Raw genomic sequence first — 72089 nt, forward strand, 5'->3', positions numbered from 1 at the left:
ACATGGTTGCGGATAAACATTCCATGGAGGAAAGGAATATTGGAAATAAATCGAAATTAGAGGATTATCTCTACTCTCCAAAAGGTTCATTGAGCTATTCTTAGATGAATGGGTCAGCCAAATATGGCTCGCCCGTCCTTGATAAGCAAGTGAATTAATGTGTTTGAATGCCTCGCCATCGGAGGTGACGTTGGCATCGAGCTTTACATATATGGAAAAGGATGTAAGTATGAACTAACACATGGAGGCGACGTGCACAACATTCCGTGCTCCTTGATTACAAGGCTGTGTTGACTCAAAAGTTGTAGGAGAATATTACACGATTTAAAAGGATGTGAACTGGTATAACTTGTCGACGATTTGATCAGAAAAGTTATATGCTTTGTTCTTAAATTTAAAGCACTACAGTCCATATTAAGGCTTTAATATAATGGTAGATCTTATCCCTTCTACAGGGATCGAGATTCAGGCATTTTTTAAATTTAGTCCTTCCCTTCGATGTCATCAATTTCAGATTCATGAATCACCATTATATATGCAGGGGACCTCAGGTGGCGTCTTCCAGTTTCAACTTCCTTGAGGCTTTCCACATGGAACCACAAGATGAGTTTGTAAAGGAAGGAATTAGCAATATATGAGGAGTATGATGCAGATAAAGACCTGGAATGTCGGGGAATTTTGTGCAAATCTTGTTTAAGGCAATAATGGGGATGATAAAATATCGAATAGAAGACATGAGCTAGTGGAGAAAGAAAAGGAAGCTAGGTTCTAGTTATTAATAAAATACTCTGAATTGCTGCATCATAAAACTGGACAAGGAGTTGGCAAGTTTGGATGCTAAGCTATTGATTTTGGACCTCCAAGCCAATGGGGATGTCACGTCATTTGGTGAATATGGTGAATATGATGTCAAGTACAAAGATGCATAGGCAGGAAATGAAGAGCAGAAGACCAAGGCTTGAGATGATAAAGGACATGGACAGGACACATTCAGGAGTCTCGGAGAAAATTTGGTAATTGTTGCAGAAGTTGGGTTTTGAGGTTTTTATTTTTTTTGATGTTGTTATGTATTGCAAATATGCATTATTTTTGGGTATTTTGTAGCATTTATGGAAGAATCAATGTAAAATTGTAGTTCGAAAAGGCCACAAAGACAAGAAAATTATGCAGATATACTGAAATATTGAAGTACGTGAAATCATAGAAGCATGTAAATGGTTATGACCATGCATCTTATTTTTATAATATAAATTCCATTCCATGTGTTTAAAAAAAATTAAAATAAATGGTTAGGGTGATTGTGAATTAATACACTAGCATAGCCATATGAATTAATGGTTGCCAAATACCAATAGACATAAATCCATGATAACCATCAAAACTCTTACTTCGTCATACATTTCAGGCTGTTAAAATTTAAACAATGACAAGAATTATGTAAGTTATGAATTTATATAAAATAATTATTAACAATCTAGATCCATCTTATATTTACATTAAGAGGGATCAAATCTCGTTTCAATCTAAAATATGTTTGCATCTTAAGAGATTTGATCCCTCTAGACACTTGGTAGGTATGGAGTTTAACCATATGGCCCTATAAATTAAAGTAATGATTCATTTTTGTCATCATTATGTTTTAAAAGTTCATGATTATAATTAATACACAAGTATAGAAAATTCAATATTTAATATAAACTCTTTTCCCTAAATTATCTATTTATTTATTTATATACATTATGAATGCTATGCATATCACACTAAAAAATTAAATTATAAAATTATAAAATATGTCAAAGAAAAATGTTGCATATATATGTAACTATATGTATTATCATGGTTCTAATAAAATTAAAATTAAGAATACTTCATTATAGAGAGATATGATATATATATATATATATATATATATATATATATATATATATATCAGAACAAACATAGATCCATCTTAAATCCATATCTATGAAGGGTTTATAGGAATCAAATTTTTCGAGGAACAAACAGTTGCTCAAGTTTTTCACTCAAAAATATGTTTGTATCTAGAAAGATTTGATCCCTCTTTGGGTTTAGTAGATCTCCAGTTAAGAATATATATATATATATATATATATATATATATATATATATATATATACACTTTAGTTCTAATTTAAAAACCCCAATCCTGTAGAAATTTACGGGGTAAGTTCCTCAGACAGAACACCAAAGGAAGCCACTCACAAACAGATCACATATCAATACACGAGTATTCTTTATGTAGTTAAAACTCTCAAAGAGGGAAACAATCCATGGCCTGAGACAACGCGACCACTTCAGGAAATTTATTAATAAAAGAATGAAAATTTACATAAGCTTCTCTCATGAACGGTTACCCTACAAATCACCCTCCATGCTCTTTAAATAGAGATCATGGACCAGTCGGGTGTTAAGCCATGGATCAAGTGTCGGTGATACCGAGAAGAGAATGAGAATGAACTGTCAGATCACTACGTATTGTGACTGTCAGATTGTAAGTTACAAAAGTACATAGTAGAGAAACACACTTTACCTAACTCTACACTAGACCAAGATATAGTTAACTATTTCCTATGTGTTGGAATATCCTAACATTCCCCGTTAAGAACAACTTTGGATACGATTGAAGGATGTACAAATATAACACAATAGGAGAAAGGAGGAGGCATTAGAACCTATCCTCCCTTGGTGACAACTTCCTGAACTCCAACCATAAATCAAAGTTTAGTAAACTTTGCCTCTGTGAGAGCCTTTGTAAAGATGTCTGCAACTTGATCATTTTTTGAACAATATTGCACTTGAAGAACATGGTCATGAATGAGCTTTTTGATGAAGTGGATGTGCAGTTCAATGTGTTTTCCACGCCGATGTTGGACTGGATCTTTGCATAGTTTAATGACACTTTGATTATCACACCAAAGTGTAGTCAAATGCCATTGTTGAAAGCCAAACTCTAACAGGACCTAACGAATCGACATGGCTTCCTTACTATCTTCTATGACACCATGATACTCTACTTTTGCTGAAGAAAGAGAAGTCTCACTTTGTTTCTTGCAAGCCCGTGTAATAGGTCTTGAACCAAAAGTGAACACATAACTTGCAGTAGACTTCTGATCATCAGCGTCACCAGCCCAATCAGAATCAATGAAACCAACCAATAGAGGGGATGCTTATGAACTGTAATGAATCCCAAACTGAGTTGTACCTCAAACATAACGAAGTATTCTTTTAGGTTCTTTCCAATGACTTTCATCTGGGTTTTGCATAAATAGAGCAATAAGGCCAATAGCAAAGGTAACGTGAGGATGAGTATGGGTTAGATACAAAAGTTTTCCTTCAAGTTGACGATATAAGGTAGCATCAACTTCATGGGAAGTACAAGTGACTGAATGTTTAGCTCTAGACTGAAAGGGAGAAGGGGCTAGCTTACATTCTTCCATGTGAAAATGGCATAGAAGATCACATGCATACTTGGACTGGGAAAGGGAAATACCTTCCTTGGATTGCAAGACTTGGAGACCTAGAAAATAATTCAAGTGTCCTAAGTATGTCATTTAAAACTTCTTTTGAAGGCTGGACTTCACATGGCTTTTAAGGTTGGGGTCACTACCAGTAAGGATAAGATCATCAACATAAAGAACAAGAATGATAAGTGACTTGCCCAATTTCTCGGTCTAGACAGTATTGTGAGATTGACACTTCGAATATCTGATTTATGAAAGAAAGCTATCCATTTTTGCATACCAAGCCCAAGGGTCTTGCTTGAGACCATAAAGGAATTTCTTAAGCCGACATGCAAGGCTAGAGTCTGTTTGTATAAAGCCATTAGGTTGTTCCATATAGATATCTTAAAGCAAGTCCCCATGCAAGAAGACAGATTTAACATCCATCTGATGGACTTCCCATTTGAAAGAGGTAGCAAGGGAAAGAACAAGGCGGATAGAGTTCATTTTGGCAACAGAGGAGAAGGTTTCAGTATAGTTAATGCCTTCAACTTGTGAAAAACCCCTAGCAACAACACGAGCTTTATGTTTATCAACTTTTCCATTTAGTCCTTACTTGGTTCTATAAACCCATTTGCATGTAACAAGTTTTCATCCCTTTGGAAGGGGAACAAGATCCTAGGTATCATTTGTCAGTAATGAACAATATTCTTCATTCATAGTTGCATCCCAATCCAAATGGCTTGAAGCCTCTGTAAAGGTGTCAGGATCATAATTAGCTGAAGCTTGAGGTAGTAAATAAGAGGCTCTATCAAACTGAGAACGTGTACGTCGCTGATTTGTAGGATCACCGGCAAGAGCACCTGCTACATCCCAAGTAGCATGGAACCATCTTGGAGGTTGAGGAGCTGAAGGAGGATCGTAAGAAGGTGGGGGAGGATTGTCATCCTCGCTGTCATCATCTGAAGAAGAAATATTTTCAGAAGTAGAAGGGATAGAGAGAGGTGGCACATACACCATACTAGGCTCATAGGGTGATATATTTTCAGTAAAATTTACATCTCTTATGATGATAACAATTTTGTACTTAAGTGGAATAAGTCTGTATCCTTTGACATCTTCATAACATCCAACAAAAATACATTTTTCACTCTTAGGTTCTAAAGCTTTATGTTTCTCATCTGGAATATGGGCCCATGCTTCACTTCCAAAAACAAGAAAGTGCCTTACATCTGGTTTAATTGAGCTCCATGCTTCTTCTGGAGTGATATTCTTTAAAACCTTAGTAGGAATCTGATTTATTATGTAATTTGCACAGTTAATTACTTCTGCCCAAAAATTAAGATTAAGTCCTTTAGATTGAAGCATACAATTAGTCATTTCCTTTAAGGTGCAATTCTTCCTTTGAGCTACAACATTTTGTTGTGGAGTATATGGAACAATTTGTTGCATTTGAATTCCATTCTCAATGCAAGAGTTGATGAATTTGTTGTTAACATATTCTCTGCCATTATCAGATCTTAGCTAAAGAATTTGATGTCCATATTATTTTTCAACAAAGTTCTTAAAGGCCAAGAACATTTTAAATACTTCACTCTTTAGTTTTAATAAGTATACCCAAGTGCCCCTAGAGAAATCATCAATGAAATTTAAGAAATACTTGTAGCCAAGAGAATGAAACAACTAGAAGTGGACAACATAAATTACTATGCACAAGCTGTAAAGGGGTTGAGGCGTGCCAAGAGGCATGTTTTTAAAAACTATATTGATGACATTTTCTGAGTACACATCTGGAACAAACACCATCTCTGCAAGATACCATTGGAAGACCTGTCACCATATTTTCTTTACATAGATTTTGAAGGGAGCGATATTTTAAGTGACCAAATCGCTCATGCCAAAGTTTGCTCACTTCATCATTATGAGAAACAAATACCGAGGGAATATTTGATGACCCAAAGTTGTTAAACTTATACAACCTTGTAGAATCATCAATAATTCCAGTAGCTAAAATTTGTCTAGGATCACTTAGGTCCTTAATTACAACATCGTCAGGTGAAAATTCAACGATTTTACCTTCACTTGAATGAGCTATCTCATATACAGATAGAAGGTTGCAAGATAAGGTTGGAACACATAAGACATCATTAAATTGACCATTGTCTATATGAACAGTTCCAGTCCCTACAAGACTAAGAGATCTATCAGCACCAACATATATATTTTTGGTGTTACAATCATTTAAAGAAGAAAACATGGCTTTGTTTTTGGCCATGTGATAAGAAGCTCTAGAATCAATGAGCCACTCATGAGAATGAGAAGAAGAAGATACATTTAGTGCATATCCATATGCCGATGCTTGACAACCACATGCAGAAAGTGTTATTCCTAAAGATGAAGTTAAAGTTGAAGAGTGTTGCAAAGGGATGTTATGCTTCTTCATTGTTGCTTCCAATGCTTCCATCTTCTTAAAGCATTTGGATTCTAAGTGGCAATCTTGATTACAAAAGTGACAATTTCTATCAGTATTCTTCCCGTCTTTTTTATTTGCCTTATCATTTTGATGAAATGCTTTTTCATTTTGGGACTAAAATTGCTTAGGACCCTTGTTTGGTTTAGGACCATTCTTTTTAGGATATGACTTCTTAGGATTCTTTGAATTTGGTTGCTGCTGGGCGGCTAAGGCTTTCTTAGAAGAGTTTCCAAGATTAAGAAGACCAAGGTGTAAGATTTTTTCTTGATCTCTTATTAAAGAATCACAAAAGGCATCAAAGGAAAGGGACTTGTAATCTTGTCCTTGAGAAATCAAGGCTTCTCTTGTAGAATGGAAGGTGGAAACAAACACAGAGTAGGCTGGTCCCAACTTAGTAAGAATGGAATAGATAAGGTTACCATCTTCTTTCTTAACCTTAAAACCTTGCAAGATAAGTCTAAGGGTCTTGAACTTGGACAAAAAATCCTCAATAGAAGAAAAATTATTGGGGTCAAATGTAAGCAACTCATTTTTGAGTTGATGGGCTCTAAGTTCATTTTTAATTCCAAAAACTTTAGTGATCCGTTTCATTGCTTCATTATGAGTATCAAGTTCTACGATATGGAATCTAAGGTCTAGAGAAACAGACATCCCTATCAACCCACATGCTTGATCTTGCCTATTTTCCCATTTGGTTGCCTTATCTTCATCTTTCAGTTTGGTTTCTTTCCGTGAGGCTCTTTTGTAAAGACCTTTACCTTTAAGTAAATTCACAATGTAGGACCACCATTGGAAGGAGTTGGTGCCGTCAAGAATAACTTGGCATGGACATTCCATTTTAATAGAAACTGAAGCTATAGATGTTGAAACTAAGTTTTGCAATGGAAAGATATCGAAAAGTTAGACTGATTAAAAACAAAACGACTTTAAAAACTGGTTTTGGATGAAGAAGTTATGGATTTTTGAAGAAAATTTGTTTGAGATGTCGACGAAGTGCAGGAATGTGCGGAAATGAATGATAATGTTATATTTAAAAAAAATCGGCCCCCTTTCCAAACTTAATCTAATTAGTCCAACAAAAATAAATACTTGAACTCAAGACCTCTATTCTCATAAAGTAGCTTTGGACCAAATGAGCTAGATTAAAAGGTTAGTAATTTTTGGAAAAGAGGAAGGATTTTTTATTTTTTTATTTTAGTCACTGAAGCTTTGGGGTGTGTGATTACTTGAGAAAGCTCTTTTTTTCTTACAAAACAAAAAACACAAAATCCAACACGGACATACAAAAAAAACATACCTTACGGATTGAAGTTAGCTTTAGCCAGAAACTAAATATTTTCCTCAATGTTTCTGATTTTCTAAGATCACACTAAGGCATGGTGCAAAAGAGCATACACATCAGAAAAATCCTTCCTTCCTATTTCTGATTTGCCTAGATCACACAGAGTCATGGGTAAAGAGCATATGAGGAAATGAAAGGTGTAGATCTAGTAATAAAAAAACAAAGAGCTAAATAAATCGAAATAAACAGAGAGAAAATAACTAAAAATTACAATAAACATTGTATACCTCCAGATCTTAAAAATGACGTAGCTAAGGCTACTGAAAAACTTTTCACGTCAAAAAAAGGGGTTCCTCACTGGAACAGATTCTCCTAACATAATGGATTAGTCCTCTCAGCCTGAAAGTAGCCAGTAACAGTAGATCTAGGAAACAATAGTCGGATGCATTTCTACTGGCTTCAGATTTGGATTAGCAATGGATGCAGCCCTCAAATAGCTTTGATACCATGTAGGAATTTACAGGGTAAGTTCCTCAGACAAAGCACCAAAGGAAATTGCTCACAAATAGATCACAAATCAATACACAAGTATTCTTTACGTGGTTAAAATGCTCAAAGAGGGAAATAGTCCAGGGCTTGAGCCAACGGGGCCACTTCAGGAAATTTATAAATAAAAGAATGAAAATTTGCATAAACCTCTCTCATGAATGGTTACCCTACAAATGACCCTCCATGCTTTTTAAATAGAGATCATGGACCAATTGAGTGTTAAGCCATGGATCAAGTGTCGGTAATATCGAGGAGAGAATGAACTGTTAGATCGCTACATATCATGACCGTTAGATTGTAAGTTGCAAAAGTACATAGTAAAGAAACACATTTTACATAACTCTACACTAGACCAAGTTATACTTAACTATTTCCTACATGTCGGAATATCCTAACAAATCATACCTCACTAACTTCAATAAAATTTAATAATTTATATTTGTAATTATCCTTAAAAATTGCTTAAACTTATCTTTAATATTATTCTTATTAAAAAGGGTAAAACTATGACACAAAATTATTTGGATCATTGTTTGGTGATTTAATCTAATCAATGTTGGATATATTCATTCACAGATAGTTTATTTATGTACTACTTTTAAAAAAAAATTATATTATTATTATTATTTGAACGTAAAGGACGCATAATTTTATTCATCATAGGAAAAATAAAATTATTAAATCTTACTTTGAAATATTATCCTAATATAATGTTAGGTCCCTATACTACTAGTATAACCCCTTATTGTTATTAGTGAAACCCCCTTATTGTATTATTGTGCCCATATAGTCCCTGTGTTGAATTGAGGCTTCTGTGATCCATATCAAGTTTATGAGAGGCGTCTTCTATGAAAATCACATCATAATTCATTTGTCGACGTGTTTTGAACAAACGAGTGTGGTTCTTTTTCATGACAAGTTAAGGAGCCACATCATAGCTGCATGTTAAATAGAGAGAGCATGTCCGCAAACGATTAAATTTGACTCGGAAATGGCTATATTTGACTAGACAACTAGGCTAGACCAATGGCTACTAAGCAAGGCTAAGTTTGATTGGGTGCAAATACCAAGAAATAAAGAGAGGAAAAAATAATTATTTGATGAATTTTTGTTTTTTTAGCTATATTTATTACCAAATGCTAGAGTATGAATAAATGCTATACTATTTATTCATACTCTAGCATTTGGTAATAAATATAACTAAACAAAAATAGAAATTAATCAAATAATTATTTCTTCCTCTCCCTATTTCTTGGTCTTTGTTCCCAGACAAACTTATCCTTGCTTAGTAGCCATTGGTCCAGCCTAGTTTTCAAGTCAAATATAGTCATTCCTGAGTCAAATTTAATTGTTTTAGGACCTTCTCTCTCTATTTAACATGCAACTATGATCTCGTTCTTCAACTTGTCTTGACGATGAACCACACTCATTGGTTCAAAACGCATTGACAAATGAATTATGATGTAATTTTTGCCGAAGACTCAAGCCCCCATGTTGTTATTATTATGCCCCATAGAAGCCCACTATTGTTATTGTTCTGCACTTACAATATTATTTTTATGTAGGATCTTATTGTATTCAGACCCCTTAGACTCCTATATATAGAAAGGAGATCTTGTCATTTGTATCATCCAAGAATTTTTCATTTGTGTAATGTAAAGGAGGTTGCCCCCTCGAAGAGGCTGATTTTTATGTCATTGATCTATCTTTTCTATATTTTTGTGATCTGTTTTCATAACAGGCAACTTATCTCATTGCAATGAAAACTTACAAATCAACCATCAGATTGAAGTGTCGCCTTTTTAATGGGGAATTTAAATTACAATTTTATTTTTAACCATGGTTTATCAAATCATAACAGTAAATAATATTATGACAATATCACCATATAATTTAAAAATTGAACATGAATTCCTAATATTTTTTACTTTTAATCAAAATATGAATACTAAGTGTATTGAATGAAACATAAATTATTTCTCAAATTTATTTTTTCATTATGGATATTTGAAACAAATGAATTCTTAATAATTAAAACATATAATCCAACAAACATAGAAATGCCTCATAACTTAATGTAAAACATATGCAAGTTAAAAATTTTATTTCAAGTTACCATGCAAACATCAATTACATAAAATGTCTTAGACAACTATTCAAATTCACATATATGTTCTAGCACACCATCAAAATCTACAACATCTTTAAATCAATGTTTGCACGTAAATGAAGATGACCCATATTATTATTTATAATGATCTATATCCTCATTTGAGTCGGCATGTATTCCCACCATTTCAAATGTAGATGTATTCTAAATCTATGACTGGGTTCAACAGACTCCCATCTTAACGCTATTTCTTGTGGTAGAAACCTCTTGATAATTTCTATGGTCCTGACATGAAGAGTTCTTAGCTTTGTTAAATTGAATTCATAAACAAGTATGTAAAAATTCTCCAATTTTAAGAGGTCAGTGTAGTGATGATTTATATTTGGACCCTTTATTTTTCTCTTTTTTCATATTTGTTTATCAACTACCATCTCTACCATACACACACCATTAAGTGGGTGTGTATACATGGCATACTAGTGTACTTGAATTGTTATAAGATCTTCATTTTCCTTAATTACCTTTATAATCTTAGCAACCTAGAATGGATAACCACATGGATCTCCATCTGCTTACATTGTGATCATGAAACCCACCTTAATATCCTGCATAGAACCTCTTTAAAGGTATTCCATGGCTTCGCATTGTGCACATGATCTTCTAGGACCAATATGCATTTCTCGTTCCTCTGTTTATGAAGAATAAGTAATACCTTGAGATTGTTGATATTCAACAATTTTTGTTTCCTCATATTCATTTCGTATATTTTGTGGCCAAATAAATGGATTCTTCAAAAGTGCGTCTTCATTTCTTGTTCTTGAAATGATGTCACTTTTACTCTTGAGAAAAAATCCCACCAAATTGAATTATCAACATCAAAGTACTCAGATGTATCTCTAACAGAACGTTAGTTTATTTCAAGCATTCAAAAAAAATTATATCTATCTTATTCCTTCGTGCATTATGGGTTTCAAAAACTAATTGTAGTAACGATATATTTGATGCAAATGTTGAAAGATTTGAAATGAAATTCAAGAATGATAAACCTAATGAAAACCCCTATTCTATCGTAGTTGAATACTTCTTTCCCATATAAGTGTTTTCCCATTAATGTTTCTGATACAAAATTGATGTTGGAACATAATGTCATTAACTTGTTCAATTCATTTATTTTCACCTTGTCATCCCAGATAAATATTCACATGTCAATAGTTTCTTCCAACATGTGAAAATTAGGCTCTAAAATTTATGATTTATTACTACATTCAATTATGATGGTAGGCTCCCAACATCCTTCCTCGTCAATGTTACTGAAAAATTACTAAACATTTGATCAATATGGTCATGAGTGTACCAGAAAAGAAGGAAACCAATATTTACCTTTTGAAAACTTCGCAATTCAACAAGCATGCTTATGTATCCAAATACAATTTGAAATTGTACATACAAAACTTAAAGAAGATTATGAGACTCATGAGCGAACACATCATGAATTGTGGTTATGGTAAAATTTTCTCATTATAAATATTTTGTGTTGTGAAGTAAACAGTTTGACACATTTTCTATTAGATATCATAGAGCTCACCAAGTGAAAATGAATAAAATTTTCCTCCTGTAATTTTCTAGTTTGCAAATAAAATTTAGTACACGTGTTTTCTCTCACACATACCATCAATTATCAAACCTAAATATTTATTTAGATTGCCATAAAACTTATGTTGGTTCATGTATACCATTTTCCTTTCACTTAATTTTTTATTGTGATGCGCATGAAGTACTTGGACAATGGAATCTACACATAGCATAAGAACAACCTATTAATAAGGACATTTTTGTAGTTGATAACTATTCAATTTTAAGAAATAAAGTTGTAAATTCATACCTCTTTCCACCCCTTGACATTTATCCCTTTCTTATTTAAGAGAAGCATAATTACTTCAAACCCCCATCCTTAACTTCTTATGGATGCAAACATTTTTGAATTCGTTCCTCCATATGCTCATAAGATATGGATATGTAATAAAATTACCATATCCTTCAACACCACCTACATATTCCTTGTATAAGTTGTAGATATTTTGTCTCGGTAAGTTATTTAAAATATGCATTATGCTCTATTTGACATAGAATTGCCACGTTTTGAAAAGAATTCTTGCATCCATGATATTATAGTATTTTCTAATGGCTCAATCTCTTATCTATGATATAGTTTTGACTATAGTGTGGGATTTTTTCCAATCTTGTGTGTATTCTTGATAAATTAAAACTACCAATGAAATGCAACTTTTAAAATTATTTCTATATAACAATAATTTCCTAATATGATAATAATATCCTGTCAATGTAGATTGCATGCACTCCATTTAATATAAAATTTTCATGCTTTTATTCATTGATAAATACTTCTTCATTTTCTCCAATGCATATTTGAAATCTATACTTTTGAACGAATCCTTTTGGAAACATTCACTTTAAATTACGTCAATGATAGAACTTGTTGTCATGAGAAATTCTTTCCTAAACCATGTATAACTAGAATATCTTTGATTGATACAAAAATGTCTAGTCCTACATGTAGATGCAATATTTGATGGAAACATCTCCATCATTTAATTATCCTCTCTACAATAATTTTCATGAGCATTAGGAGGAATGTTATCCTCACTATGATAATTATGGATATGGTCTTGAAATTTATCGCCATCCTTGCTTGGGGAATACTTTTTACCTTCCTCACTTGAAGGAAATTATTCACTGTCATCATATGTTAATTTCAAATCCTTGCTTGATGGAAATCCATCATGTTCATGCACTCCTTTAAAATCCTCACTTTCAGGAAATCCTTCACCATCCTCATATGTTCCTTTGAAATCCTCATTCGGGGGAAATTCATGATCATTGTATGTGCTTTTGGCATCCTTTCTTAGAGGAAATCCATCATGATTATTGATTCTTTAGAAATCCTCGCTTGCAGGAAATCCTTTACCATCCTTGTGGTTTTTAAATCCTAGCTTAGATAAAATTCATCATCACCATTTGTGTTTTTGAATGCTTTCTTAGAGGAAACACATCATCATCATTTGTTCTTTTCAATTCCTCTCTTGAAGGAAATCCATCATTGTCATTAGTGCTTTTGAAATTCTCACTTGGAGGAAATCCATCATCATCATTAGTGCTTTCAAATTCCTAGATTGGAGGAAATCCTTCACCGTCCTCATCCATTCCTCTGAATTCCTCACTTGGGGGAAATCCATCATCATCTTATGTGCTTTTGAAATCATTGTTGGAAGGTGATTCATCATCATTATCGATGCTTTTTAAATCATTAGCTTAAAGTAAATTCATCATCATGGAGCACCTTTCAAATCGTCAGTTGGATGCCTCTAAAGTTCTCATTTGGAGCAAATTCTTAATCCTCCCCTTTAATCCTTAGGATTAAGAATTTCTTGATCAATCTGCTCAATACCATTGTTTTTACTTTCATGAAACTCATACTAAGTGAAAAAATAAACTCTCTATTCATAGCAGAAGCATTCACATTGTATTCATTAATATGAATAGAGTTGTTGCACAAACGATATGTTGATGTTCAAAAAATAGAAACTTCACCATCGCATGAATCCATGGCCTTTCACAGAATATGTTGAATGATACAAATACTCACTCTCCCAATGAAATTTTATAACTCAAAGAATGAAAATCACCCCCAACATTTCACCCAAAACATTTGCTGGAAATTTTTTTTCCCTCTAAAATTTATTCCAAAGCATTCTACTCAAAAATTATTTTAAAAATTTCAACCCTACTTTCTATTCAAATTTTCCAAACAAATTTTCCTTTAATACTTTCATTCAAAAATAAATAAATAAATTATTTTAATTATTTAACATTAACTAGGTAATTAAGTTAATTTTCACAATTTATATTTTATTTTTTTATCCTACATAAACTAAAAGTTAATTTAAACCCATAATCTTGTCTATATATTAATATCCCTTAATTTTAATTTTAATCCCACATATTTGTTAGAAAGCATGGAGGGTTCCACCTTTAAAAGGTTAGTTTTCTTTCTATTTTTACCATTTAAAAAGGAATTTGGGTAAAATGTGTTGTTTCTTGGTATTTTAGTTGAAAAACTAATTTTTTAACACTTTTTTTTCTTTTTACCTACACAATAGAGGAGAAACTACAAAAAGTTATGACAATTATAAGATTTTAAGGGGAAAAAACACCATGAAAACCCCATAGTTATATGTTTTTTTTAGAAAAGGAAAAACAAAACCATATTTTCTAGGATTCTAAAATGGGAAAAAAAACGATCTTTTAATTTTTGTCTAATTCAGATTTTGTAATTTTTTTATTTATATGTTTGAAGAAAAACCTTAAAATAAGAATGAAAAAAAAAAGAGAAAAAAACATGGTGTGTTAAATTTGTTTTTTTTTTTGGTAATTTTTTGTTATATTTTTTAAAAATACCTTTAAATTAATATATATAAAAAATAAAAATAAAAATACTTTGAATTAGAACTAGACCCAAAAAAAGGAATGAAACTAAATTTAAATTATAAAAAAAATTTAAAAAATAAGTTTAAAAGTTTAAAAATATAAAAAATAAATAAATATCAAAATGATTATATATATATGTGTGTGTGGTGTCTCTTTGGCACCCAATGCGAGAGAGAGTTGATGCTAGGCATCGACTCTCCAAATATCTCTCCAAACATATATATATATATATATATATATATATAATTCTAATAATTTTTCTATTTATTTTATTTTTGAAATTTTATTTGATATATATATATATCTATATATATATATATATATATATATATATATATATATATATATATATATATATAATTTAAAAAATAATGTTTTTTTAAATCTCATTTTTAAATTACATTGTTAATTTTTTTAATGTCATTTTTTATTGTTTTTAATTTTAAGTTTCTGGGTTAAATTTAGTTTTGTATTATATTTTTATTTAATTTATTTCAATCAACGTTGTTCTTTTAATTACAATTTTATGTTTTTGTGGTTTTTTTTGTTTGTTTGTTTGTTATATTGCATTTTCTTATTTATTTATTTATTTATAATACTTTTTCCAAGTTTTCTTGTTAATTTTATTTAAAAAAAATACTAAAATCTATAAGTTTGTTTAAACTTAAAAGTGTAAATATTTTTTGTAATATAATAAGAATATAATTATAATAGAATACAAACATATATTTTTTTTTTTCATTTAGGAAAATGGCATCAAAAAAAGTATGTGAACGTTTCTTGATTAAGGAAACAATTACAACAACCAAAGTTGTAACTAGACCCTCTATGAATGCTACTCAAAAGAACCAATCTAACATCTTATGGTAAAAGTGAATCAACTGAACCGTCAAAATGAGCGAAGAATGTTAAGGAATGGAAGATGACACTAGTAGAAAATAGAATAGACTTTTCACGATATATTAAAGATAGAAAAAGCAACTAAGGGAATCAAATATTTTTATATTGTGTTGAGATTCGATATGGTGGATAGAAAAAGCAACGAAGGGAATCAAATATTTTTATATTGTGTTGAGATTCGATATGGTGGAAATTATGACGTACTTGGAAAAGTAAAAAACATATATTTGATGCCAACTATAGATATTGTTTATGTTCTTGTAAAACTAGCTAAGAAACATCACAAGGGTAGATACCATTTTTCAAGGAGAAATTTTGACTAAACGAGCATTCTACAAAGGTTTGTGCAAGTGTCATGGACAACGTCAAGAATGAAATTGTAAGTTTTCTTATTTATGTTTATGTTTTATTCATTATTGTAAGTATCATTATATTTTTTATAATTTATTTATCATTGAAATGAAAGGATTTTTTTTACATGATTTTTCTAAGGCACTTTTAATTACGTTGGAGGGAATTTATTATATGAAGACATATATTATCAATGTGATCAATATATTTCATACAAATAAAAAAGAAAAAGAAATGGGAAAGAAACAAACAATAATAGAACCTAAAACTATGAGAGTAGATACATGGGATTAGGAAATAAGGACAAAATAACATTAATCTAGTAAGGATAGAAAGGTTACTTTTGAACATATGGAAGTTGAAGATGAATAATATGTTCTCATTGGTGATAATGAGGTTATAACTCTTGTTGAAAAGGATAAGGGCCATAAGAAACAAAAAAGAAGAATGCCCATTGATGTTTCCATTCTACTTGATGATGAGGAGATTGTTAGTTTAGAGGAAAAGCTATTAAAACATAGGATGAAGAAATAAAATATTGTTGGTTATTTTGAAAAATAATGGGTGTCACTAAAGATCATAGTGAAATCTCTAAAGGAAATAGTAAAATCATAAAACTAGCCAATGATTTAGAGAATGGTATTATTAACAAAAAACAAAATTTCATTCAAAATCAATTGAAGAATAACAACTTGATTGATAGAAGACATACATTTAAGTTAAATGTTAGATAAATTTATAAACCAACAAAGGGGAACTCTAAATACCAAATTGGAAAGCCACACCACCTGGAAGTTAATAACTTGAAAACAATGATTAGGTACAATCCATATGCACATGTGGTTGACTCTGTCATTCTTGTTGATCTTTTTTACGTTCCTAATAAAGGGACGTTTGATAGATACATAAGTTTTGACTATAAATATCATTTAATTGGGGGAAGCAATTTTGCAAATGCTAGAAGAGAATTAGTGTATGAATATCCCAATAACTTGCATTTTGAAACAATGAAATATGTCATTTGTTCTAGTTTAACACATATATAAGCAAGGTTATTGGCATGGTATCATAATACATACGAGTATAGGATGTCTATGCATTTCATCCAAAGGGTTAGATTTATTTCTAGTGAATTTGAAAAAAAAAATGTTGGGGATAAATAAAATACTAGTCAAAGTTTTCAAGAGCAATGTTGTATGGAAATAGGTTGTTCAATTGATGAGGAAAATATTAATGCAAAGGGTCATAGAGTAAATCATCCAATGAGAGGTATGAATAACTTTTACTAGTTGGGATTTAAAACTAGAGAGATAATTGATTTGATAAAAAAAACTTTCAACATGTGAGAATATTGGCATAAAAATTAAGAAGGTTAGAAATACTAAATACTTAATATGTACCAAAAACAAGACAAGTCTTAAAATCAAGAATCTTCTAGAGGATATCACTATCATACATTGGATAGAAATGAAAGGAGTGAAGGATGATAAATTTTTCAAATAAATATTATCTTGTGTGAAGTGAGGTGAACTATAAATGGAATAAATGTGTAATGAATTTCAAAAGTAACTTAGTTGAGTTATTTTTATTTTTTATTTGGATTACAATTTTGTTTTCAATTTAACATATTCTTATTCATGGTATTTATTATACATATCACTATAACACTTTCTAATTTATTTATTTAGTCATAAGGTTCATGTGAAAATACATAAGGAGATGGTTAAATTTTGAATAAATGTAATTGGGAAGATGTCACACACGACTATCGAGATGCACGTTATACAACAACAATAAAACAATTTTTTTTCACATTTAAAAATATATTTTGATTTAATACATCCATTCTATTCATTTGTAAACTATTTATATTTTATTACTTATATTCATATTTATATATTTAATTTAATATGTTGAGGATGAAAGCATATGGAATACAAGAGGCTTTTAAAAGTTTTATTCAAAAAATAAGTTGGAAAGGCAAATAAATCAACATCCTCAAAATGTTGAACTTGATTCTAGTCTTGGCTAATTCATTTTGAATGTGATCAACACTCGCCAGTGTCAAACAATATTATGTGTCTGTGAAGACATTTCAAATTTCATCCCAATAGGAATATTCCCAAGTTATTGCAGATACCTCTCATGCTATTAATTTTTAAAACATTTGATATGATAGTGAGCCTTACAGTTATCAAGCTTTCAATAAAGTGGTTATGGGATTTAAATAAGTCACAACATCACCACTTTTTATATTTGTCATAATTCATCCACGGACATAATTTGGATTGATATTATCAAACTTCAAAGGTAAATACAACTCAGGGATGAAATTTATATGGTAAGATATTGAAATTGTATGTTTATTGATAATATTAAAAGAAATTATTTATGTACGAGTTAATTGAAATTTTAGTTTTAATGTTATTTGAAAAATGCAAATCTTATTAGTCTTAGAGATCAACCAATTAAAAGTGATTGTGAGACCATACATGTGACATCTTGGACAAAAGACGATAGTATTATGCCTATTCTTATGAATCTAGTAGACGAATGAGTCATAGCCAAATACTAGTTCATGAAATTGTGGTAAGAAAACTAGGGATAAATATGGAAAAAGAGAGAGATAAAATTTATCAAAATCCATAAGAATTGATTCATTATATTTAAGATTTATGTCCAAATGAAGAAGATTGGGTTTTGGATTTGTTCATAGGTTCAGGTAAGTTTTATGAAATGAAATTGAAGTTCAATAAAAAAAAATTCTAATTTTTATGTGTTTATACTAATTTACTTAATTATTTCTTTTGTATTTGATGATTAGGTACAACAGTAGCATGTTGCCTACAAAAAGGAAAGAATTGTATAGCTATTGTAAAAAGACCCACTACAATGCAGTTTTGTTCAGCAAAGAATTAACGTTATTAAATTTTTCTTGATGCGATGCAATAACTTGGTTTGAGGAAAGGATTTTGATGAATCACATGTTACCAAAAAGGAAAAGGAACCTCAACCACCATTATATGGAATGATTTGAAATCGATACTTTTGGATACTTTTAGACATAATAGATTCAACAGGAGATGGAAATGACCAAGTAGAAGCACAAAATACTCTAGAAGAATATTATAATGAAGCAGTCGAAGATAATGAACATGAATTATATGATATTGTTGATTAAATTTAAGTTATTCTTGAAAATCAAGTTCAATTTTGAGAACTATTCATTAGTTATACTTGTAATGTTTTGACTTTAAGTTTTTTGATAACAATAAGTATTTAGTTATCATTGTTATATGTTTGATAATTTTATATCTGATTTTCACTTCAAATTTTATGTGAATCATTATTTTTGGAAAAAAAAAGCTTTGATTATTATTATTTTTAAGATAAAATTTATAGAAATGTTATTTAAAAAAAAATAAAAAAACTTCTATTTTGACATAAGATTCATAAATAAACCTATTTAAAGAAAAATAGTTCAATTTATTTGAACTATCATTTTTAGCGAAAAAATCCCAAAATGGGCATTTTCTTTATAATATCTATATTCAAAATGTGTATTTTTTTGGTCAAATATTGGAATTTTTTTTGAGTGACAAATATTTGATGCATATTGAAATATTAATTAACAATACATAAGTATATAGAAAATCCTAACTTCAAAATATTCACCCTTTTATTTTTAAACTCTGCAAAAAAAATGAAATTTTCATTACAAAAAAAAAAAAATGAAAAGAATAACAAAAAAACACATTCTTGAAAAACACTTAAAAACAAGCATCTTAGAAAAAATAAAAATAAATAAGAAGACTACATGGAAAATCATTAAACAACCAACAATTAAAAAAGTTATCCATACTCAATACATAAGAAAATTTAAAGTGTTAAAAATAAGCCCTGCAAAAGAAGGGGTTGATGATGCATCAATTCTTTTAAAAATAGGCATCAAATTCACTAACATTTTAAAAAATTGTCCATACTTAATATATATAAAAAAAATTAAGTGTCAAAAATATGCTCCAAAAAAAAAGTTTGATGTTGCATCAACAATTTTCAAAATTGACATGAAAATGATGATTTGTTGCAACCTCTTTAAAAACAAGAACTCGGTACTATTGGCATTATGGCACAGGTTTGGAGCTATGGCACGGGTGTTGTCTTTGATGGCAACTCTCTTTGATAACAGATCTCAGTTCAGGATTTCAGAATGAAGGAAAAGACATATATGCAGGTTCATCTAGACGAAGATGTGTATACACGTGGGTTAGACGTTACAAAGGCGCGTATGCATATACACGCACTTTCACACAAGGAAAAGCGTGTATATGTTGGAAAACTTACCTTTGGTCTGTGGTAGTTAGTCCTTGGTACTTGAACCTATGGTTTTGGACCATGGTATCTCGTCAGAAGTGTTGATCCCAAGTATTGGGCCTGTGGTACTGTGTTATTATGGTTTTGGACCGTGGTATTGAGAAAGGCCTAAGACTATAAAAGAGGAAGGAGATCTTTTGTCAAAGCATCTTTGGAATGAATAGAATATCTAACATGTGCTAGATCTGAAACTTTTGTGATTGGGGTTATGGTGCAGATCTGGATCTGAATGAAGGACGAACCTAAGCGCAGAAAGAAGGATAAGATCTATTGATGGGTCATAATCTTTAAAGACTTGAATGATAGTATCTTTGTATTATTTTGATATGTTCTATGAGGCGTACGCTTGATGTATAAATCTGATAACCTTGGTTAATTAGTATCTAAATGTCTAAAAGAGTGAATTATCCTTTACAGATCTATACGCAGGTTCAGTGAAGCGAAGGCGCGTATACACGCAGGTTCAATAAAGGCAAACTATGTATACGCAGGTTGCTCCACACACAGGAGCGTATGCACGCAGGTTTCAGGTTGTTTAAGTTGCGTATATGTATTTTATTGTGATCTAAATGCCTCTGTTTGTTGTTGTAGTGTTTTGGGTTCAGAATTTGGTATATGGTTACTGTCACTGTGTTTTGGGTACAACTATCAGAGAAGTGTTTATCGTGACTCAGTTTTGTTCGGTGAAAAGGAGATTGGTTGAAGGCGAAATTGTTGATGATTGATTGATGGTCATGGATCCAGTCTGAAAATTTATGAAATGTGGTGCCTGGAAGAAAGAGAAGGTTGTAGCCTTCAGTGGGACAACACCTACATACTAGTATCTTGGCTAGTAGAAGTGCTAAGGGGGTTGTAGCTCCCTTCCACGAGAAGTTGGAAAATGAGAGAGGGTTCTAGCTCTCTGTAGGTTGTAGCCTGCGTACTAGTAAAGGACTGCGCCAATACATTGTAAAAGGAAGTTTCTAATTAAAGAAAGATAGAGACGAATTGTAGCAGGTGGTTTTCACCCACATTGGGTTTCCATCTTATATCTTGTGTTCTTGTGTGTGACTCTTTTCTGTTCTATTTTATTGGTCTTGTTACTGTCTATTTCACTCAGATGCATAGATTAATAATCAACATCTGAAAGATAAAGTAAATCATAAGTTTGCATTGTATATGCGGGTTTCCTTCTACATAGTTGCGTGTGTACACGGGTTTTACTAACTAAAGTAGTGTATATCCTCTGAATTTTAAAAAGGGAATATTTGGCTTGATAATACTGATTCACCCCCCTCTCAGTATTATTTCCAACAATTGGTATCAGAGCATGTCCTTCTGAAGAAGCTTGATCGCTTGGAGGAAGATCCATCATCATGAGTAACTATGAGAGAAAAGCATCTATCAGGCCACCGATTTTTGATGGGACAAACTTCGTATATTGGAAGGTAAGAGTTACTGCCTATCTTCAATCTCTTGGTATAGAAGTGTGGGATATCATCGATACAGGGTACACTTTTCCATCGGCAACTCCTACAAATCAGGCTGAGAAGAAGAAATATGAAACAAATGCAAAGGCAGTCAATACCCTATTAGGATGTCTATCTCAATCAGAATTCATCAAGGTTATGCAGTATAAATCCGCAAAGGAAATATGAGACAAGATTGTTCTGAGCTATGAAGGAGATGAACAGGTAAACGAGCAAAAGTTCAAACCCTCAGAATTTAGTGTGAAAATCTCAGAATGCACAATGATGAAAGTGTGGCTAACTATTTCCTTCTTGTAGATGAGATTGTTAATTATATGAAAAACTTGGGTGAAGAAATAAAAGAGGCTGTTGTGGTTGAAAAACTTCTAAGATCTTTGTCCCCCGGGTTTGAATCTAAAGCTTCTGCAATAGAAGAAAAAGAGAATCTACGAAACCTTACCATGTCACAGCTGGACGGGATTCTAACTACTTATGAAATGAGGAAAGGAGGACCATCGGACAAGAGAGAAGCTTCTTTCAAGGCTTCAGGCAAAAGAGACTACTATGAGTGAGGACACGTGTCAGAAGAAGAAGAAGAATCAAATTTTGTCAAGAATCTTCAACGGGGTGCTAGAAGATTCCGAGGTAAGTTACCCTTCAAATGCTTTGCTTGTGGAAGAGTCGGTCATTATGTTGCCAAGTGTCCTCATAAGGATAAGATTGACAAAGGGAAGGAACCTGTTAGATGGAACAAGAAACAGAATGCAACTAAGAAAAGTTACTACACTCATGAAGACAGTGATGGCCTATCAACTAGTGACGAAGATGAACGAGGTAATGATTATAAAGTTTTAATGGCTTTTGAAGATGATGATTACATGGATGCTATAGATGTAGATGGTTTTTATGAAGAGATTTCTAGACTCAAAACATGTTTAGAAGAAAAGGATATGATCATTGATACTATGCAATTCCAACGTGATGAAAAAGAAAAATTTCTTGAGAAGTTAGAATGTGAAATTGTTGGTCTTAGAAAAGAAATTGAGAAAACAAAGGCTCTTAATCTTAAATTTCTTAAAGGATCTAAACTCTGGATGAGATTACCAATGTACAACGTTCTCCACTAATCAAGACAGGTCTGGGGTATAATGGAGAAGCATCTCAAGCATCCACCTCAAAGAGTTATCTTGATGCAGCAAGGAGGAATGAGCAAAAGCCCAATGGAGATCACCAGGTAAAACAGGGATGAATTACATCAAGAATAAACAAAGACTACCAGGTAAACCAGGGGCAATCCATCTTAAGGGTGAACAAGAGCTACAACCATCCACAGGTAAAAGCTTCTCAATTTGCTTCAAGAATGGATGACAACAGAAACTACAATCATTTGGCTGGTAGATTTGATAATCACAGAAGTTTCTTCAATGGCCAATGTTTCTCTTGCCATAACTTTGGTCACAAAGTAGCTCAATCTGTTACCTATAAGACAATCATGACTAGAGAAGCTCAAAAACAAAGAAGTATGACTGGGATTACGAAAAGGACCTATAACAACTTTTCGGCCATTGAAAATGAAATTGAATGTTCTATTTGTAATAAATTCGGTCATGAATATTCTAAATGCAGGAGGAGGTTTCGACAGACAAAGGAACAAGCCTCAAGCACCAGAACATGGAGAATAAAGGAACCACAACCAGAAAGATGTGGGATAGCTTTTTATGCAGAAGGACAGGAAAATCTATGGTACATCGACAGTGGATGTTCGAAGCATATGATAGGTGATAAAGAAAAACTTGAATCATATAGTGTGTTAGAAAAGGGAAAGAAAGTTTCTTTTGGAAATGATACCCCTACAGTCATAAAAGGAAGAGCCACTGCTCAGTTGAAAGAAAAGGTCAAAGCTGGAAATGTTTTGTATGTTGATGGCTTGAAGCATAATCTACTAAGTGTCAGTCAGATGTGTGATCAAGGAACCGAGGTAATATTTCGATCAAATGGATGTAGTGTTCGTGATATTGATATAGGTAAAAGAGTGATCAAAGGTAGAAGAACTCCAAATAATTTATACATATTTGAAGAAAGACAACAACAATGCTATTTTAGCAAGGATGATGAACATGGGTTATGGCACCGGAGGTTGGGGAAACTAAGCTTTTCATAAATAAGGAAAACATGCAAATACCAGGCAGTTCGTGGTCTTCCAGATATCAAAATTCCAGACAACACAATATGCAAATCATGTCAGTTTGGTAAGCAAACTAGAACTAACTTCCCTGAGAAGGAAGGATCAGCTAGCATGCCTCTCGAGCTAGTCCATACAGATGTATGTGGTCCATTTAGGACAAGGTCACCTCGAGGAGAAGAATATTTTATATTATTCATTGACGACTTCTCCAAGATGGTCTGGTTAGGACTTATGAAGCACAAAGATGAAGCATTCGAAAAATTAAAATCCTTCAAAGCCTTGGCTGAAAATGAATCAGATCATAAAATTAAGTGCCTCAGGTCCCATAGAGGTGGGGAGTTCACCTCAAATGAATTTTTTGATTTCTGTGAAGAACATGGAATAAGAAGGGAATTCTACAGCTAGGACTCCTCAGCAAAATGGAGTGGTGGAAAGGATGAACAGAACGGTCCAACAAATGGCTCGTGCTATGCTTGATGAGTCTGGAACTCCCGCAACCTTCTGGGGTGAAGTTACATTTTTTGCAGTTGTTATTCTCAATAAAACAAATGTCCGCGTGAACAACACTCAAACTCCACATGAGCTATGGTATGGTGAGACTCATTCGGTAAAGCATTTCAAAATTTTTGGAAGCAAATGCTATATTAAGAATAATGATGAACAGCTTGGAAAACTTGAACCTAGAGCAGATGAAGGCATTCTCCTTGGTTATTCTCCCCACAGCAAAGCATATAAGTGTTACAATAAAAGACTTGGAAGAATTGTTGACAGCATTGATGTAGTGGTTGATGAAAAAGGATACATTCCTAGGCAAGTAAATTATGAAAATATCTAAGAGGATGAAGACTACTCTCAAGATCAGACTGATGATGAAGAAGAACCTCAAGAGACACTAGAGGAACAGATAAGGATAGAAGAAAAGACTCCATCCAGCTACGTTCAGAAGAATCATCCAGAATCTCAGATTTTGGGGCAGAAAGAGGCTGGTGTACAAACAAGAAGAACAATTGCAGAAGCCTCAAGCTATTTGGCATTGTTCTCCTCCACTAAGCCTCAAAATGTAAAAGAGGCATGCAAAGATGAATGTTGGGTCAAGGCAATGGATGAAGAACTTGAGAAGATCGAAAAGAATAACACTTGGGAGTTGGTTCCTAGACCAAAAGATAAGAATATCACAGGGACAAACTGGATCTTTAAAAACAAGTTGAATGAAAATGGGGAAGTGATTAGAAACAAGGCCAGACTTGTTTGTAAAGGGTATGCTCAACAAGAAGGTATAGACTTTGAAGAAACTTTTTCTCCCGTTGCTAGACTTGAGGCCATCCAAATGTTCCTTGCTCTCTCAAGCTTTCAAAAGTTCAAAGTATTTCAAATGGACGTGAAATTAGCCTTTCTGAATGGAGACTTAGAAAAAGAAGTGTACATTGAGCAACCCAATGGCTTCATCCTTGGGAATGATCCAAATCTTGTATGCAGACTAAAAAAGGCTCTCTATGGTCTTAAATAGGCTGCAAAGGCTTGGTACTACCGTTTGGACAAATATCTTCATCAACAGGGTTTTCCAAAAGGATTAACAGATAGCAATCTTTATATAAAAATTGAAAATGACAAATTGCTAATACTTGTTGTGTATGTAGATGATATTATCTTTGGTAGCAGTGAAGAAGCTATGACTCAAATCTTTGCCTTGGTAATGCAGAAAGAATTCGAAATGTTTTTGCTTGGAGAACTGACATATTTTCTTGAATTGCAAATCCAACAAAATGAAGGCGGTATCTTTTTGTCTCAAACCAAGTATCTCAAGCAGATCTTGAAGAAATATGGAATGGAAGATGCAAAACCAGTATGTACCCCTATGGTTACAAGATGCAGCCTTAGTGCAAATTATGAATTTGTAACAGTGCATTAACCAACCTATAGATCCATGATTGGAAGTCTTCTTTATTTGACATGTACTCGACCAGACATCATGCATGCAGTGGGAATAGTTGGAAGATTTCAGGAAAATTCTAAAGAAACCCATCTTCAGGCAGTAAAGAGAATTTCCAAGTATCTTCAAGGAACTCAAAACTATGGCTTATGGTATCCTAGAGATACGTATCTCACTCTACATGCCTATACAAATGCATATTGGGCTGGAAGTGTGGATGACAGAAAGAGCACAAGTGGTGGAGCATTCTTTATGGGTTCCAGACTAGTATCTTGGTTCAGCAAGAAACAGAGTTCGATTGCTTTATCTACAGCTGAAGCGGAGTATGTGGTTGTTGCATCTTATTGCACTCAACTTCTTTGGATGATACAAACCTTGCAGGACTTTCAAATCACTTGTACACCACCTATCTCCATCTTATGTGATAATAGTAGTGCAATCAGCATTTCTAAGAACTCAGTCATGCATTCAAAAGCCAAGCACATACCAATCAAGTATCACTTTCTCCTGGAACAAGTCTTGGAACAAAAGGTCAAGTTGGAGTATGTTCCTTCTAAGGAACAATTTGTTGATATTCTCACCAAACCACTGCCTAGGGAGACATTTAAATACCTCGGAGAGAAGCCGGGGGTAGTTGATGCATCATATTGCTGTTAAATCTTGTCTATTTCAGAGAAAAATGGGTGTACGCGAGTTTCCTGAGGAGGATCCGCGTACATACGCATGTTTGTGCATATATAGTCACGTATATGGACGCTTGATGGATATCAGTAGGGACAGGCTCTGGTTATGGTGGAGATAATTTGAATTGGGTCTCACAGAGACCTTCTGGCACAGGTTCAGGGGGAGCAGATAAACTTGTAATGATACATTGTTGGCATTATCTTAGAAGCTGTTGGTTCTAAGCTATTGTTCAGTTCAGGTGGAACAAAGGAAGAGGGATAACAAAAGGAAATCTTGGTTGCTGATCTGAATGGTGATTGACAGATGCTGCTGCTATCAGTTATTGGTGACTTTCATAAGTATTTCATCTCTATGTCATGTATCTCTTTTGTGGTATCTCTTTTATGGTGTCCAGGTCATGTAACGGCCTATTTTGGTTTCCCCACTATGCCTAGGATGAACACGTAATGAACTTGTTTGTCATATGTCAATTTCTGATGTATCCCCACTTGGTTGGGTGGATGATCCCCACTTGGTTGGGTCATGGATGTATGTATTGAGTCTTTTGGTGATAGGAAGGTCTTTTATGATGTATAAGTCATGGTTCTCCTTGAAAAACATATTTTTGCAGATCTTGCCTACAGTCAAGGGGAGCATGGTCAGCACAGCAGGGCAAAGATTTCAGCATGTACTTAGGGGGAGCACAACCCTTTTCCATTGATGACGAAGGGGGAGAATGACTTTGATGATCTTGGGTTGCCATCAAGTTGAAAGGGGGAGATTGTTGGCATTATGGCACAGGTTTGAAGCTATGGCACAGGTGTTGTCCTTGATGGCCACTCTCTTTGATAACAGATCTCAGTTCAGGCTTTCAGAATGAAGGAAAAGACATATACACAGGTTCATCTAGATGAAGATGTGTATACACGCGGGTTAGAAATTACAAAGGCGCGTATGCATATACACGCACTTTCACGCAAGGAAAAGTGCGTATATATTGGAAAACTTACCTTTGGTCCGTTGTAGTTAGTCCTTGGTACTTGAACCTATGGTTTTGGACCATGGTATCTCGTTAGAAGTGTTGATCCCAAGTATTGGGCCTGTGGTATTGTGTTATTATGGTTTTGGACCGTGGTATTGAGAAAGGCCTAAGACTATAAAAGAGGAAGAAGAGCTTTTGGAAAAGCATCTTTGGAATCAATAGAATATCTAACATGTGCTAGATCTGAAACTTTTGTGATTAGGGTTATGGTGTAGATCTGGATCTGAATGAAGGACGAACCTAAGCACAAAAAGAAGGATAAGATCTATTGATGGGTCATAATCTTTAAAGACTTGAATGATAGTATATTTGTATGATTTTTATATGTTCTGTGAGGCGCACGCTTGATGTATAAATCTAATAATATGGGTTAATTAGTGTCTAACTATTTGAAAGAGTGAATTATCCTTTATAGATCTCTACGCAGGTTCAATGAAGCAAAGGCGTGTATACACGCAGGTTCAGTAAAGGAAAACTACGTATACGTAGGTTGCTCCACACACAAGAGCGTATGCACGCAGGTTTTAGGTTGTTTAAGTAGCATATATGTATTTTATTGTGATCTAGCTACCTCTGTTTGTTGCTGCAGTGTTCTAGGTTCAGAATTTGGTATATGGTTATTGTCACTGTGTTCTGGGTACAGCTATCAGAGAAGTGTTTATCGTGATTCAGTTTTGTTCAGTGAAAAGGATATTGGTTGAAGTAGAAATTGTTGATGATTGATTGATGATCATGGATCTAGTCTGAAAATTTATGAAACATGGTCCTTGGAAGAAAGAGAAGGTTGTAGACTTCAGTAGGCTAACACCTACGTACTAGTATCTTGGCTAGTACAAGAGCTAAGGGGGTTGTAGCTCCCTTCCAGGAGAAGCTGGAAAATGAGAGAGGTTGTAGCTCTCTACAGGTTGTAGCCTGCGTACTGGTAAAGGACTGCACTGTTACATTGTAAAAGGAAATTTCTAATTAAAGAAAGATAGAGACGAACTGCAGTAGGTGGTTTTCACCCACATTGGATTTCCACCTTATATCTTGTGTTCTTGTGTGTGACTATTTTCTATTCTGTTTTACCGGTCTGGTTACTGTCTATTTCACTCAGATACGCAGATTAATAATCAACATCTGAAAGATAAATTAAATCATAAGTTTGCATTATATACACGGGTTTCCTTCTACATAGTTGTGTATATACACGGGTTTTACTAACTGAAGTAGCGTATATCCTCTGAATTTTAAAAAGGGAATATTTGGCTTGATAATAGTGATTCACCCCCCCTCTTAGTATTATTTCCAACAGGTACAATTTCCATTAAGTTGATAACTTTGTTCCTATTCCTCAAGTGTATTTACCATCTATTTCCTCCTCTACCATCTAACAACTCATATTATTTTCACTCGTTTTAAGTATGATGTGCCATGAATAGGCCATTTTTATTTGATGGTGTTAATTCAGGAACTTATGGAACAAATGAAAGTAAGTGAATGCTGAAATATTAATTATGGAATATATAAGTCATTATCATTAGGTGGTGGAAATTTGGGAATCCATAAAATTATGAAAAGGGAGTTAAGGCTTAAGGCTTAATTATGTCATAAATATGTGTGGAGCAATAATTAAGGAATTTATGAAATGAGGATAAGGGATTGAGGGCTTCAAGATTATTTAGGGAATTAGGTGTGATGTCGCATGAATATTATATTGTTGTCAGGTCATTGTAATTAGGGAATTTATCAAAGGTAGAAAAGGGAGTGAAGAATTAATATCTTATTAGGGAATTAGGTGTGATGTGGCAATAATAGGCCATTGTTGTTAGGTGGTGGTAATAAAGAGTTTATGAAAGGATGAAAATGGAGTGATGGTTTAGGCATTAATTAGGGAATTACGTGTAATGTGACATGAATAAGACATTGTTTTAATGTGGTGATAATTATGGAATTTATGAAAGGAAGAAAAGAGAGTGAATTCTTGGTGCTTAATTAGTAACAACAAAATAGAAGATAAAATGAGAAGAGTTGGGGGGAAGCAAAGGAAGGAAATTGATAATTTGGCATAGAGGAGATGAATATTCTCACATAGAAAGGTAGAAAAATGAAAGAGGAGAAATGATAGTAAAGGAATATGGGGATCGGATTATAGAAAATCACACTTACAAAAGGAAAATAGGAAAGAAGAATAAGAAATAGAGGAATAAAGTTAAGGAGGTATCTCAATGAAAATACAAATTTGATCATAAAGAATAATAAGAAGAGAAGAAAATGAACCTATTGAATGTGTTATGTATAATATAAGAAAAGAAAAAATTCTATGCCAACTTGTATGTTGGGTATAATAGTAAGAAGAAGTATGAGCAAGAATGAAGAAAAGTAAGGATAGCTCAATTCTAACGGAGGTTGGGTAACGCTATGAGAGACAAAAGGAGAAAAAACAATAATAAGTTATGGCAGGAGTGGAAGATAATTTAGCCTCAACTATATAGAATGTTCTAAAGGATAAAATGTTTCCTTTAGTTTTATTGGGCACAAGAAACCCATCGTGTTTCATTTATCATTGATATTGAAAGCATTGTTGAGTTTTTTTTAGCTTCCTTGTCAGTTGTCTGTGTTTGTGTTGGTATGGGTTATTACTATTTAAATTCCTTGAGACAAATTTTGTATCATAGCAAGACATTCCTACTAATAATTACAATTATAAGGAAAAGGAAGAAGCACTAGGTAGATTATGTAACAATGAAAACAATGTTAGTGTCGCACTTGGTAGAGTTGTAGGGAGAGGAAGTATAATGATTCCAACTAGTAGTTGGGTATATGTTAAGTATTTGAAGGTGTGTAGTGTAGAAAATAATTCATACCATGAAGTAGAGAAGTTGTAGATAGTGTTTGGAATCTTATTTTTCAAAATAACTGCTCAATAAGACTTGTTTGACCTATATAGAGAAAAAACTATTGTGGTTTGGAAAAATGAAGGGAAAGTTTAAAATTTGTATGTTGTTAAACGAAATTCCAATATAGCTAGTGTAAGAGGTTTCCATTAAACAATATAGCTAGTGTAAAGTAAGCATAACTCCAACCATCAAGTTGGGCACTGTTGCAAATTCAAATGGAGTACACTACACATTACAAGTTTGGAGGTTATAATTTTGAAGAAGTGAAAACATAAGAGCACTAGTATATATTGGTGTTATGAGGAAGAGACCTTAGGGGACTTAAGGAGGTTAATGTCTAGATTCTAGTTTAAAAACATTAGAAGAAAGGAAGGAACCAACCAAAAAAAGGGAAAATATTCAAATAATTTAAAGAGAAGAAAAAACGATCCTTGTGAAGAAGAGGATGTTATAACAATGTTGGAAATCATACTAGTGGGAATGGATATTTTAGAGAAGGCTTAAGTAATATTCTACATAGGGGAGGTGAGAGAATATCTCCAATTAGTGGAGAAGAGTGAGAGTGAAGAGAACTATGTATTTAAATACTTGCTACAATGTGAGAAGGATGATAACAATAAAGTCATCATTTGTGCATCATAGGATAGATATTCCATTTATGACATTCCTTCCTTATGACATTTGATTTAATTAATACATCTAAAGTTTATCAGTGATAATTTATAGAGTAAGGAATAATTAGGCTTATAGTTGTAAGTGAAGAAGGGGACATTAGTGATATTAATGTAGCATTTAAATAATAAAAATTGAAGGATTGGAAGATTATGAAAGTTATATGAGAGTGAAAGAGATAACAATCCTTGGGGAGTCTGTAAAATATAAATATAAAGTAGAGGTAACAACCATATCAATTAATGAAAGAGAATGCAACCACAGAGAAGACATGGATTTCCAAAGCATAGGCAAAGGTCAGATTTCTTAAAAAGTATATATATAGTGATTAAATAACCTGTATTAATGGATAATGTTTGAATATAAGGGGATGATGAAATCACAATATTAGAGAAGGATACCGAGGAAATTTGTAGGAGTTAAACAATAAATAGCCTTGAATGCAATGTATGTAGAGGGAAAACATGACTCATGTTGTCATTGCCAATTTATATTGTGGAGAAAGATGATCCTCTGACCACGAGGAGCATAAAAATGAAATCATGATATATATGGAGGGTTTCCATGAGGATAGTGATGTTACCATAGTATAAAGAAGAGAAATGGAAGAGAAGGAAGTCCTAGAAGTTAAAGATGCAACAATGAATATTGCAGAAGAGGAGGTAAAGGAGGCACCATGTTGGGATGTCATGACTAGTAATAAAGATGAAAAAATAAAGAAATAAATATGATGAAAGAAATATTTTAAAGTGAATCGAAGTATAAAAATACACATACATTGATACATATATATTTGAACAGGATCAGGGGCATTTTATTCATTGCATACCAGAATAAGAAGAAGATGATTAAGATATGGACGAAATTTGTTGTAGTATACATGCAACAAGATGAAATTGTAGTTTACGTCAAGGAAATTTTTTCATTCCATACATGCATTCTTTATATGGATAAGGTATAGATTATGAGCTTGCATTTGTATGCATGTAAAGAGGATTGTATCTTTATCCAAACAAAGTGGTTAAAAACTTAGGTTACCATGGGATTCATCAATAACTTTAATATCCTTTATGAATTAACTATATGAATTGAGTTACAAGATTATGGAGGAACTAATGAAATGCCATGAAAATAAGAAATTATTAGAATCATTATTTTCCATTACAAATGTTGTATTACATTGATTGTAGGGATATAAAAGCATGTACAATGTTGTATGTATAGGAAATAATCACATTATGAATAAAGATTTAAATGAATTATAGGATGAAGCAATATAAAACATTTCAAGAAAGATGAAGGATGAGGGACGCAACATACTTATACTATCCATAGTAGTTCGAGGAAAGGAATAGAATAAGAGAGACTTAGAAGAAGTATTTATGCCTTTGGTCACTAAGGAAAAAGAGTTTCACTAGAACATAGTTTAGTGAAATAATTTCATTTTTAGAATTCATTACAATGAAGGGGATGAAGAGGATTGTATGTGAACATATTATGTTTAAATCATCTTGAGGAAATGGTGCTTGTCGTGTTAGTGGCCAAAGAAAAAGAGAATTGCAATTCCAACTTTAATTGTAAGGAATAAAATCATAAGGGGCTATGCACTATTTGGTATGGATGCATCTAGCTCTATGATAAATATATTTTGGTGGAGTAGGAAATGTTGAGTCATGAGAAAATTTATAGTAGAAAAGTGAAAATAATTTTTTAGTGATCCATAACCTATAGCATTTACTAAGTTACTCAACACAAAAAAAGAATTGATAAATAGAAGAAGGTTCTGAGGCTATTTGTTTGGCTATTTTGAGAGTTTGAGAGTATGCTATTATGAGGGCATTGAGTGTAATTAGAGATTACACTACTCGCATAGATTTTACATACTTATATCATATATTTGTGAGTAGAAATGAAAGATAGCATTGGGAAGAATATTCAGAATTTGTATGTTGTTTATGACATAGGATTGGGAGCTTGTGGTATGTTTGAAAGTGGTGTTTTGGTGTGAGAAGAAGAGAAGAAAAATCTGTCTACGAGAAAAAAAATTATTCATAGTTTATGTGAGCAATGATGGAGTTGTTGGGTTGCTCATGTTGAGTGAATTAAGAACCCAATGTCAAATATTTTGAAATGTGGTCCACATGGAGGGAGTGAAGGAATGAGGGCTTCATAATAGACAATGGTTTCATAGATTCAGTAGTAGGACGAAATTTCTCCATCCAATAGGAGTTGGAGAGTCTAATGGTAGTTGGGAGATGATCATTGGCCATGGGAGTTTCCAACGGATAGGTTTTCATAGATCCATGAGAGAAAAAATTGAATTGATAGAGAGCAGAATACTATGGAGGAAACCAAGTCTTTTGTGTTATGGGTGTAATCTAATCCATGTAATTTTTTTTCATAAAACTAATAAAAGAATTGAGCAATGTAACAACAACAAGTTGGTTTTCTCCCGAAATGGTATCCACCAGAAATACTTGTGTTCTTATGTGTGGATGCTTGTATTTCTCATGATTGTTATGATTTGAGTTTATTACTACATACTTCTTTTGATGAGCTAATGTTGTAAATTTGCATGGATAATAAACATTGTTGTAAAAGTTTAAATTGGTGAAAATTAATATAAATGCCATCACTACTGATTCACCCCCCCCGTAGTAGTGATCATTGTTTCAAACATATTAATTGTGGATGAATTGAAAATACACTTATTTTATTGATAAGGTGATAAGGGAAGGCACCAACCTTAGAGAATTCCATAAATGCTCATGGGGAAGATGTTACTGATGATGCAATTTTTATGTCCGTCGATCAAATGAAAACAATATGGAAGCTTAAATTCAAAGTAACCAAGAAACTTAATTCTTTGGTTATGATTGAGCCTTAGACAAATGAGATAAAAGGTGAAATCAAATCCTGCTGCAAGAAGTTTTTCAGTATGGAGTGCAAAACTCATTTAATTATCTGAATTATTTGTTTACGATTTAGCTATCTCATCCTTTATAAAACAGTCTTTATTTTACAGGAGTTTTTGGTGGCCTTCGACCTTATGTTGTGACTATGGGTTACGCTAGCATTGGTAGTAGTGTCGATGCTCGACTTGTGAGCAAGTCAACGGTCACTAAGATCGGTAAAACTACTTAACCACCAACAATAGGATCTGTACCCGCTGAACAATGTATACTACGATATACACATGAAATTATGGATCTAGAGAATGATATAATTTCATAATTTGAAATGAACTCTCTTGGGTTTTCCCGTGTTACCGGCACGTGATCACTACCAATCACATTTTTGGTAGATGATGACAATGTCGCTATGAAAATAGAGAAACTTCTAGGTATTCAAGGAGTGTTTTAAATATTAAGTACAACCTCAATGAAATAAACTTATAGTCTGTGCTTATTAAAACTAATGATAATATCGTTTTGGAGGAAATGAGGTATTTTATAATCATTTGTATGGCATAACATTGGAAATCATTGGGCCAACGATTTGCACAAACTAGAAATCCCAAAGTTCCAAGTCAAAAGAATGACTTATTAACAAGATGGTTCGTCTCTTTGGTGATGGTACATTCAACAAATATGGAGTTACCTCAAAGGATGACCTACATTTAAAATATGTGTGGGACCAGTATAGGTATCAATTGGAAAGGGCGAGGTTGCATGAGTGCCCTCCATTGATTCCAAAGATGGAGTGGAGAGTGCTCATGGCAGATGCACATGAGAAGGCACTTTGAAATGAAGGGAATATTCCACCCAGAATAGGAAGGCATGAGGCACCTTTAATAATGTAATTATGATGCTTTATCATAATTGTGATATCTAATTAATTTTTTCAATGTTTTATATATAGGTTCCAAGATACCTCAAAAGGAACACATGCTAGAATAGCTAAACGGTGTATTAATTATAAAGTTTTGTATTTCTACACCAGAACATGTACAGGACGTGGCGAGAGAAGAGGAGGAACATATGGCCACATCCAAAAATATTCCACTTCCCTCCACAACGAAGTAGGTAAAGAACGCTATACTACTCTTTTTATTTAATAAAACATTTGTAATAATAATAACTATAAATATGAATTTAACATTTCTTTCTTATTGTAGTTGATGCTCGGCCCCATTTACAATAACATAGTTATATGACAAGGTCAACAACAAGACATATTACACAAGAGACCATAAGAACTGAAGGGGGCCAAAATCAAGACATATTGGCTAATTACATGTTAAAAAAAGAGAAAGAAAGCTAATAAAAAATGACCAAACCTGCTTATTTAGAGCTCATTTTTTACTAAGATGTTGAATGCCGCATGGCATGTGCACATGTAAATTTAGACTATCTTAAAAAAAAATTCTCCTTTTTCCATCGCAAAAAAATTAGAACAACTTTATTTCATATTGTGTAAACATTTTTTTTGTGATACAAGGAGGCTGTAGAATGTCGTATATTTGATAAATTTGTGGTATAAGTCAATTAACCTTGTTATGAGCATCAAAAGCCTATAATATGATTCTTGTGTTAAACTAATCCTTTACACAATCCATGCCGATGATAATTCAACCATATACTAATTTTTACACCTATCCCACTCCACTATACACTACCACAGTCCAAATTTTGGTGCTAGTTACTCCTACTTCAATGCCTAATCAAAACTATTTGTGATTATAATGAAAATTTAAGTACATGTGTGTAATTTCCATAGAGGGATGTATTGTCACTAAATTTCCCTTCAAATATTATAATAACCTTGAATGGGCTAGCACTAGGCTATCATCATCATCTTAAAATGACTTGGAAGATGAAAATTTACCATGTCTATCATCACCACTTCACATTATCTCATGGATGAACCTTTCTATAGATTATATGCATTAATTTATGGAAGGTCATCCCCTCTACTTATCCCATGATTGATTGTGAAAGAAAGTGAATAAAGGACAATTGATGAATCTTTCTTGACAAGATACCCTACTTATAAATTCTACTTTGTTCACTTTTTATACCAATCAATCATAAACTAGGTATAGGCGATGGTCTGCCAACAATTCATGCATATACTATTTAGAAGGGGTCATCTATGAGACAATTTGAAGTGATGATTATAGACATGATATATTTTCATCTTCTGGGTCATTTTGAGATGGTGATGGTAGACCATTACTAGCCCATTCAAGGTTATAATCATTGATGGGAAATGTGTAAAGGACAATTCATACATCCCATCATAGACATTAAAATCATGTGTACATAATTGTCAGCATAATCAAAAAGGGTTGTGAATTGATGACTAATATATGTGAGAATTTTGTTAGACTAATATACATTAGAAAAAGCGACCAATATATAGATTAGTTACAATAAACATAGTAGAAATTAATATAGTAGCCATTCCAACAATGTTTACTAGTCTATATTGAGGCTAATCTTTATGTTTCGTGGGATGGTGTATCAACTCATCTCATGATTTATCCCAATAATAATTGAAGGCAGTAATATTTCTTTGAGGCTCTATTCAAATTTTGGAAATTTGTAAGAACTTTTAGCCTTCCACTATTTGCACATCGCTCTAGCTTCAAGTGGTACACTAAGTTTAAGTTAATTAGTATACATTTAATGAAGGTAGTTTATTGTCCTCAATCCATATTGATAAGATATTGCAAACATTGCATCACAGGTATGGGATCCTGTAGGTTATTCATATTCTCTATTCTCTTAGTTTGATCGATATTAGAAGTATCATTGTCATAACACACACATACGCATATGGAAATATTTATCCAATATTAATCATTAAGATCTAGGCATCGAACATAGGTCTCAACTTCTATAGTCATGTTTAGACTTTAGCTCTTATATATGTGTGTGCAAGACCACTTTGTCCTATTCAAGTGCGATGACTTTAGTTTTTGGACTAGGTATGTGTTGGGTCCCTATAATACTAGTGATTACCCGATTACTATTGTAGTTGTACCCCTTATTAATATTGTTGTACCCCTATTATCCCCATATTGTTATTACTGTGCCCCATAGAATCCCTCTATTGTTATTTTTGTGGCTTTATATTATTATTGTTAGGTCGGCTAGGCTATATTGTGACTCCTTAGACTCCTATATATAGAAAGGAGGCTTTGTCATTTGTATCATCCAATAATTGTTCATTTATGTAATGTAAAGGAGGTTATGCCCTCGAAGAGGCTGAATTCTAAGGCATTGATCTATCTTTTCTATCTTTTTCTTCAGCTGGTTCCATAACATTTGGTATCAAAGCTTTGGATTCTAGGGTTTCACTGCTCCAAAAAGGTCATCGTGGAATTTTCGCTATAACTTTGTTTCTGCGACGTTTCAGAAGTTGAAAAAAAAACATTTGAGAAGAAATCACACTGAACCTCGGGTCCAAATTTCAGAGCTGTTCGTGCTATATTTGTGAACATATGATTTGAGGAAGTTGGTCTTTTTGCAGACTCCTGAATTACATTCCATACAGGTGACCTGGGAAAAAGCATCTTAACTTTCTCTCTGCGGATCGGATTGAAATTTCGTAAGAAGGTATATAAAGAGGACGGACTGTAGCTTCTTGTATGCATTTTTCACATCCAAAGATCAAAACAGTGGCTCGTGGCAAGTCGTACAAGTTCTCTCTACTGAACTAGTCTATAATCAAGTCACTGTGGGATATTTCGCATAACTCTTCCTTGGAGAATCCAATTTGGGTCAAACTTCTGGCATTGGAAAGAGGAGATAGGGCGCTACTGTAGGTCATAAATTCAGATCTAGATGATTGGAAAGTATAGAGATACATCAGAGGCAATATAGAGCTCCTACAAAGTGAAAAAATGTGTGTAGATTTTCTTAAATTTTTGCTTAAGCTTGGTTTGAAAATTTATTTTGAAGGAATTCAAAGGGTATAGTAGAGCATTATTATTGGTAACTGATGCCCCAAGGAAAGAAAATGCAAACACCTAGTAAGGAACCTGAAAGCTCTAGCATGACTCATGAAGAAGAGGAAGAAATGCAACATGATATATCAAAATTACAAGACCAAGTGCAACAACTGTCCCTTCCAAAAAAAGGAACAGAATCTAAGATGTATGGTTTAAAGAAAGGCATAGAAGCTAAGGTGGATTGTTTAAAGAAAGGTGTAGAAGCTAAGATGAATGACGTGGAAGCTAAGATGGATGATTTGAAGATAGATTTGAAGATAGACATGGAGGAATTGAAGATAAATATGAATAAGTTCCTACAAGAATGGGTCACTAATGGTGAAAGGGTAGTAAAGGAAACTCATGATGAGAACAAAAGAAATGTTAATCATGATTCCATAGACTCTAATGTTGGATCAAAGACCCACCATATTCTAAAAATCGATATGAGGAATTTTGATGGAAAGGATCCCGCAACATGGATATTATAAATGGAGCAATTTTTCGATCTCAATAATGTGCAAAACACACAAAAGGTAAGTATGGCAACTTTATATTTGGAACCAAATTAGTTTGTATGGTATCAATGCCTTTTCTCTCATAAACAATTTATCACTTGGGAAATTTTTACGGAAGAATTGATAGCACATTATGAGGATACAAAAAGCAACACTTTTTTTAGCCAATTGATAAGTCTCAAACAAAAGGGTTCAATAATGGAGCACATTGAGGAGTTCCAAAAATTGAACATAAGGGTAAAAGATATTTCAAAAGAGCATAGGATAGATTTGTTCATAGGGTCTTTAAAGGATAATATCCAACATGATATTCGCCTTTCGGAACCTGATTCATTAGAGAAGGCATTCAAGTTGGCAAGAAAAATGGAAAGAAAAATTATGGCAACCAGGAAGCATACCAATCACAACTATAAAGATGGAAGTGTTGTTGCCCCTAGTCTTCCAAAAACTATAAGGTTGACACTGCAAAAATTGGAAGAAAAAAGAGCAAAAGTGCTTTGTTATAGTTGTAATACAAAATACACTAAAGGTCATAAGTGTGCTGAGAAGAAATTATTCTACATAGATTGTGAAGAGGAAGAAGAAAAGGGGAAAGAAAGGTCAAAAGAAGAGGATATACTCCACAAACAAAGCCTAGATAAAGAAGAAATGAATATGACCATATCTTGTAATGCATTGGTGGGAATTACCACTCCTCAAAACATCAAGATAGAAGGACAAATCAAGAAGAAAAGGGTAAAAGTGTTGATTGATTCAGGAAGTACCCACAATTTTATTCATTGTAAGGTAGAAAAAATAATTGAATTGCTTCTTATATCCAGCACCAGAGTGTCAAGTGATGGTTGCAAATGGAGGAACAATAAATTACTCAGGAAAGTGCCATAATATCAAGCTATCCATGGGAGAATATGTATTGACTAGCCCAATGCTTTCCATTCCAATGGGAGGTGTTGATGTTGTACTAGGAGTCCGATGGCTACAATCCTTGGGTATAATAGCTTTTAATTTTCGAGAAATTTTCATGAAATTTTCTATGGAAGGAAAGGAAGTTGAATTAAGGGGTATTGCAGGGAAACCGAGAAAGATAATCAGCTCTAACAGTATGACAAAGCTTCTAAAAAAGGAACAAAAAGGTGTAATTGCACAATTATGTTTGCTGGATGTGTCCACAGTGGAATCATCTATTTCTCGAGATCTCCAAAAATTCTTGGACAATCATTCCAAGGTATTTGAGACTCCCAAAGGTCTCCCACCTATTTGTGACCATGACCATGCTATTCATCTGATTCCAGGAAGTGTTCCTCCAAACATCAGGCCGTACAGATATCCCTATGCCCAAAAGAGTGAAATTGAATGTATGGTTGCAGAAATGCTAAAGGCTAGTATAATTCAACCAAGTTAGAGTTATTTCTCTGCTCCAGTCGTTTTGGTGCACAGGAAGGATGGATCATGGCGCATGTGTCCGGATTATAGGGAGCTCAACAAGCTCACTATTAAAGATAAGTTTCCCATTCCCGTCATTGATGAATTACTGGATGAATTGCATGGATCAATTTACTTCACCAAGTTGGATCTTCCTTCAGGATATCATCAAATCAGAATGAGGAACAACATTTAGAACTCATGAGGGTCATTATGAATTTTTGGTCATGCCTTTTGGCCTTACCAATGCACCTTCAACATCCCAAGGTTTGATGAATTCAATTTTCGAACCATTCCTTAGAAAATTTGTGTTATTATTTTTTGATGATATACTAATCTACAGCAAGTCTTGGAAGTATCATGTTGAACATGTTGACAGGGTGCTACAACTATTGGAGGAGAAACAATTATATGCAAAAAGATCCAAATGTTTCTTTGGAGTAAAAGAGGTGGAATATCTGGGTCATATTGTATCTCATGAAGGAGTTAAGGTAGACCCTAGCAAAATTAAGGCCATTAAGGAATGGAAAATTCCCATATCCATAACGCATCTGCGAGTATTTCTTAGGTTGACAAGGTATTATCGCAAGTTTGTTAAGAATTATGGGAGAATAGCAGCACCTCTAACAACATTATTGAAGAAAGATGCATTTTCATGGACTCCAGAAACAACAATGGCATTCGAACATCTTAAAGAGGCAATGTGCCAAGCACCGGTCTTAGCTACACCGGACTCCACAAAAACCTTTATTGTGGAATGTGATCCTTCAAGAAATGGAATTGGTGCTATTTTAATGCAAGATGCAAGACCCATTGCTTTTGACATTCGTCCAATAAAGGGAAAGTTCTTACACAAAGCTATTTATGAGATAGAAATGTTGGAAATACTCCATGCAGTTAAGAAATGGCAACCCTACCTAATGGGAAGACACTTCAAGGTAAAAACAGATCATGATAGCCTTAAATACTTTTTAGAACAAAGATTATCCTCTGAAGAGCAACAAAAGTGGGTCACAAAGATGTTGGGTTATGAATTTGAAATCATCTACAAAAAAGGGAAGCAAAATATGGTGGCAGATGCACTCTCAAGAAACGATGAGGATGTGGAAGCATTGTTGTGTGCCATTTCTATTATCCAACCAGATTGGATAAACAAAGAAAGGGAGGAATGGAAGAATGATGAAGAACTGTGGGCACTTATTCGAAAGTTACAACAAGATTCCAGTATATCTGATACATTTAGCTGGAAAAATCACTCATTATGGTACAGAGATCGCTTATACCTCTATAAGAATTCCCAGCTAAAACAAAAGATTCTTATGGAATTGCACACTTCTCCCTTAGGAGGGCACTCAGGATTTTTAAAAACTTACCACAGGGTTAACAAGGAATTTTTTTGGGATGGACTTAAAGCAGACATTCAAAAGTTTATGGGGGAATTTTTGGTTTGCCAACAAAATAAAGTTGAAACAATTAAAATACCAGGTCTATTACAACCTTTATCCATTCCAAGCCAATGTTGGGAGGAGGTTTCAATGTATTTTATCACAGGTTTACCCAATTCTGAGGGAAAGATTGTCATCATGGTGGTAGTTGACAGACTTACCAAGTATGCACACTTTTATGCATTATCATGTCCATTTAAAGCTAGTACAATTTTTGCTGCATTTATGGAAACAATTCAAAAGCTACATGGAAACCCAAAGATTATTGTAAGTGACAGAGATCCCATTTTGAATGGAAATTTTTGGACGGAATTATTTTCTTGTCTTGGTACTCAGTTAGCTCATAGCTCATCTTATCATCCTCAATCTGGTGGGAAAACTGAGATAGTAAACAGATGTTTGGAAGGATATCTTCGTTGCTTTGTATCTGATAAACAGACACAATGGGTCAAATGGTGCCTCTGGTTGAATGGTGGTATAACACTTCCTTCCATACAGCAACAAAAATGACCCCACTTATGGCACTTTATGGGTATCATCCACCATCCATCACATCATATTTAAGAGAAAATTCTAAGGTTCATGCAGTGGAAGATCACATTGAACATCAACAACAAGTTCTCCAACTCTTAAAGGATAACCTCGTGTTGGCACAGAATAGAATGAAACAACAGGTAGATCGACATCGTAGTGAAAGAAGTTTTGATGTAGGTGATTGGGTATTCCTATGGCTACAACCATATAAGAAAATGTCCCTCAAGCAAGATAAGAAGGATAATAAATTATCACCAAAGTATTATGGTCCATACAAGTTGTTGCAAAAGATTGGTACTATCGCATACAAATTGGAGCTTCATGCACCTTCTCGATTGCACCCATTTTTCCATGTTTCATGTTTAAAGAAGGTTATAGGCGACAAGTACCCAGTTCAAACAATATTGCTAGAACTTGACAAGGAAGGAAAAATTATATTGGAACCGGAAGCAGTCATAGAAACAAGAACTCGACAACTATGAAATCGATCAATTTCAGAGTATCTTATCAAGTGGAAGAATTTATCTGTTGAACCTTCCACATGGGAGGATGAGAATTTTATACGGAAGCATCCAGAACTTCTCAAGCGTTGAGGACAACACTTTTTTGAAGGAGAGGGGCATGTTGGCTCCCTATAATACTAGTGATTACCCCATTCCTATTGTAGTTGTACCCCTTATTAATATTGGTGTGCCCCTATTATCCCCATATTGTTATTAGTGTGCCCCATAGAATCCCTTTATTGTTATTTTTGTGGCTTTATATTATTATTGTTAGGTCGGCTGGGTTATATTGTGACTCCTTAGACCCCTATATAGAAAGGAGGTTTTGTCATTTGTATCATCCAAGAATTGTTCATTTATGTAACGTAAAGGAGGTTCCCCACTCGAAGAGGCTGAATTCTAAGGCGTTGATCTATATTTTCTATCTTTTTCTCGAGCTAGTTTCATAACAGTATGATATTCAAACAATGTGTTTTCAAACTTAATTCAGATACCCTTTTCAGAAAGTGAATTTAAGTCTTTAATCATGATCAATATTTATTTCTGGATTTTTGAAATGGTGAAACAATTCATATTCCTAGTTTAAAAAACAATTCTCATGCATGTCGTTTGGATGAGATCTAATATAGTGAAGGATAAATGTGAAATTTTTAATTTTCCAATGCCATTAAATTTCCCATTTTAAGCGTCTAAAAACATCATTGACTACACTTTTCCCTAAATATTTTATAGAAAACCCTCTTATTTATTCCCCTAAACCCTTAATTATTTTGTGTCTATTATTGTTGAATGAATGAATGAATGAAGGTTATATATATATATATATATATATATATATATATATATATATATATATATATTATGTATCTTAATTTATTTATTTCAGCTATTTCCTACATATTAGATTGACTGGGTACTGGGGAATTGAGAGTGATGTGGGGGGGGGTGTGGTGCATGAGAGCTTCCACCTTCATGTGGTTGGCCATATTTAGTAGAGAATAAATTAGGATTTACATAATCTTGGAAAAAAACACCCTCAAACAAATACAGAAACAACAAAGTGAATGTTGACTTCGTTGTTGTTTCATTGACTGGCATAAGGTTTACTAGAGCAAGTTTAAACTACAAGAATTTATTCTCGAAACCAAGAGGAGCTCATTCAGGTATTCATATTTTCTATTTTAGAATTCCCATATTAGAGTGATTTTGTTTCATATTGTCCATATTAGAATCTCCATATTTCCTTTGTTGTAATCTTCTTGGAAAATAAAACGTTCAACCATTGTAGCATCTCCACAATCCATTAGTGATTCATGTTTAATAACAAAATGAATTTTTTTTAAAAAACCTAGAATTGATCTTAAAAACTTAGAAAAATGAAACAATTACCACAATATCAAAATGGGAAAGTACAATTCTATAGATACTTCTCATACAAAGCATCAATATTGATCAATACAATGAATATTCCCTCCCATCTTCACCAGAAGCATCTGGGGCATCTACAAATTCCAAACATACTCCTGCATAGATGCCATACACATTAATGGTGAATATGGGATTCAATATTGGTTGTCTTGAGCAATGTCAATGATCTGTATGAGAAGTATCTACAAAATTACACTTTTATGTTTTGATATTGTGGTAATTGTTCCCTCTTCAAAACTATAGTGTCAACTAGTTAACAAGGTAAAGAAATCTGTAATGATATTTCTATTAATGAATAGTAACAAAAAAATATCTATTTAACATTTATTTTTTGTTACAGTTGATGATCCACCCCTCTTTCAGTAGCCTTGAAAACATCGTGAGTACACGACCATTAGAAACATCACGTAGCATATTATGAAAACATATTTTTGATGATAATTTTTTTGAGATGAAGTATTTTGTGTCTATGATTATTGAATGAATGAATGTATGAATAAATGCTTTTTATTTGTTTTTTATATATCTTAATGTATTTATTTCAACTATTTCATATATAGTAGATAGATTGGGTACTGGGGAATTGAGAATGATGTGGGGCGAAGGGGAGGTATCATGGGAGCTTCCACCTTCATGTGGTTAGTCTTTTCCACTAGAGAATAAAGTAGTATTTGGATAATCTTGGAGAGAAACACCCTCAATCCAACAGAGCAACAACAAAGTCAATGTTGACTTCGTTGCTACTTTGTCGAGTGGAGGGAGGATTGCTCCAATATTAAACCATTCCAACAATTTATCCTTGAAACCAAGAGGAGCTCATTCAGGTATTGATGCACACAATTCTTTTTAATTATTATTTATTCATGCAATTAAATTTAATATTTGGTCAAATTTAATCTAATTTTGCCTCATTGGTCTCATGAATATGTGTAGGACAACTAGTTTCAATTTAGATGTTGAAGTGAAATAATTATCTTAAGAAAATAGTTGAAGATGGTAAGGTTTTAGGTGAGACAATAAAATTAATTTGATATTTGTCTTCTATGTCTTGTTTGAGTTAGAGTTACCTAAAGTTTCATGAGAAATAAAAAAAAATTCCATGAAAAAATTTCATGTATTATTTGTCTTTCTTTGACAATTATGTTTTTATTTGACTAAAAGACCATAAACTGTCATTTTTCATGCACGACAGTGGGAAAAACTTTTAATCTATTAATTCGGTGCAAAGCACTGGTATAATTTTTCTTCTATTTTATTAATTATTTAACGCATCTAACACCTCCTTTTTTGTTTGTTTTGCAAGAATTTTCATTCGCATATCTGGATTTGAAAGATTAACTACTGTTGGAGTCATATATACAAAAAAATCATCAAAGTATTGTTCAACATTAGCCCGCCAAGTTCTTCGCTACTAGGTGCATGATTAATTTTGCGTTGCATTTGATTTCTAGCAATTTTTTATTTCTACATTGGAAATATTCCAAGACCATAGATGTTGCGAAAAACTAGGGCAAACATAATTAGGGTTTCTTTTATAATTCTTTCTCTTGTTATATTTATAATTCTTTTGATATAATGTTATTTCATAATCATTGTTATTATTTTTTATTCATCATCAAGACAATGCCAATAAATAATATCACAATGCAAATAAGAACACCATAAATAGGCTCCATGCTAGGGAAAAGCCCCTCCATAGGGGAAAAACCCAAAACTTCTCTTCTTATAGAAATTCAAGGAAGAATTCCAAGACCATTGATAAAGCAACTCACCAAGTGTAGGCCAGACACCCAAACAACAATGTTTCTCTCTATAACTTGGTTTGATCTTCTTCTATAGCTCGAAATCTGAACGAAGATAATTTTCTTATCATACGTGTGAGCTTTCCAAACAAATAACTGATGCATAAGAAAAGAAAATAGACCTTCTTGATTTTCTCTCTTTTCTTCACCTCCTTCTAACTTTGAATTTTCCTCAGAATTGTTCAAGGTATGGAATTACTTGCATGATTCAAATGACTTCCAATACCTCTCCTTTGTTAAAAAATCTAGGGCATCATGTCAGTTAGATTCTTCAATTTTATTTCTATTATATTTACATTTACTTGTGAAATTATATTTTTATTATGTTAGTGTTCCTTTCATCAAATAAACTCCAACATGAATGTCCCAAATACAAGAACACAATATGGAAGGGCACAGTCAATGAAAAACTCCTAGTAAGGAGAAAACCCATTCAACTCTTTCTCGAGTAGATTAAATCAAGTCTAGACACACTTGATCCTTTGACTAAAGAAATAGTCTTACTCCAACCACCAAACCAGTTCCTCATAAAATTGTTTTTGCAATCATGGTTCTTGGCTCCTTCTATTTTAACTTCAAAATTTTTTACCGTCTTTTTGCAATAGTCACAACACTTTTTGTAATCATCTCTACAACAAGGAACTTCGGCCTTCTTATAATTGTTTCCACAAATCTTATTTTTGGTTTCCTCTTTATAATAATCTTCTAATATTTTCCTCTTCCTCTCCATTTTTCGGTCCTGTAATAATTCCTCTTATTGAATGAATTCTTCACTTATCTGCTTCAAATGGTGAAATAGTAGGTTATTTAAACTTATTGGTCATTGTTCATTTGAGACGACATGAAAAATTTGACTTGAACCTGACTTGTAGGCTTGTAATGAAGGCAGACTTGATTATATTTTGTTTGGAGGAAAGATTTGAAGGATGAATGGTAATCCTTTTGGGAGAAGGAACTGATTTGGTGGAGGAGATATTTAGACACAAAGAAATTATTGTTTTCCCAACCTTAAGGATCCCAAGAAGGGGTTTATTAAAAAAATGAGTTTGACTTTGACTCAACAAAATATTGGCTTCATAATGCCCAAAAATTGTATTTGAAGGAAAACATGTAAGAAATTAGATTTCAGAGGCCTACCCCTTACTCATTCAGTGTTGTATTTTCTATAATGGTTATTTATTAACAAGAGAATTTCTTGCTAAGACAAGATTTCCATGTAAAATGATCCATTTTTGAGAGTCGATGAAAAATGTTGAAAGAGATGAAAATTATGTTTGTTACCCAAGTATCAACTCCTCGGAAATTTGGGGAATGATCCATAACTCAATCACAACATCCATTCCAAGGCATTTTATTGCATTTCTTACTTATGCAGATGTTCCAAAATATTTCTTTATTAAGCTTGTAATCAACGATGTAGAAAAAAATTAGAATGAACTTAAAGATGAAACGAATGCTTGGAAAGTTGTAAAGAAATATAGATATTTAGATGATGACGACATATGTCTTAGAATGTTATCATGTGGAATTCCTTTACATGAATGAATGCTTATTGGATTGACCAAAATCACCCTTGGGGTGCCATAAATGAAATGTGAAGAAACAATCTAAAAATAGGTATATGGAATAAGCACATCCTCCTAGGGGCGATGCAGGGGAAAATATATGGATAGCTATAAACATAGAGGATATTAGAATTTATAGAGAACCAAGCCATTATTTACTCCCTTGATGTTGATAGGAAAGATAGAGGAGAAGCATATAATCCTAAAATCAATCCAAAAGAAGATGTGCTCCAACTTATCCAAAGTATGTCGAGCCAATAGTGGAATGATCCCATGATGGGATAAAAACTCATCTTTACCCCATTTTTTGACTTGGAAATCATTCCATTTATGAGTTTTAGGAGGATGTATGGCACATTTATGTTCTTTACAAGTTATAAGTATGGTTGGTGTCTACCTGGTATAGGAGCCTGAATTGATAAACGTAAGCTATAATTATCATTCCTTCATATGAGATGTATTTTAAAAATACGATATGCTACCCCATTTGTACTATTGTATGTTCATCCAAGCCATCATTTCAAGAGCACCCAACTTTCCCATTGTGGGGTCCAAAAATCCTTAGGTTGATGCGAATTCTTGAAACCTCCTCAAGCATGCATAGCCTCTCACATCACTAGACATAATCCAAATGTAAAATTATTCCTTTGTGTAATGTTTGTAAGTCCTTTATTATATTACTAAATAGATCCAATTTTTTTAATATAGGGTTTCCCTTCTAAGACAAGATCTAGATACTTGATCTAGATATCTTGTAGAAAGCAAATGTAAATTTAAATATATGAAATTTCTTGTATTTAAAACTATCGATGAAGGTTAGATATAGATGAAAAAAGTTTTAGTCATTTGGATATCATGTCACCTCCACATATATAACTATTTATTTACAATTGGATTATTGAATGGGATGTGGGGACTGCATTCGAGACCTTTTAAGTGTTTAACTATGGATAGAATCGTGAAGTTAAACATTCAGTGTGTAAAATTGAATAATTTGGGTTTTCACTCTGAGTTACTTTATTTTATGAATTCCACATCTATTTCTCATCCTCTATTCCTCCTTTGATGTGTAAGTCTAAATGGAACCTTAAATTGCATATTTAGATAATCTAGAAATGATTGTCTCTCTCCTTGATCCAAATAATGGATACTAGATCAAGCTTTTACTTCAGGGCTTATAACCAAAACCCTGAGGTTATAACTTTAGTATTTAAATATGAGAATAAATATAAATTTGGATGAATTTCAGAATTCTAGATGTCCCACCTGATTGTACTCCTCTACAAAATTACTATTTTTTATAAACTCATAAATTTCTTGGAAATCTAGATAGCGAGTTAACCTTGTCTTGTAGGCGGTGTTTGAAAACAAAATGCTTTGTTTCGATTTTTCTCTTCATTGCATTCCTTACCCTTAAGGTATTCAATAATTATTTTCTTCCCTTATTTATTAAGTTCAAGGGATTTAGGTTGTTTATTGTTTCCTATTCTCAACATTATTCCTTTAACAAGTCAAATTCAGAAGAAAATTATATAGAAATCTTATTCCAATTTATATAATTTTAGTTAATAGTGTAGAGGAATCAAGAGAAGATTTTTAGCAAAGAAAAGTGGAACCATAAAATTATTTCTTAGAATTAATTTTAACTTAAGTTTGGTGGTTAAATATTTTGAAGCAATAGAAATCAGTTTTTGTTACTTTGCCTAAGGTGGATTAATTTCAAAATTCAAAACTATATGAGCCTTCCATTTAATATAGGATAAGAGTTAAATCCACACTTAGGCATCTATGTAGGTATATGAATCTTTATAGGTATTTGACACATATATAATATGGAGTAAAAAAATATGATCCTTTTTTTTTACTTGGATTCTGATGTAATATATGATTAAAAATGTATCTAGTATCCAAGAATCCATAAGAGCATGATGAATGGGAAGGTCACTTAACTAGAATAGCCTTAGGGCATATGATACCTTTCTTTAAACTTTCTAATGGCCTAGGGATCCATTAATTGGACCAACCCTAAGTTTTCAAAGAAAATCTTAGTCCTCCTAATGGTTGATGTCCCAGTTAACTATTGCCATTTTCCATTGCTGGCTTAAGGGTGTCTGACCCAGGTTCAAAGTTGTTCGCGCTAACCAACAAAACCCTAACCGCTAGCCCTTTAAGCAAAAACCTGAATAGCACACGCTATAGTCTCACTTGAAGCAGTATTGGGGGATGCGAGAACCATGTTTTTGCATCCAAAGATGGTGTGATAATTTATCTTAAGCCCTAGGAGCTCAGATTTTCCTTTGTGTAGATTTGTATCCTTCTATGGTTCGCTATTGAAACTCCAAGGAAATGGCTTCACGACCGTCGCAAAGGTATGCGATAATAATTTATAGAACTAAAGGAAGCGATCTATGCACTTTCATGCACTAAATAGTAACCCTAGATCTTCCTTCCTGCAGATCTATCGAATTTATCAAAAACCAAAACGGATTCAACATTTAACTTTGTAAAAATAGGTAATTACTTAACTCATGCATGAATATCAAATATTTAGTAGATTTTCACGAAAATTACACATTATTCTAGTGACAGAAACATATCATTCCACGATAAAGCATAACATGAATCGAAATAAGAATAATACTCAAAGTAAAGGTATTTCTCCCAAAATCAGTCTTTATTGAGTTTAGTGTTTCAATTTATAGACTTTTCCACCCTGTGCACTCAGCTATAGGGTTTTGTGCACTCAGCTGCGGAATAACCAAGGTCTCCTGTGTAGTCAACTATAGGACCCTTTCCCCTTCACTAAGTACAGGAACAGATCTTTCTTGCCTTAGAACATTCCCAAAATAATCTCTATCTTGACTTACTTATTCCTTAGACTCGATATGACTAAAATATACATAGCCTTTCCAATATAATAGCATGGACCGCGACTTATGGGTGAGTCTCAAAACTGGCCTATTACTTACCCAAACAAGTGGCTAAAGCCCCTTTGACTCCTACTTAGTTGTGCACTCGACATCCTTATTTCGCAGAGACTTTACATTCTTTACAAAACTTTTACAGAAATTGGTTAAACTAACACCAAAAATAACCCTATCCCAATAGGCCCCCAACACAAAGATGGTGACTCGCCCTCGAGTCACTCGGCTGGTGCCTCGATCTTGTTGTGGAGACCACCTAATTCAATGTGTAATGTTGTGATATTAGTAGAGTTATACATGTGACTTGATGTACTTCCTCCAATAGCTTTTTAGTCGCCAGGACTTCCACTGCTAAGTGCATTGTTCTTTGTGTCTGCTACAATGTCCTTAAATTTTCTTGAAGTGATAGAGTAAATTGTTAGGCTTCCTCTATCCATGGCTGTAATATGCCCTTGATAAGGCCCTCTTTCATGAGTGGCTCTTCTGTATGTGATTGTAGTTTATTGCTTCTTGCATTTGCACGAGGCATTGGACTGGTGCCAATGTGCACCCAATGGCTCGGACTTCATCAAAATTGTGTTGTGTCTGCTGGATGTCTTTGTTGAGATTCCGCGTGATCAAAGATAATCACATGATCAAATATAATCACGTATTTTGTGACTGTGGTATCTAACGTGCTCATGTTGTCCATGATTGCTGCTCTGCATTTCTCTCGAACCTCTCGCGGAGTGGTTGGCTATAACTTCAGTTGTAGCTCTGAGATCTTCATCTGAAAATAGAATGTGAATTTACCTATCCCATCCCTTGATGCATGATCTGCAGTAGCAAACTTTCTAATTTTCATTGTCGCTGTGACATCCTCTAGAATGTTTAACTCTGGAATTGTCTTGCATGCCTACGTTAATGTTATATCTAGGCTTTGAATGTGAGCTTGTAGCTCCTCCTTTTCTTCCAAGCCCTAAGCTTTCTCTACGAACATGTTCTCATTGTTGACCATGATCTCACTAATGACTATAAGGGCGTGTTGTTCCCTAATCCGCAGCTTATCTAAAACCCCCTCATGTAATGCATGGAGAGTCAAAAGTGGCAACACGACTAAGTTCACTCCCATATCTTTAACTGTGCTTAACACAACATGACCTTCGACTGGTTCTGTGTGAACAGATCCTTCTAGTAAAGGTATGGTTCTAAGGTCCAAAGTTCATTCCATCTCTACTACTCTCATGCTCCCTTATGCCAAGATCACTTCCACCCCACTCGCTTGCCCAACTCTCGCTTGACTCTTGTTGTTCTAGATCTATAGCTTGCGAAGATTCTTCTAGATGATCCCTAGCATCTACATGTATTTTTGTTCAAACTTCTCTGACAAATCTATTGTGGTGTCTCTGACCTTGTAACTAATCTCATTGAGATCCCCTTCAGTGAGGACCATCAGGTCAATGCACACCTATTTGTGAGATTTGTTCTCCTTCCTTCGTATGACAATGGCTTCCTTACCACACTTCTTTAATCTTAAGGGACTTCTCTACTCCTCTCCACTACCTCCTTCCTACTCTAAGTGTGCCTACCGATCTATATGCAGGGAAGTTGATTCTTTGACTTCCTCTGTGTTAGTGGGCTCTGCCGCGGAACACTCTTTCGTACTGCAGTCTTTTTCCACAGCTTCTTTAGAAGTAGCTTATTTATTCTTTTGTTTAGCGAGATCTTGCACTGCCTTTTCCACTGCCTCTTGATGCTTCTGCACAATAGTTGAATGTGAAACATAGCTTTCTGCACCTTTACTAGTACGTACACCAAGTTCCTTGGGTTCTTTCCACTCCACTGTCCAACTCCCCACGATCTCTTGCACATCCATCTCAAAGACTAAGTATGGAATCTTCTGCCATATATTCTTAGGGTCTTCCATTCCCTAATTGATACATTGTGGAAATCGGCCTTCAACTCCACGAAGACCCTTAACTTCTTGAACAAGGCTAGGGACAACCTTGGTCACTGATTGGTTACCATGTGAAGATCCATTTCCATGAGAATCTAAAAAAGAATAGACTCTCTGATCCTCTAGTAAATCTTCTAGCTATGGAGGAAACTCACTATCCTCCAGAATTCTTCATGCTACTAAGACAATTGATAACAAGAGCCATGCATAATGGAAAGGATTACTATCCTCCTATGCTTCATGACAATTTTTGAGGAACTCCTTGCACAAATACTTAGCCCATTTATATCGTACTATGTTCACACACTAGGCAGCCAATGGTAATATAGGTGCCAGAACTTTGTCCGTGTGGCATTTCCTCATGATCTTCCCTACAAGAATTTGTGTGGCAAACTACACTACCTGGTCCTGAAAAGAACGAATGGAGTATCCACATGACCTCTTTACAAGATCATATTATCCCTTCATCTGATCTTCAAGCTCCTTTTCCCCAGTTTTCCCTCCAAGCTCTTTGGCAGGGTCTGCCCCTTTACGGGGCATCTTTGTAATCCGATGCATGAGCATATCTGTGATCGAGATGGGTTCACCAAGCCATAGGCACCCATCATGCACTAGCGTGAGTAGCTAGCGCACACACACACACCACATTAATGATTGAACTGTGAAAATGTGGGATGTAGAGCATCTACAGAAACCTGACCTACTCAACACCTCTTACCCACTTCATGTGTTCCAACCACGTGACCCCTATCTCCTGATAGTAAATATTCTTCATGTACATTCTAGTAGCTAAATGAGGGAATCTCTCGTGGTCTGTGAGTTCCTATTCTTCCATCTTCATCACTGGAATGTGCGCTAAGACCGTGCCTTCAAATTCAATGTGTTCTGGCAAGAGGGGCATCAAAACCATAAATTTCTTGAAATTTGGGTCTTTTGTGACCTTGGTATTTCCTTTCTAGGAGGGATATACTCTAGGAGTCATGTGATTGGCTTTCCCTCTCTGGCATCCTAATCCACCACATCTTGGAATTCTTCTTCCTCCAGGTCCACCACTTTCACCGACTATTTATATTTTTTCTCCTTCTGCCACACATGTAGGTTCTTCCTCAGTGAATGTCTCACCAGCATAGGTTTCTTTTGCTTCTCTTTTGTAGCCATTTTCTTTGGATTAGGTGACCTCAGTGCCATACGCACAGTGGGCGCGACTTCCATAGATATAAACTCAAGTCCTTTCGCTTGAGAAACAATGACTTCTGAACTAATTAGCATAGACATTTTGGCAAGAATGGTCTTTTGGTTCCACTGGGATAAGGTTGCAAAGAATGGGCTTGAAGCTAAATCCTCTGAGAACTATCGACTCATAAACTTCAAAGAACAAGGCTAACAGAAAATTCTGAGAAGGCAAAGTGTTCTTTGGTGGAAAAACATGCTCAATTTGTAGGTGAGTTTGAATTCAAATCTGACTATTCCCTCCAATTTTGGATCATAAATGTTTCTTTGGTAGTAGATCTCCAAATATTTTCACCCTAAATGGTGCCTACCTGCTCCTCTTACCTGAATGTTTTCCATAAAATCATGAATAGTAAATCCAATGGCTACTTTTGGACCCATTTGCATGACACCATCCTCCATGGCGCAACTCATCCAGCACAGCTTCACCTCTCACACTCCTGTGTTCCTTTGCGTAGCCCCCCTATTGTGTTTTTCTACTTGTCGGGCAGCATAGTTTATAGCCCCGCAATCCCTTACTACTTTGTGGATTACTAAGACTGTCCTATTACCATATAGTCATTGTGCAAGGGTAAGATCCCTTGTGTAAATCTTCATCCTACTTCCATTTACTCTTCCAGGGAATGGTTCCCTATTCAACCTCACAAGCTAAACTATGCCACTAGTCGTGATCTCCTTAACAACATCTGGCCCCAACCATTGCATTTGAAATTTCCCTAGAAACTAGGTGAACTTGCTATCATATAGCAACACTAAATCATATATCCTAAAGGTGCACAACTTAATATGCCTATTGTGCCATGCTTTATCATGTTCCTTTTACACTTGTTGCTGAAATCTTGCAAGGGAGCGGTACTCTTCTTACTCCATCAGTTGTGTGAGTCATTCCTCAAAGGTCTCACGATCCACCATCTCTACCCAATACGCAATACATAAACTTGGAAAAATATACTCCATCGGAATTACTACTCCAATTGCACAGACGAGCCTAAATGATGTCTGGCATGTCAACTTCTTATAGGTTGTCCTATATGCCCATAACACAATAGGTATGCACATATCCCAGTGATTCCTTTGAGCATTGCAGACCTTTATCAATGCATTCTCCAAAATTTTCTTAAATGATTCCACCATTCCATTTACATGTGGGTGATAGGGCATGCTAATTTGATGATACTGATGAGGCTCATCATTATATAAATATATGGACCTTTTTAGACCTCCAAGCTTACTAAAATCAAATATTTTCATAATTTTTACATGTTTTAATTATATTTTTCTTAATGAGATGGGTAAAAGTAAGATGTTATGTTTAGTGGTCTAATGTGAATTGATTGCAGGTATTTGCAAGAAAATTATGGCAAATTATGGCTAATTAAGGTGCAAAAACTTGAATGGGACAAGAAGGAGAAATTATAGGAGATGGATCTTCCTCATTAAGTGCTCACTTGTTCGAAGATCCCTCAATCAAATCACACTAGCCTGGAGTTGCACGCAGTCGAGTCATGAGGATCATTGCCAACCGAGCTAGTGATAGTTAAGAACGAGTTTATCTTGAGATGGGGAGCCAAGCCTCCCTAGATTTAAGGATGTTGTTGGAAAATTCAGTTGTATAAATAAGGAGGTCTAGAGCCTCATTAGGATTCAAATTTTTTATGGAATATAGCTAAACACTTTCGAGTTGATGGATTTTTACAGAACAATGCTATGTAATTTTTTTTATGTGTTAATGAAACGAGCATTCCCTTGATCCAGCACTGAGTTGACTTAGAGGGCTAAAACTCTTGGGTTAGGGCCCAACCCTAGTAGTAGAGGTTCCTCTCACTGTAATTGTATGCTTAGTTTATTTTATAGATTACTTGTTGAATTGATTTTTGCATTGTTACATTACAAGTATTGTTGAATTTGATTAGTTTCTTCCATTCGTGCATAACTTTAACAATAGATTTAGAGAGATAGAGAGATACAAAAAAGGGTGATAATAGGTGGATCTTTCCTCATTCATCCCTTCAGGGACCGTGGTTTGAGGAAAAACCCTCATTTAGCCCAAAAAGACAAAATTTTGGTTTCATATGAAATTTAGGGTTTTTCTATTAGCTAGGTCAGCATATTTCAAGTTTCAAACATAGATTGTACTTGTCATTTCTGATATATTCAACTTTCTATTAGATTTCATGGTGTTTTCACAATAAGCTGCAAGCATTTCCATGCATTAACTAGGAGAATAAATGATGAAATTTTGCTTTCCTATGTTGATGTAAACCTCTCTTGTTTTGATATGATTTAAGGGTAACTGCCAACAATTATGTGTATATTGCAGGAGTTTCAATAGGTAGGAGGACCTCATACCAGAAATCGCAACCTAACCTTACCTATCCATGATCGCCAAAAGCCACTAATTCCATAATCCAAGTTATAATTTCACAAGGACAACTTCCCATGCCTCTTGAGAAAATCCAACCATTATACAACTTTGGTTTGAGTTCTGAGGGAGTCCTAACCACTTCCTTTCCTTATTCTTTCCCTGAATCACTTTTCCTAAGCCCCATACCGCTGTCCAAATCACTCCTTATGCTTTTAGCCTGTTCCTATAGGAAAACAACGGATCTTGTAGGTGAATTAGGACATCCTTTAGACTTCTTGTAGGATGACCTATAGTGGCATGTTATGAGCTCGATTTGTGAGAAATGCATCACAAAAGATAGGAGAAGAACCCGGCTTGCCCGCCAGGCCATCTAACCCATCAAAACCATCTCTCTCCACACCTAACCCACCTACCATACAATCAAGAAGGATTAGCATTCATGTTCTCCCAAAATAAAAGGACAAAAAGAAAAACGTTGATATGCTTATTCATATGCACAACAATTAAGTATTTGATCGAATTAGGTTGCATGCCTAGGTTAGTTAGGGTTTCACATGTGTTAGCTTAGAATTCTTATAAATCAAGATATATTTACAAATAGTTAGATGATTTGTGTGTTTTACACATCTATTTTAGTCTTTCTTTACTACAGTAGGTAACATTTTAATTCTCTCGATTAGGGTAAAATTCTCCTTTCTCAAATTGGTAATCAAACTTCTTCTAAATAAATAGAAGGATGGTTTGAGAAACCCTAGTGGTTTCTCACCTACCTCAGTATTGACAAAAGAGTGGACCCATTACATCTATTTGTGTATACAACATTTTCACCTCCAATTTTGTATGAACCACGAGTTGATGAAGTAAAGTTGGTAACCCTATGAGTTGCAGCATTCTTGTTGCAATACTGGTGCTCATCACCTTTTGGTGTTGTTTCCGTGGATCTATCTGAGTAGATGTGATTTCTTATTTCTTTCTTCCATTTTTTATCTCTTTCATTTTGCCATTAGTTTCATTTTTGCAAAGGTAGCTATAAGTTGGTTTGCTTTCCTTTCCATTCTGCAAGTGATTTCATTCAACAATTACTTTCAATTCAGCTGTCTTTTATATTTTACAATTAGTCTAAAATCTTGAAAAGAAAACACGTCTTTCATGCCTCATTGGAATAGGGATAACTTAGGGAAATTTCTACCAAATTCCCCCACCACTTCAAACAACCAAACTTCCCTCTTCTTCGGTGGAAGTGAATTAGAGGACCCCTTAGGCGAGAAACAAGATATTTTTGAAGAACCTATAGGGGAAGAAGAAGAAACCATTCCAACTGACCTAATGGCTAAAAATATAAATGAAAGGGGAGATAAAGAAAGAGTTGATTGTGATTTTCCCATCAGAGAAACCAATGGAGATGCCAAGATGAAGAACATAAGCCTGTCTACTCTTCCTCACTTCCATGGCCTAACCTCAAAGGATCTAGATACTTTCTTGTTTGAATTTGTTGTCATATGTATAGCTTATGAGTACACCACTGATGATCAGAAGTTGAAATTATTCCCATCCACTCTCAAGGATGCAACTCTGCGTTTGTTCATGGGTTTACCTAGGTATAGTATCACCACCGGGGCTTAGATGCAACAAGCTTTCATCAAGATAGTATAGGGACTACTGCAGTTCCAAAGACACTAAAGAGGAAATTCTTATAATGACCTTAGGGCATGATGAGTCCTTAGAGGATTATGATGAAATATTCTAGCTTAGCTATAAAAGGGTTAGGTGCACACTTGATCCCGAGTCACTTAAGCTACTCCTACATAGGGGGATCAGAGAATATCTCTTGGATACCCTAAACTTGCTATCAGGAGGGGACCTCTACCAACTACCCTATGAAAATATCAAGACTGTCTTTAAGAACAATTCTAGGGCAATTAGGAAAAAAGGTAGGGGTAGTTAAATAGTGGCCAGCTCATCCTCTTCCAACACATCTATAAAAAGTGAAATGGGAAACATGTTGGAAGATTTTAGGAGTGAAATGTTACAAACCCTTACCCTATAGATGGACACTATGCAAGTCAAGAGGAAGAAGGAGGAAGTAGAGAGAGCATTGGTCATCTTCTACCCTAGATTCAAAAGTAGGTACCCTAGGAACAAATGTCCGTTAAACCTTATAGAAATCTACTTAGCCTATTAAGAAAACCACTCCAAAGACAAGTGCCCTTCTCTACCTAGACTAAAATATGTGTATTAGGGAACTGAAGGGATGACTAAACAACTCTGCTACATAAATCAAAAGATGCCTCATGTGCCCCAACCATACCAACAGGGCATGCAAGGGTTATCCTATTCTATTACAACCCTAACCAGAACACATCCATTCTGTCTTGCCCCCCCCCCCCCTTCTCATCCATCTAGGTCTACACCTTCTCCATGGTATTTTTCACCTCATTTCCATTCCCAGCCAACCAACAATCCATTTCAGCAATATACACCTCCACAACCTCAGTGGTATGAACCACCCCAAGGGGTGAAGGCCCCCATACAGAAATTCTCCTGCTTTATTTCCTTCATCTCCTACTCAATGACAAATTTTACACCCTGCTCCACCTGAACAACCTTAGATGATTGCCCAACCAAACCCAAACCCAGAGAATAGATAGGCATAAAAGGTATACATTAGAGAGACATCCTACCCTAATTATGGTGTGGAAAATCATGAAATCAACCTTAGGTCTGGGAGAGTGCTCTCGGATAATCAACCTCCATCTCCACCTAGGAAGAGTGAGGAAGAAAGAGAGGAAAGTATGCCTAGAGTGAATCGACCACCCTTTCTTAAAAGATTAACTCATCTAGTCCAGCCTACCCTAGAAGAGAATAAACTTCTGAGTGAATTGAAAAATCTAGTTGTCAGAATCCCACTTCTCCAAGCTATTAATGATGTGCTTATATATAAAAAATTGATTAAAGGGAAGTGTTTAAAACATCTAGGGACATCAGAAAAAGACACCCCCACCATTAATGTCATTGGACAGCTGTCCGACATAATGTTGGGACAGGTAATTTTCCCAAAGTATTTAGACCTCAGAATCCTCATAGTAGATGTACATATCATTGGCACCATTGTCCCACATACCTTGATTGATATTGGCGTTGAAATTAATGTAATTACTAGGACACCATGCTAAAGTTGAATCTCTAGGGTTCATTAAGAAATACCACGATAGTATTGCAGCTTGCAGAATGATCCACAGTAGCCCCTGAGGGGATTGTTGATGACGTGATGATCTCCATTGACTCTTGGGAATACCCTGCAGAATTCTTAGCTCTCCAGCCTAAGATCAAATATAATGGTTATCCTCTCATACTTGGGAGGCCTTGGTTAGCCACTATCAATCCCTACATCAGCTGTAAAGCTAGAAACATGACTATAAACAATGGGTATATATCCAAGAAGTTGGCCATGTACCCTCCTGGTTAGCCATACTTAGAACATGATTTACCTTTATGTCTAGAAGAGGAGGAAGAAGATGAAGTCTACTCTGCCCAACTCTACACCCTAGAAAATTCCATGGGAGGAGGACAACTTGATGAATATGATTTTATTGAACACATCCTTCAAAATCCAACTCCCAACACTTTGTCTCTAGAGGAAGTAGTGAAGGAATCCAAGAAAAACCATCAGATTGGTATATACTTAGTTTATTGAAACCCTACTAGTTTCAGAACAATAGAATTCGTCCCTGAAAGAACATTGAAAATCAACCCCTCTTTCTTGACACCAAGAAGAAGAGTTATGTAATATGCTAGGAGAGCATTTGGATGCCTTCTCTTGGAATTACAAGGAGGTGAAGGGAGTTCACCCCTCAATGTGTACCAACCACATTTATTTCAAAGAAGGTTGCAAACTAGTTTAACAACCCCAAAGGAGAATGAATCCATATCTCAAGGATAAATTCAAAGAAGATTTGCAAAGAAAAATTGAAAGTGGACGATTTGTGTTGATTATAGAGAATTAAACAAAGCAACAAAGAAGGACTATTTTCTTCTACCTTTCATTTACCAAGTGTTAGATGGTCTGGGAGGGATTTTTTTTTATCTTTCTTAGATGGGTTTAGGGGGTACAATCAAATCCACATTAGCCCAAAAGACCAAAATAAAACTACCTTCACCTATCCCTGGGGTACTTTCACTTATAGCACCCTTCCTTTTGGTCTGGCAATGCCCCTACCACTTTCGAGATGGCAGTCCTGAGTAACTTTACAGAGGTAGTCCATGATGCAGTAGAAATTTATATGGATGAATTTGCACCCTATGTGTGATTTCTAGGAGGCTCTCTAACCTGGGTAAGGTTTTGAACGAATGCATTGAAATGAACCTATCCCTTAGTCCCGAAAAAAAGTGAATTCTTTATGACGGAAGGGACTGTTATAGGTCACTCAATATCCCAGGAAGGACTATAGATAGACCCAAATAAGGTAGCCATCATCAAAAGGGTCCTAACTCCACAAAAACAGAGGGATGCCATAAGTTTTTAGGTTTAGCTAGATACTATAGGATTTTTATAGAAGATTTCAGCAAGTTAGCTTCAACTTTATTTGGGTTCATGGCCAAAGACACTAAATTTTTATGGTCAGAAAGCTATCAAGAAGCCTTCGACACCCTAAAGGACAAGTTGACTACTGCACCATTCTCTGAGGACCAAATTGGGCTCTTCCTTTTCAGATACAAGCTGATGCCTCTCACAAAGATATAGGACCAACTATAGGCCAGATAGATGATAAGCTACCTTATGCCATTTACCTCATCAGTAAGAATCTATCGAAAGCTGAGCTAAACTACATAGTGACTAAAAGAGAGATCCTAGATGTTCTGCATTCCTTGAATAAATTTAGGCATTACATTACTCGTTACCAAACATTTGCACATACTAACCATGTTGTAGTTAAATACTTGATGAATAAACTTGATGTAAATGCCTAGATTATTAGATGGTTAATTTTATTGCAACAGATTGATTTAACTATTATTGATAAGCCTTACAAGGAGGATTTTGTTGCAGGTATTCTATCCATATTGACTTTTGCTGTAGTGGAGGAAGGAATTGATGATGATCAGTTACCAGATGAACATTTATTCACCATTTCAGTTCTGTGTCCATGATTTTCTAACATAGCAAACTACTTGGTCTTCGCATAGTTTCCACCAAAATTGTGCTCCAAGGAAAAGAGTAGGATCATAAGAAAGAGTGCCCCGTTCACTTTGGTTGTGGGAAATCTATTCAAGGTAGGTCCGATAAATTGTAAGAAGATGTGTCAGGGAGGAGGAAGTCTTCGAAATCCTTCTGGCCTGTCATGATGGGCCTTGTGGAGGTCACTTTACAGTCAAAAGAACAACATTCAAGGTACTACAAGTTGGTTATTACTGGCCCACTCTTCGCCAATATGTGAGGAGTGTTATAGACATTTTTGTGCCTTACAGCTCTAAGCATGAAATGTCCATAAACCAAGGGATCCTAAGTCCCTAAAAGTGTTGTTTTAACTCCTAAAGGAACAAGGTCAACAAAATACAACTTCTCCCAGAAGTTCTCCACCAGAAACTGCTCAGAATCTGTCAAATCGGGATCATTTCAGTTGCTCCATTGGCTAGCTGTGTTGCATAGCACCCAAATACACTAGCTAGGTGCCTTGAAACGCACCTAAATGCACTACCAAGGTGCGTTGAGAGGGGAATGAAAAGTTGCAGAGTCATTCCACGAGGTGGAGAGACAATGGAAGCTTCGAGAATCTTCTCCAATGACACTTGCCTCACTGAATTCGACCAAGGATGAGTAAGAGGCTCTCAGTATCCAAGTGGAAGCAAGAACTGATAGAGAGAAGCCATTAATCAATTCATGAGCTGACTCATCCTCTTTGCATACATCTATATATGGATCCCCCATCCAAGAGATCCAGAGGCTGGAATATTGTACATTGCAGAGAATTATTGTTGGTTTTGAGATAGATATCAGAGTATTGGGTGATTTATGCTTTGTTGGAGGTGAAGAGGGGCTTCTTTGCTAGGAGGTTGATGCTGGATCAGGAATCATCGGTTGTAACTCCTCCTGGATTTTCTTGTTATATCAATAAAACTATTTGAGTTTCTCCTACATTCTTGTCTATCATTGATGCTTGTTACATTTGTATGTTTAGCATAAATCTGATCCTAAGCTATTTATGAATATAAATCCATGTATTTGTGTAGTTTTCTTCTTCTGTGATCTTACAGGAACTTGGTGAAGTTGGGCAAGTAAGGAAGCAGGTAGCTGGAAGCTGTCAAAGAAGAGAGAGATTGGATCAAAGGACTAGTGCAATACACAGGTTGGTTCATGCTATCCCTCTTTATTTATAGTTCATAAAGAAGAATACAAAAGTAGTTTTCTCTGTTTGTTTCTAAGGTAACTGTCACACCTTAGTGGGATTGAGTCATTCTGAATAGACACTTATCCCGATAACAAGGAGGTATACCAGTTAGTGTGATCGGTGCCAAAGAATGGGGAAGCCTACCCCAAGGGCTGATATTCCTCTGCAACCTAAAGTAACTTTCAAGCCATTTGACAAGTGGGGCATCAATTTCATCAAGCCCATTGACCCTCCATCCAAACAGAAGTAGTACATCATTGTGTGCACTAACTAATTAACCAAATGGGTTGAATCCAAAGCCATCAATGTAGAAACAAAAGAAAATGTGGCTGAATTCTTAAGGGAATTTATTTTTTATAAGTTTGGGTACCCAAGAGAATTGTTCACTAATCAAGGCAGTCAATTTACATCTAACATGATTGAAAATTTGTTAAGCCAGCACAAGATCAAGCACAAAACATCCACTCCTTACCACACACAAGCTAATGGGCAAGTCGAGGTAACCAACAGAGCACTAGAATACATTCTGACCAAGGTGATTAGTAGCAACAAAAAGGATTTGCAAGACAACTTAGTTGAGGCCACCTGGGCCTACAATACCACCTAGAAGATCACCACTTGCTTTACCCCTTATGAGCTGGTCTATTGGAAGAAATCCCTTCTATCCATTGAGTTTGAATACAACACCTTAAGGATGGCAACATAAGTGGATCTCGATATCACCAGGGCAAAACAAGAAATATTTCTTCAGGGAAATGGGTTAGATGAATTTAGGATACAGGCCCTCTTGCACATAGAAGTGACTCAATTTTAGAGGAAAATATGGCATGACAAGACTATAAAATACAAAAAGTTTCAAGAAGATGATTGGGCTTTGTTGTACGATTCCTGGTACAAGGATTTTAAAGGTGAGTTAAGAACTAGATGGTTAGGGCCTTATGTAGTAGAAACATGTCATGATAATGGTGCTGTGTAGATAATAACAATTGGTGCAGATGCTATCTCTTTGCTTATCAATGGGTATAGATTAAATATCTACAAGAAACCCTTTTCAAAGAAAGAATTGATCAATAGCATCAGCAAGACAGTGACGATGGTGGCACAAGTCTTAGCTTCCACCCCACCAATTCCATGAAGAAGAATAAAAGAAATAAATAAATAAAGCGACTCAGGTGAAAACCTCCATGAGGCACCTGAGTCCCACTATCAGGTTGAAAACGTCTTGAGGTAGCCCAAGGGTGTTTAAAAAAAAAAGAGAGAAAAAAAAAAGATCACCAGGTAAAAACCTCTTTTGAGGCACCCAAAGCAGGAAACTCGGCTGAAAACCTCCTTAGGGACAGACTAGTTATTTTACAAAAGAAAAAAAAAAGAAAGGGAAAGGATACAAAAGATGCAAATTCTGTTTTGCAGGTCAGCAAGAGGAGAATAAGCACAGCATGAAAAGGATAACATGAAATACAAGATCCATTTTTTAATCCACCCATCTAATATCTCCCATTGTTCACCTAGCCTTCCATTTATAACCTCTCCAGCTCATCTCACACAAACTCTTTTTTTTTCTACAGGATTCCGTGTAATCCTACAATAGTTTCCTATAGGAATTATAGTGACCCTGGAAATCACAAGAAGGGCATTTTGAAGCAAGGTAATGACACAAGCCCATGTCTGGATGAAAAAACCCTTTAATCCACCACACCATATCCATTCCTTTCATCACCATGTCACCCCTGCAACCACCAAAGAAATCAATTAAAAAAAATAGAGATTACAAAAAAGAAAAAGAGAAATAAAATGATAGAAAAGAGGGAAGGAGGTAGAGAGGAACCATACCCATAGGAAACATCTCTGACCTACCATTCCCTACCACCCTTCTCCATTCATTTCAACATCCCTTATGCTTCATAGTTGAGAAAAAGTATGAAATTTTAAGGGAGAGGCAACTAGAGGACATCCTAAAGGAATTCCTGTAGCAACCTATACCCAAAGGAAACCACACAGTTTGTAGCCATCTTCAGAACAATGACTCCAAGGATGAAGAAGCTCCTCCAAAGCTCAACAGCAACAAGAATATCGCCAACAACAAGGTCCAACACCTGCACATCAAAATAAACAAGCATCAAGAGAGGAAAATACATGGAAAAGTATGCAACAAAAACACAACAAAGAGGCACCACTCTCCAACATCCATCACCAATGAAGCACCTTACCAACAAGCATGCCATATTACTCATTCTCTCTCATTAGTACGATATAATCAAAACAGTAGGATTATTTAAGAGTTGATTTTATAAGCAAAGGTGGTCAGTTAACTTGACCACCTTTGGTGAATAGATGAGAAGAAAATAGTTAGACCACTCCACACATGGAAAAATTAAATTAGGTGAAAAAGGGAATAAAGCCAAAAATGGTTAAGTTACGGAGGGAATTAGTGGGAGATGATTACGAGGTGAGATGGAATGAGGGACTGACAGTGGGACCAACGGTCGAAAAGGATGTGCTCATCTTAGACAGCTAGCACACCAGCAGACATGATCATCTATTTATGGAAATAAAACATTGATTCCCATACAAAGACAACTAAAGAAAATTCAAGAATTCAAATATTGAAGAGGTTTATCTCGGCCTTCCTGAAGTAACACCTACTAGATACAGTCACCATCTATAGTGCAAGAAACCTACAGGAAGCCTATAGGACACATAGGAATCAACCTACAGAGCTATTAGTGGGCACTAAGGGAGGTGAAATCAAGGGTTATCCTTGCCAAAACGTATAAAAGTGAGGTAGGAGCTATACCTTCCATATTTTCCATTTGAAAAAATGAAATCCTCCATTTGATTAGGAAATTGTAGTGCATCTTAGGATAGGAGAATTATATTGCATGTCACTGAGAGTTAACATTCAAAACTCCCTCACATACCAGAATTCTTGAATTGTATCCACATAATTCTCTACAATTACTAGGGAAAGATGACAAGAGGTTTCTATAAGAGAGAACCCACAAACACAACAAGGATCCACCAGCATCCCCATATAGTGGAAATTTTCACAAGGTACCAATGGATGGGGCTCTTTGAGAGGATGAGAGGATATGATGATGATGTGGCTAGAGAATTTTCCCTCTCACGCATACCCCTCACCAGGACTAGTGCCATTGTTGTGGTGAAAGGGTTATCAGTAGCAATTACCCCTAAAGTTATAATAAAATTCACTACACTTCCTTTAGGGTTACCATGGATAAAAGGAGACAAGGGTAACAACACCCTTGCAAAGAAAAGCTTCTTTTTGGAAGCAGAAGAGCCAATGGAGGACCAAAATGGGGTTAGGAGGGAGAGCATTCCATACGCTTGGAATGAAGTTAGTTACCACCTCATTAAATACATTTAACGTGAAGGGAGATACAAGGTATTGTATGGATACCACTTCAGACCCCTCTAAGCACTGAGATTTCGAGAGAACACACCTCCCCAAAACATAGTTCGTATACCCTATTTTCTTATAAAATCAATGATATGCATGATCATCAAAGTACGGGAGGGAAAACATCAGCAGCTAGCCCATCATGGGTTGATCAAACTCATCCTTGAATATGCTCTAAAAAATGTAAGACTCCCTATTGCATGGAAAACATTTACAGACATGTAGGAAGAAGGAGAAATTCAATCTATTGAATATGACAAAATCCCTACTTCTAGTGCAAGAGAAGAAAAAAGAGAAGAAGGAAAAGGAGAAGAAACTGCGGAAGATATTGAACAAGAAATAGAGGAGGAAAATGAGGAAGTGACAGAGGAGGAAACAAAAGAAAAAATAGATTGATAGAGTGAAGAAATAGAGGAAAGAAAAGAAGAGGATGAGGAAGAGAATGGAAAAGAGGATACAGGATAGAAGGATGAATATAGGTCTATAGCTCAAGATAGAGAGGAAGAAGGATCACCAAAGTTATTGCCAGAGCCTACACAGAAAGAGGCAGGAGATGCTCTTACTACCCTAGGTGCACCTATCAAATCAAAGGGAAAGAGGTAAAGACAAACTCCACTATACTTCAGGACAAAAAGGAGCACTAGGATTAGACAAGGGAGACCTCAAACCCCCACCAAAACTCTAATTGTCATTGAGGATTCACCAAAGTAATAAGAGAAGGCAACCCCTCTAAAGAAAAATGAAGGAGAAGGATCATCAAAACAAGCTTCTCCCTAGTCTCCAGTTACCTATGTTAGGAGGCATGTCACAAGGTCAGTCTCATCAAATGGAAAAGGTCTCCTACAGGAGACACAGATAGACCTACAGGAACTAGAGGCCATCCTACAGCAAACTCTGTCAAACCTACAGGAAACACAAAAAAGAGATCAGGAAGGAATCACTAAACAAGAAAAAAAGGGAGAAGGATAAGAAATGGAAGAAACTAGCCCACAACCAAACCTAAGCTCCTACTATAGGTTCATTGAAGGGGGAAGGATGATACCACAGAAGCTTTCCATTCCCCTATTCTTTGAACTTGAAAAAGAAAGGGAAAGGACACACAGGTGGATGAAAATCACCAAGTCAAAAGGGGTAGAGGATATAGGCCACATGGAAGCAAAACTGCAGGAAATGGGCATAGAACTGAGTTGTATAAGAGATAGAGAAGCAATGATAAAATCTCAGCTAGAGGTTGAGAACACATGGCTAAGGAGGCAACTACAGGAAAGGGAAAGCCAATTGTCAACTATGGCCAGTTTTTCCATGGAGGAAATTCAGTGTAGGATGCTAGAAAAGTCTTATGCCTTGTACCTCAAGGGACAATGGTTACAATTCCAAATAATGATGTTATCACAAAGAGGAACTATGCCCTTCCAATACTATAGACAATTCATTGATCTCCGTGATCAAACCATCTTGGAAGATAGAGAAAAAATATTTGAGTTTTACCTACATAATTTGGCCTTGACATATTTAAATGTGTGGGACCCAAATCCCAAGCTAGGCGACTTACAATTTATGGCTTTAGCATCATGGATGACCCATGAGGAGGCAAGTGATACAAAGATGAAAAATGTAATGGTAAAAGAAGATACATAACCCCTTATGATAAGAGAATAAGAATCTAGCCCAATGGAGGTCATCAACACCCACAACCTCATTATAAAAGATGCCAAGCTTGCACCAAGGTACGTTGCTATATAAGAATAGGCAGTCACACACTTTGAACACGTGTTCAGATTGCTAGGATATGATAGCCAGAAAGCTTGCCAGAGGATATGGAACACCTTGCCTTACAGCCTAAAAATTATCGAATATCATTCTCCTGACAGAATGAGAGTGACACTAAATAGAACCCTAATGCATAAGTAGGCAATACAAAGACTCAAAGTCAATTGGATTGGCTTGAGGCTCAATCCACAATTGATTTTTGGAATGTTGGAAGGAAGCAAAGAAGAAGAAGAAAGGAACCAGTGGGAAGAGATAGAGGGGAAGGAAAGAATTTCTTCACAGGAAGAAGAGACTACAACAGAATCATGGGATGTTAGGGAAGCCACAATAGCAATGAAGGACAAGGACATAGATTGAGTTACCTAGATGATGAGTAATGTTAACACCCAGGTTGTTCCCTTTGACTCCCAAGGGAATACGGCCGGGGTAACCACTAACCAATCTTTCGATTACAGCTTCTAGCCAAACTGTAATCAGAGAGGACTCTCTCTTTAAGGTTTGTCTCCATTTTGTGAAGATTTTATGCTAGCTATGAGTTCAGGGTTTGGTTTTATGTTTTGGTTGAAGGATGTCTTCTGTAGCTAAGGTGGAAATCTTCAGATAGTTCTAGTCCATTGGGCAATGAAGTCTGCGGCTACAGGTTGTCTGAGATATTAAGTTGAGTTGCTGAAACTGCAGGGCCATTCAAATACATCATGAAACAAAATTTAAATTGTGATTATGAACTGTGATTAATTAGTGAAAAGCAATTAAGAAATTTCCACTAAGCTGAGGGTGTAGGAAGGAGATATGTTGCACAGGAGCAAACTTGAATTCCCGAAACAACAATTACTATGAAAGATATAGTTTGGAGATGCAGCAATTAAGAATTACACCTTATGACTATAACTGAAGAAAAACATTTATAACAGCATAGATTGAGCTCAGGGTATTCTGTGAATAAATCCTGGAACTATTCTTTTTCTTTGCCATTAACTATGAAACACAGGAACATGAATGAGCTATGAAAAGATAACAAAACACATAACGAAGAGTTTTTAAGGAGAACTTATTGTGCCATGAAGTACGCAGGAATCCTGTAACTTTCAGCAAAACACCAGAATGCCTCAAATAACATAGAGCTTTGGAAATTCCATCACTTTTGTATTAATACTCTGGAAATTTACAGCATAAGAAACTCTAGAAGAGAAATCAACAACAACCCCTGCAAACTTATGCGAGGGGGGTATATATACAAACGGTCATACAAAATATCTGAGGCGTTGAGTCATCTGAGAAATAAATATGTTCACCAACTTGTACAGAACAACAGATAAGAAGTTATTACAGCTTTGAATACAACATAAATGCTCTTCAATTCTGTCAGAAGACTTTTTGACCTTTGGAGGCCACTAAGTCGGTTGAATGTTCTGTTATAAATGCTGGATGACGTGTCTTTGTGGCTCTGTCCTCCTGTATCTTTTCGGCCCTGTCACCTATGACTGTCAGTGCTGCTTTAGTGGCCGAATAGTTTTGCTGAGTTGGCTCAGCCCATTCTTCTCCATGCATGCTGATTTTATCAAAATTTTCCTGTGCATGATAACTTATATAAAAAAGAAAAACTTGAATACAGGCTCTGGTTTACAGTATTGTTTGTATCATTTTGGTCCAGAATTCCTGTGTGGGCAATTGATGTCTCAGGATTGCCTCTAGAGTCTCATCTGCCTCTGTGTATTTGTAGAAGTTTGGAGGCACTTCAAACAAATGTTGGATTTCATTCATGATGAAAAATAGGTTTTCGACCCTGTTGTAGAGACTCTGCCCTGATGCTGGCCCTGATTCTTCTGAAGTGCTGGGTCTTTCTGTAATCTGATTTGTAGCAAATGTGTTGACCCTTTTGGCATAATGTTCATGGGAAAGTAGTCTTCCTGCGCTGTTCAGTAAGCTAGGAAGACCTCTATTTTGCAATGCCACAAATTTGTCCGTGAACTTATTGACCTCTGTCTGCATATCCTGGCTTCTTCTTTCCAGTGTTTGCACCAGGTTTCTTAGTGTGAGGACCCTCTTTACCAGCTGGATGGTTTCAGTTCTACTGGAGATTCCCATTTCTGCCAGCTGAGCACTTGTTCTGTTATTAAGCACATTAATCATTCTATTGGCAACTTCAGGCATATTGCCTAGAGATGCCCTTGATCTCTGGATTTCTCTGTGTGCTTTTCCTATGAGCTCTATTTGCTCATGAATGGTCTCAATGTATTGCCATTGATCAGTGATTGATTGGCCAATGTTGGCCCATAAAACTGTCTTAAGCTCAGCTGTCACTTTGTCAAGTGTGAGCTCCTTCTCGAGCTCCTTTATCTTATCCTTAAGGGCCTTTATTTCCCTTCCTTTTTCTGCTACAATCTTCTTGGATTTATCATATCTTTCATTGAGCTTGGCTAGACTCTCCCTGGCCTCATTTAGCTCTGCCATTTGGGCTTCCAGGGCTTGGATTTCATTCTTGAGCTTCTGCATATCCAGGCTTGGAGCCTGCTTTGTTGTTGGTGGAGTTGCTGATGTAGATGGTGTTGTCTGTTCAGTAGGAGGAGCCGTAGTCTGAGGAGGTTCCTCCAGGTTAATTATTTCTAGAGGAGGCTGAGATGTCTGTCCTCCTTCTTTTTGTTGTAATGCTGCCTGCAGTGTAGCCTGTGCAGCCTCTGATTCTCCCAATTTCTCTTGTTTTTGGATCAGCTGTTTGTATAGGGACACCAGCATAGCTGATGCATCTTGGTCATGTCTCAGCTGGGAAACTTCTCCAGTTTGTGGGTGAATGGTTGCTGGGACTTTTATCATTTTCCTCAGTGCTGCCATATCTGCATCCCTTAACTTCAATAATGCTTGTATAGCCTTGGTGTCCTTGGGATCATGCCCAAGTTCTATGATTATCTCCTCCAAGGCTTTGATTCTATTGTCCTTTGCTTGAGAGGATGCTCTCTCCAACTCCAGTTGGGCAGCTGTATTATTTAGGCTATTTTCTAGCCTGTAGTTCTCCAATGTATTATCTGCCAAGGAGGCATACACCATCTCACCCGTTTGCTTATGTAATTCGATTTTATCCATTGGGTGGATTTCCTTGGCAAGGACCTCAAGGTTGGTCCTTATGTAATCTGCAGCTGACTGCGGCTGCAACACCACTGGCATAAAGAGGCTCATGATCATCTTGCCCTCATGGACATCATATGCAGACATAAGTCTTTGTTGGTTAGTGGGAGTCATTTTCAACAAATGATTATATAGTTGTATTTTTATGGGCTCACTCCTCTTCTTTATATCAATGAACTGCTACTTGATGCCCACCTCAGCTCCTCTTTGCTGGCTTGAGGAGCTGACTTCTCCTCCCACTGTCCTCTCTTATTCCTGCTGGAAGGAACTTGCAGATGCCTCCATGCTAGTTGGGCCCATGCCCAAAGATTGCCCTATAGCCATTTCTTCCTCTGAGAGGGGATTCATTCTATGTCTTTTCTCCCCATGCGTTTTTGATGTTGTGAGGGGAGTCTCTTTGTCCCTCTTTCTGCTTATGTCTTCCTTTTGTGGGGTTTGGAGGACTGAGGCCTCCACTGTTGTCTCCTGCCTAGGAGGCAGAGTGTCCTGAGCTTGCTGCCCGGTGGATTCTGGGGCCTGTGATGTTTGCTCTTGTTGCACTGGCTGTTCTATTTCTTGCTGCCCCCCTTGTTGCTGTTGTACCTGTTATTGTTGCTGCACTTCCTGCTGCTGTACCTGTTCATGGGGTGGCTGCTCTGGCTCCATCTCTTTCTCTTTTCCTTTGCTAGAGATTTGATCAGTAGCTTGGGCTGCTTGCTGATGTGCTGTGGAGGATGAGGCAGCTTCTCCCACTTGAGTGCTTGGAAGAGCAAATACCTGTGCACAAAGCTCTAAGTCAGCCATATTTTGGAGATTTTTAACTGCTCTTTGATTTAATTCTTCTTGTGTAACAGCTTCCTCTAAGGTGCCTCTCCTCCACTTTATTTGATTTGCATATTTTTCTATATGAGGCAACCTTACATGGTCATAACTGGCCAGCCTATACTTGAACCTTGTTAAAGTTATGAAGTGATTGGGGTCATAAGGTTTGCAAAGGAAACTGGTCTGTAGGCCAAGGGATTCTAGCATTCTGTCTGCTTCTTGCCAACCTTCCTCCCTTTTGTTGTAAATGAAGTGGCCTAATTGGTTTCTTACTTTGAGTTGTGCCTTCTTGCCTTTTCCTGAAAAATGTAGCACATCAGCATTCACAAACTGCCTGAAGTATTCAAGGGCAAACAGTCTCATGGGCACATATTTGGGCAACCTGTATGGGGGCAACTCACACCCATATATTCTAATGACTGTGTGGTGTTGGTAATAGTACCAATCCCTAATGTTGTATACCTTGGACAGCTGAAGAATCCTCTGCATCTCATCAGTTAGTCTAGGAGGAGGTGAGCTCATAAGCAGAGACATGGCTGGGTGGATGAAGAGGTCTATAAACTCACAATAGGTATATGGAGAATAAGATCTGCAGTGGAAGGCAGAGGACCAATAGACTACTGACCTTGGATTGCCTTGTGCATCCACTCTCTTCATAGCAAAGTGAAACTTCTCATGTTGATAATACAAAATTAAGTGGTAGATGTAAGAGGTGTATATGAACACCCTTTCTCTTTCCAAGTTCATTAATTGCTCATGTATTTTGTCAGATATGTAGGTGGCATAGTCATAGCAGATTGGAGACTTGCCAGGGGAAAACATGAGCATCATCACTAGCACAGTTTCATCAACAAATTCAATTGAATTATAGCCCAGAATGGGACTGATCATGTCTACAAGGTCCTTGCCCAATTGGTTGAGGTAAACATGAGAAATGGGAGGGTACTTCACAGTGTCAGAGTCAATGTACAATTGATTTAGTTTGGTGACCTGAGCATCTGTCAATTTAGCTCCTTGCTTTATCAGATCAGCCAGTGATAAAGGGACTAATTTCTTCTCAGTTTTGAAGTGCAGCATCTCTCTGATGGCTTCAGGGGTGACATAGAAAACAACTGAGCCTGAAGGGTCAATCACAGCCCTCTGAGTGGAGTCATAGCATT

This window comes from Pinus tabuliformis, chromosome 7 (genome assembly GCF_031772625.1).
Source record: "Pinus tabuliformis cultivar Carrire ecotype Pingquan chromosome 7, CPIR1, whole genome shotgun sequence".
Classification (NCBI taxonomy): domain Eukaryota; kingdom Viridiplantae; phylum Streptophyta; class Pinopsida; order Pinales; family Pinaceae; genus Pinus; species Pinus tabuliformis.